The sequence below is a fragment of the Lampetra fluviatilis genome, chromosome 43 (assembly GCF_964198595.1).
Source record: "Lampetra fluviatilis chromosome 43, kcLamFluv1.1, whole genome shotgun sequence".
Lineage (NCBI taxonomy): Eukaryota > Metazoa > Chordata > Hyperoartia > Petromyzontiformes > Petromyzontidae > Lampetra > Lampetra fluviatilis.
In genome coordinates, this window is record NC_136317.1 from 3,997,030 (window position 1) to 4,068,097 (window position 71,068).

The window sequence follows — 71,068 nt, forward strand, 5'->3', positions numbered from 1 at the left end:
GTGGAAGGTGGACGAATATGGAGTCGGGTGTTTGTCAAGTACAGGCCTGGTTCGGGTGAGACGGTTCGGGTGAGACGCTGCGGCAGGAGAGATTATTTGATTGAAACTTGCGTGGCCTATCCTCGAACAGTCGTGTCTGCCAGGGAGTTGAACATCCAGGCCCGCTTGCCAGCGGCATTCTGCCCCACAAGCGTCGAAGGAAGATTCAAAAGAAAGGAACAGATATGGCAGTGGGCAACGATGAGTCTTGTGAGCGCCAAAAACGTTATTGAATGTGTGTCTGGCCCCTTTCGTCGTTCAAGCCATCGCTTAAAAATATAGACATTTTATTTTTCCTTCAAGTGTGTTATATATATGTTGGCAAACGCACAATGGGAGTACAGAAATCCCCTCCAAGCAAAGAGCAGCAATTTCAGCTTTTTAACTTCAGGCGAACCTGGAACGAATTTTCTCTAATGCGTTATTTATTGTTACACAACCCCCTGCACTCAATTCCAAGTTAACCAGAACAACATTGGGAACATCTGGGCCCTGATGCAGAACACACCCGGGCTGCGAGGAGCAGAGGAGGCAACCCCCTCAGCACAGCCACACGACTGAGTGAAATAACAATAAATAATGGAATATAATCAAATAATGATGATGTGGCGGCGGCGGTGGTGGTGGCGTCATTCCTCATTCGTGGGGCGGAGGGAGTCGTGTTTTGATTCCCAACTGGCATCACGGCGAGGGGCGTGGTGGGTCATGACCTGAAATCACGAGGCGGGGGTTGCGTTTGGCTGGGGCGTGCCACGGTGATGGTGACGATGGTTGTTGCTCCGCGTTTCGGAATATTGGAATTGTTATTTGTTGTTGTTGTTGTTGTTGCGGTGACGTGGAATTAACAAGGGCGATTCTTCACTCGCGCCCTCCCAAGCCACCCTCCCCCCACTCCACCACCAAATTCCGTTCCGAGTAAAGCTTTGACAAAAAAAAAATCGATGTGTTGCTTGCTCACTATAAATGCATGTACAATGTTCCCCAAATCCACAGAAAAAATGCAACTTATTCGAATTTGGGCTCATCCTTATCAGTCCATGATCAATCCACTGCTGGATGAATGTCTCCACAAGCCATCGCCATCACTCGCAGTCTTGCGACTCGCTCCTGCACACAAGTTAATATCGCAGTTCCATTTGTGCAGAAACTGGGTTATATTAGTGCTTTTAAAAAAAAAAATTATATTTCAATGTTAATTTACAATTCATGGTTTTCCGAAAAGAAATTACATTGTTTAACGTTAATGGTGAATATTAGGCGTGGGGAGCCCAGGTTCTCCCTTGGCAAAAAAAACCCATAACCACATTTGATTTCGATTTAAAGCTTTCGTGACTGCAGGGATTCATCTTCTTGGTTCTTTCGGTAAAGTCACGTAGAAGGGAAGTAATAAAAATAAAACATAATAAAATAATTCTCACGACGTTTCGGCCACAACGCAAGCAGCCGTCCTCAGGTGAAAAACCAGGTCTGTCGAGGCGAAAGCGTCCACGCGGTTGTAAATGTCGCATGAGGCCACTGCGCGTATTTGAATGTTTAAACAGCCCCCCTCCTCCTGCGTCGCCACCACCGAAATGTCGTGGGGCAGGCCATGGGGCTGAAGACACAGGCCATGGGGCTGAAGACACTGGCCATGGGGCTGAAGACACAGGCCATGGGGCTGAAGACACTGGCCATGGGGCTGAAGACACAGGCCATGGGGCTGAAGACACTGGCCATGTGGCTGAAGACACTGGCCATGTGGCTGAAGACACAGGCCATGGGGCTGAAGACACTGGCCATGTGGCTGAAGACACTGGCCATGTGGCTGAAGACACAGGCCATGGGGCTGAAGACACTGGCCATGTGGCTGAAGACACTGGCCATGGGGCTGAAGACACTGGCCATGGGGCTGAAGACACTGGCCATGGGGCTGAAGACACAGGCCATGGGGCTGAAGACACTGGCCATGGGGCTGAAGACACTGGCCATGGGGCTGAAGACACTGGCCATGGGGCTGAAGACACTGGCCATGGGGCTGAAGACACTGGCCATGTGGCTGAAGACACTGGCCATGTGGCTGAAGACACTGGCCATGGGGCTGAAGACACTGGCCATGTGGCTGAAGACACTGGCCATGGGGCTGAAGACACTGGCCATGGGGCTGAAGACACAGGCCATGGGGCTGAAGACACTGGCCATGGGGCTGAAGACACTGGCCATGGGGCTGAAGACACTGGCCATGGGGCTGAAGACACTGGCCATGTGGCTGAAGACACTGGCCATGGGGCTGAAGACACTGGCCATGGGGCTGAAGACACTGGCCATGGGGCTGAAGACACTGGCCATGGGGCTGAAGACACAGGCCATGGGGCTGAAGACACTGGCCATGGGGCTGAAGACACAAGCCATGGGGCTAAAGACACTGGCCATGGGGTTGAAGACACTGGCCATGTGGCTGAAGACACTGGCCATGGGGCTGAAGACACAGGCCATGGGGCTGAAGACACTGGCCATGTGGCTGAAGACACTGGCCATGGGGCTGAAGACACTGGCCATGGGGCTGAAGACACAGGCCATGGGGCTGAAGACACTGGCCATGTGGCTGAAGACACTGGCCATGGGGCTGAAGACACTGGCCATGTGGCTGAAGACACTGGCCATGGGGCTGAAGACACTGGCCATGGGGCTGAAGACACTGGCCATGGGGCTGAAGACACAGGCCACGGGGCTGAAGACACTGGCCATGGGGCTGAAGACACAGGCCATGGGGCTGAAGACACTGGCCATGGGGCTGAAGACACTGGCCATGGGGCTGAAGACACTGGCCTAGGCCCTCTCGACCCATGGTTTATGTTTCTAGTGCACAGCTACTTCTTTTATCCCCTTCCGCTACGGGCACGAGAGCACGGCCACAAACATTAAAACAAACCCCACGTCGCTTCGCAGGCGCTGTGAATTATTACGATTATATAGCTGCCTCGCGCTCCTCCAAACGCCTCTTCCGATACAACCGACGCCATGGCGGTGACCTGGCTTAGCCTTTCTCCACGAATAATGGATGTGCAAAGATTGCTTATCAACGTACACGGCAGACTATGTACATAAACACACACGCGCATGCAGTATTTGCAGTAAACATTTATCAGCCTCCTTATGAATTGATCATTATAGAAATCGCTGAGTAGAGGGGTCCCATCATTGATTTTAAAACGCAGTCGAGTTGTAATCGGAATGATACAGTGCAAGGGTTGAAAGTTATAAACTTTGCTATGAGCGTGTAGTGTACTGCCTCACCATCATCAGCCAATCCCCCGCTGAATGTAAACTTTACCTGGTAAATAAACAGTTACATGTTTTTGTAATGATTTGCTTAGATGCCCGATACTTTGCACTCCTATCGTGTTTTGTATTCTTTGTGGTAACGCTCTGCCCCCTTGCCGGACATCTGCGAACAAGAGCTTGGAACGTTCTGTTTACGTAACAAACCTTACTAATTGGCTGTGTCGGGTGGTGGTGGGTTTAACGACACAGTTATACTGGTAGGAACCTCCTGGTTACACCAGCCCACAGGGGATTATTGTGTCCGTCCGTCCGTCGTGCAGGGAGGGGCTGGGTGGGGAGGGTGGGGCTGGGTGGGGGGTGGGAGGGGTGGGGCTGGGTGGGGAGGGGCTGGTCACTCCGTGGTGCCCTTACAAAACTCAACGTTTAACCTACTCACGCCGGCTTGTGCCCGCCCTCACAGTCGGGCATATTTGCGGAATACACCACGCCGCCGTTGACCCTGGCCATTGACCGAGCAACCCAACGTTCCTACCAGCTCCCTCCGCAGGAATGTGTTATATTTACGCGATCTAACCCCTCCAAAAAAACCCTGTACTATGGAAGAGCTTAACAGATCATCGGATTCCTCCTTCAGTGAGCCCGTCGTCGTTTCTCGCGAGCAGTCCTCAGACGCCGGCGATCCACCTGGAGCAGTTGAACGTGGAGCCGATTCCACAATCGCTCCACTTGTTTTACCTCGGCGGTTGGAAGTGCAGTGCACGTTGACAATTCAAGGGCGCGGTCTGCACATCGTGGCGAAGGTTGGTGGTGGTGGTTTCACTCGGATTTGCGAAACTCCCAAATTCGTTTTAGCTGCAAAGCGTCCGGGATTTTGTGTGGCGGGCGAGAAAAAAATATAGGAACATGAACTCTCGCGTGCGTAGATATTTATCCTTTCGTATGCGCAGGTTTCCTCTGGGTGTTTCATTTTCCTCCAAACATGTGAAATGCTCCTTAAATTTTGAATCGCCCAAATAACCCCACGGAAGACCACGTTGAGGAAAATCTCACGACTCGGTGATAATGCCATTGCTCTTCTTGGTTCTTTCGGTAAAGTCACGTAGAAGGGAAATAATAAAATAATAAAAATAAAACATAAAATACAATTCTCACGACGTTTCGGCCACAACACAAGCAGCCGTCCTCAGGTGAAGAACAGGTCTGTCGGAAAGACAGCGAAACGTCGTGAGAATTGTATTTTATTATGTTTTATTTTTATTATTTTATTACTTCCCTTCTACGTGACTTTACCGAAAGAACCAAGAAGATGAATCCCTGCAGTCACGAAAGCTTTAAATCGAAAAATGCCATTGCTATTAGCATTACCATAATCAGATAAGAGGCACATATGCCTCATTAAAAATAAAGAATGTGAGAGCACACTTCTTAATTGCTGAAAACTACTGACGCAAGCACAATTTTCACCAACATAAAGTGGAAATGGGCCTAAACTCGGGCTTACTTTCAGCCGCAGCTGTCTGTGGCTCCAGAAAATAGAAACCCCTCCACCACCACCACCACCTGAGGGGCTTTGAGTTAGGGGGCCCTGGAAACATTTTACGAGAAATTAAGCTATGGGTCAAACCACCGAGCTATTAATCAAATTATTGATGAGTTTGTGTGATGTATTATCTAGTTTTGCACCCCTAAATCTGACAGAGAGGGTCTGTGCCTATTAATATCTGGCAGTTCACTAGCATCGGTTCAAGCAAGCCTGACTGCTGACGAGATACCGATGTGAAACACTGGTTGGGAGTTTACCACGTAGGCTTTCGCGACCAATATTATTCATAATCAACGTTTTTGGGTTTAGATCGCGTTATTTATGATGAGTTAATGAGTTCATGATGACGTCACCCTGCTGCTGCTCTATATAAGAACGGGGGACAGAGGAGAGCCTCACCATTCTGGCGAATTGCCCGATGATGCTGGATGCAATTTCCAGCGAAACGTCGTGCTACTCAAATAGTAAATGTTGTGGTTTCACGCTTCAACACACCGGTGGGCTAAAGCAGTGAACTATTTGTCTTTTGTCAACGTGACACTTTTTTACTGATTGGCCGTGTCGGGTGGTGGAGGGTTACGACACATTTATAAATAACTGGTTGGGAGGTTTGTTGGATTAAGAGAGTGTTGCCGAGATTATGCATTCCCTGAAGGCGGTGAGGCTAACGCGATTTTTTTTACGTCGAGGAACGGACATGGGAAGGAGGCGAAACGTCCGCTTGTTTACTTTGTGACTAACACGCTCTACACTGACGCTCATGACGAATGCGTGTTGTGTATTACTGACTGAAAGAATGAGCGTCTCGTTTGCCTCGCCTCTGTGGAAGAGCTTCTTTGAAAGGCTGCCGACCACGTGGAGAGAAACATGCAAACTCCAAATATACAGGCATCAGGGTTGGGATCGAACTCAGGACCTCCTGTATACCCAAAGTTTGAGCAAACATTTAGGCGCTGGCGCAAAGAAGAAACTCCAGATGGAGAAGCTCATGAACCAATCAATCGCGAAACAGTCGAAGAGTGTCTTGGGCGCGCGATTAGAAGGGACAAGAGGCAACTATGGAGAAATTGATCAACCGTGCAAATGTCAGAGGGCAACAAGCTTGAGGTCGTCCGAAACCTATCCGGTGGCCGGATAACGAAGTCAAGAAGATTCTTGGAGAAAATAAGAAGAAAAAAACCCCTTGGAGACATTGAAGGAGGGGGAATGCCCAGAGAGCGTGAGAACTGGGAAATATCTGCCCAGAAGATTCTCGGTCGGTAACAATAATAATTTAAATGTATGAAGCGCCCACCCAACAATCGTTCTCAGTGCGTTAACGACCTCCATCCAACGCAGGCATTGTCATGTGAAGATGTGGCAGCCTGTAGTGGGTGTCTATGTGTTTATAAAATAAGACTGCTTCCCATTTGTTATGATTTACAGTAAAAAAAATCAATTCACAATTGTATTGCAATAATGGAATCAACATCGTGTTACGAGAAACACAATTACCTTTTTGAAAAACGTATTGCACAATCCTGTGACAGGTGACGTCACATTCACTATCACGTCAAAATTACCTTCTTGAGCCACACTACAAATTTCCGTTTTTATTATTCACAATGTTATTCCAATCAATTGTGCAATCATCGCCATATTGTGTCCCCCTCCTGATAGAGAATGGTCCGCAGATGGAGATTTCATAGAACTACTTCTGAGTTCCCTTCAAGTGAGCCCTGCCACACTGCGACGTTCTTCACGTGGCAAGTCGAACCGATATTTGAAAGAACGAAAAATATTCTGACCGGAATTTCGCCAAATTAAACGGACGAAAAACCCCGACACTTACGGCCATGAGTCGAATTCGTGGGCGTTTATTGGCCGACTGGGTTTAAGGACCGTGCCAACTCGCTCCACTCGAGAAGCCAACATCCTAGCGGCGGCGGCGGCGGTGGCTCAAAAGTGTCCCCTTCAACAACCCCCATGGCACCCGCGCCTACAGCGGGACGTGCGGTGACCTCATGGTCCACACGTGGCCCAATAAACACCGCGGCAGACGCAAAGACTACAACGCATGCACACGCGGACAAACACACACACACTTGACGGCCATTACAAGCGCCGCCTCATCCGTTATCAATTACCGGCTGTGTTTACAAGCGCGGCATGTCACGCTCCGTCGCCGACAGACTCGTTCGCTCGCTCGCTTCTCGTGTGAATGGGTGGCTCAGCCGTTCGCGACGTTTGCGGCGGCGGCGAACGTGAAAGGCGCGTGCCGCGTGTCCTGAGATGACCCAGTCTGGTTCTCTAGCACCCTCCCCTGCTCATTCCCCATCCCACCACTGCACTCACCCCTCCCTCGCTCGCTCGACACCCTCCCTCCCTCCTCCCATCCCATCCCAACAGCTCCCTGCCCCCCTGCCTCTATCACCACCCTCTCCATGGCTCCCCATCTCTCCCCTCCCACCACTCTCTCCCTCTCCCCATCTCTCCCTTTTCATGACTCCCCATCTCTCTCACCACTCACCATTATCTCCATGGCTCCCCATTTCTCCCCTCCCACCACTCTCTCCCTCTCCCCATCTCTCCCTTTCCATGACTACCCATCTCTCTCCTCCCACCACCCTCTCCCTCTCCCCAGCACCTTCTCCCCATCTCTCCCTTTCCATGACTCCCCATCTCTCTCACCATTATCTCCATGGCTCCTCATCTCTCTCCTCCCACCACCCTCTCCCCAGCAGCCTCTCTATGACTCTCCATCTCTCTCACCATTATCTCCATGGCTCCCCATCTCTCCCCTTCCACCACCCTCTCCCTCTCTCCCCAGCAACCTCTCCATGACTCTCCATCTCTCTCACCATTATCTCCATGGCTCCCCATCTCTCCCCTTCCACCACCCTCTCTCCCTCTCCCCATCACGCTCTCCATGACTCCCCATCTCTCTCACCATTATCTCCATGGCTCCCCATCTCTCCCCTTCCACCACCCTCTCCCTCTCTCCCCAGCAGCCTCTCCATGACTCTCCATCTCTCTCACCATTATCTCCATGGCTCCCCATCTCTCCCCTTCCACCACCCTCTCCCCAGCAGCCTCTCCATGACTCTCCATCTCTCTCACCATTATCTCCATGGCTCCCCCATCTCTCTCCTCCCACTACCCTCTCCCCTCTCCCCAGCAGCCTCTCTATGACTCTCCATCTCTCTCACCATTATCTCCATGGCTCCCCATCTCTCCCCTCCCACCACCCTCTCCCCTCTCCCCAGCAGCCTCTCTATGACTCTCCATCTCTCTCACCATTATCTCCATGGCTCCCCCATCTCGTCTCACCACCGCGCATCTCGCTGCCATTGCGCGGCTAACTCGGATTCTGCATTCCCACTTCACTCCCCCTCGGTCTCTCCCTCCCCCTCCCTGCCGCTCTACGCCGATCCGTCTCTCCCTCCTCCCTCGTGCTTGGTGAGCGCGGCTTGCATGACGCAGTCGTATTCAATGTCTGCACACAGGCGCATCACCGCAACACGTGCACAAGACCCGGTGTCACCGAGATGTTTGCACTGAGATTTGTGTGGGTTTTTGCTTTTATTATTTTAAATGTATAATATTTATTTTGAATTTGTATTTAATTTTATTATATTTTATTTTTATTTTCTATCTACGTGACTTCACCGAAAGAACCAATAATATTTGTGTAAATATATTTAATATTTATTGTATGAACAATTAATTCCCGATTTTATCTTCGGCTAAATCCCCAACTGCTGAGGCTGTGGACTGCCTCTGTGCGCAACTCGCCGGGGAAACAAATAATACCGACTGGACCGCCACCACCCCGAGAGGCCAGTGAACGAGATGGAGGTGCCACTGCTGCTGGCAGCGGTGCCGCCCGGTTCGATGTACGGAGGCGATTTCCACCCCCTCCCCCACAAGGCACCACGCGCCACACGTGACGCAGCTTTGCGCAAGATCTACACGCGTGCTCCTGCATGCCAACCCGGCGGCATCACCAATACGGCGTGCCCATCACCCCCCCCTCACTCCTCCCAGCTCCCCCTCCCCCCTTAACCTCTCGCCCAGTAACACAATTGACACTTAGACAACACGCCTCCTGAAAGACCCACCGCAGAAGAAGCCCTCTGGATTTGATATTTCGCGAAGCTCACGGTCCACCCTAAACAGCATCCACTGCACAGAGCATGGCAGTGTATGCGGATACCTGATGCACAAATGGGAAATGTTAAACTCTCCCAGTAGAGGTGTGCGACTGTGGCCATCCAGAACTTGACCGTACACAACGTATAACGACGCAACGCCCGATCCACAAATATGAAGAGACGTCACCACGGCGAGATAATTGTCGTCGTTGCCTCTGCATCTACACCCATCAGGCATACGACGACAAGAAGACGTCTCTCTTTCCTCTCCACGTAAAATATTACTTTTACACGGCCCTTCTTCCACAGAGGTTATTCTCGCCCCAGCGGACCCCCCCCCCCGCCCCCCGACTGGACATCTGTTCAAAAGAGCTTCATAGCTCATCGGATTTGCTCCTCCAGTCTAAAAAAGTAACCCGTAAAAACAAAGTTTTTCACTATAAATCCTTTATATGCGTGGCGGCTAGAGTCCTCTCGTCCTCTGGCTTGAGATGGCTGCCACCTATGGGTCAGATGATTGCCTGCCACCATTAAGCAATTGGTAATTAAATATAATTAATTTTTTCCTAAAAAGTGTACAATTTTGGAAAATTGTTTTCACGAAAATAAATTGTCACGCACAACGAGTCTGTGTGCAAAATGTCAGCTCGATTGGATCACGGGAAGTGGGGTTAAAAAACGACCGAAAGATTTGCACGGTCGTAAGCGCGCAAGCAAGCAAGTAAGTGAACTTAATATAAAGGATTTAAAAAAAAGATTCTGATTGTGAGGAATGTCCACTCCCCTTTAACGTCGATGTATGTTCGTGCGCACATTGTCAAATTCTCACGTGATGCAATTGTTTGTTTGGCTCAGATCTCTATTAACTGAATCGCTGCACGAACCGTATTTGTGTTGCTTGCTAGCTCGGTGACCCGGGTATACAATTTGAAAATGAGGTTCATCCTGGTTTCGTCTGAGTTCTTGCACCCGGTTAAACAAATACTGTTGTATTGACTCCCGGTGAGATGGCAGAAGAGAGATAAGACACACACATACACATCACGGAGATGGGAGTCTAACGAGAGATATGGAGAGACATTTAGACAAACGGATTGTGAGATGCACCGACAGGAGAGAAGACCAGACACGGATGAGACAGATTTGCATTTCAATGCTTGTGATAGCAATGGCGTTACATAAGATATGCAGACAATGTGGGGATGACATGATTATCACGTTTGATAAAGGGTGAGTTGGCTTCGTCATTGTAACACGTCGGCGGCTTTCACGACCAAGATCTTCCATGATACAGGTTTGTTTGGGTTGGATCGCGTAAATATAAATGTTTCGTTAAACCCGCCACCACCCGACACAGCCAATTAGTAAGGGTTGTCACGTAAACAGAACGTGCCAATTCGTTACTAGTACAGCACACCGGTGTGTTGGAGAGCAAATCCACAACATTTACAATTTGAGTAGGATGTTTCGCAGTAATTACGACTAAATGTTGTGGATTTATTCTCCAACACAACCGGTTAGTGCTGTACTAGTAACGAATTGGCACGTTCTGTTTACGTGATAAACCTGACTAGTTGGTGGTGGCGGGTTTAACGACACATTTATATTCGCGTGATCTAACCCCCCCCCCCCCATAAAAAAACACATTCCTGCAGAGGGAGCTGGTAGGAACGTTGGGTTGCTCGGTCAATGGCCAGGGTCAACGGCGGCGTGGTGTATTCCGCAAATATGCCCGGCTGTGAGGGCGGGCACAAGCCGGCGTGAGTAGGTTAAACGTTGAGTTTTATAAGGGCACCACGGGGTGACCAGCCCCTCCCCACCCAGCCCCACCCCTCCCACCCCCCACCCAGCCCCACCCTCCTCACCCAGCCTCTCCCCACCCTCCCCTCCCCACCCAGCCCCACCCCTCCCACCCCCCACCCAGCCCCACCCTCCCCACCCAGCCCCACCCAGCCCCTCCCTGCACGACGGACGGACACAATAATCCCATGTGGGCTGGTGTAACCAGGAGGTTCCTACCCGTATAACTTGTATCGTGGATGGCTTCATCGTGTTTATTAATATTCGAGCTGATGTTTGATTTATCCATATTTAATTACTAAACCGTGTTCCCTTGATCCACTTGGGTCCCTCGGACTTTGCTCGGTTGACGTCGAGTGCCACCACCCCCCCCCCCCTCCACTGGGGATTGCGAGACGGGGATGATGAGAGTGGGGGTCCGTCCGCCCCCCTCCGGAATCGATCCCCGCTCGCGGCCACCACCAACAACCGGTGACGATTATCTGAAGCGGTCCTGGGACCCCCAACTACGGCGACTCGGCCTCGAACGAGCACCCGGTGCGGTGTGTAGACATCGTCACTTGGGGGAGACAAAGGGTGGCCCGGGCGTGGTGCTGGCCTCACCAATCCCACCCCTTCGTGTGCCGTGCCGGCCTTCATATGTGCTGCTCGCTAACAGCACTTGCCCCAAACAGCCTGTTGAAGCTATACGGGGTGGAGGGGACCTTTGTCTTTGTTAGTATCGGGGAATAGGCAACGAAGCAGCTGCTTTCGCTCAGCCAATATTTGTTTTCAACCCAGCCGCCGTTGGTGTACGTTGTGCCAGTTTTACATTTTAAAACACGGGGGGGGGGCTTAATTTTAACTGGAGCTGTCTGGGGCCGAGCTCTAGAAATTATACCCCCCCCCCCACCTAGTAGCTGGTTCTGTACACACTCATTTGGGGGAAACGTAAACCTTGTTATTTGCTATTGGAACGCGACCGAGGGAGGACCCTCCCCCTCCCTCCAGGAGCTGAAGCGATGACATCAGCCCGTGGAGCAGGTGGCGGGCGGATCATTGCGATCGCAGATGGCGACGTTCTTGGGGGCGCCTTCACGCTAGCAGTGGAGAGATCATGGCTACACACTCTTAGGTTTTTTTTTTGGTAAAGTCACGTAGGTAAGAAAATAAAATAAAACAATTATTCAAAGTAATAATAGAAATAAAATAAAATAATAAAAATCACGACGTTTCGGAGGCAACACAAGTCTCCATCATCAGGTGGGACCGTCACAGCTAGATGACGGAGACTTGTGTTGCCTCCGAAACGTCGTGATTTATTATTTTTAATAATTTTTAATTTAATTTTTTACCTACGTGACTTTACCGAAAAAACCTAAGAGCATGAATCCTTGCAGTCACGAAAGCTTCAAATCTAGAGATCATGGCTGTTTCATGATGATGATGACGACGACGATCAAGATCGAGCTATTGAATCCCGTCACCACGACACCCGGAATGTGCCTAATAACGAGCAGCTAAAGCATGCGTGAGAAGTCCGGGTGCTTCTTGGATGGACGATCGGCATGCGTGACATGAAGTTCGCACTGCCGGGCCACCGCTTCGCAACATCGGCGAGAACGTTGGACCGGTTGCCGGCAGTATCGGACGAAGAGAACACAGGTGCTATAGGCTGCTGTCGGGCGGTGTGGCTACCTTGGTGGCGGAGAGCAGCAGTGGCGCTAAATCCATTGTCGTGCTAAATTTCGATTTAAAGCTTTCGTGACTGCAGGGATTCATCTTCTTGGTTCTTTCGGTAAAGTCACGTTACCGAAAGAACCAAGAAGACCATTGTCGTGCTGCGCTCCGCTCAAAACGACTCTCATCAAGCCGGCACCGGCTCGCGGGGCAAAGTACGTGCGTGCGAAGGCTCCCAATCCAGCAGTGGATTGACAGTAAAAAAACTAAATAAAAACTAACCCGTAAAAACAAAGTTTTTCACTATAAATCCTTAATATGCGTGGCGGCTAGAGTCTTCTCGTCCTCTGGATTGAGATGGCTGCCACCTATGGGTCAGATGATTGTCTGCCACCATTAAGAAATTGGTAAATAAATATTTGAAAAAAATTCCCTAAACAGTGTAAAATTTTGGAAATGTTTTTTCACGAAAATTAACTGCCACGCACAACGAGTCTGTGTGGAAAATGTCAGCTCGATTGGATCACGGGAAGTGGGTTAAAAAACGACCGAAAGATTTGCACGGTCGTAAGCAAGCGAACTTAATATAAAAGATTTTAAAAAGAGGGCTGTAGGCGGGCGTGCACGTCGCGAGACGGGGAGTGGGGGGGTCCGTGGGAACCGCCGTGTCAGCCTCGCAGCGGCTTTTGGCTTCGCCATCTTCTGCGGCCGTCTGGAACGCTCTCCCTTCCGATATTAGGAAGCCATCGGAGCTATGCACGTTTAAATCCAGATTTAAAACTCATTTCTTTCCGAGTGCTATTTTTGTGTTTAGGTGTGTCGTCCTTCCCTGGCACATCCGATTCGCACGGCTGGCTACGTACGGTGCGAAAAAAAGTTCAACGTACGTACAGACTCACAGAGAGACCCATGGATTCGCACAGACCCATCGTTTGTTGGCCTTCCCCCGCACCTCCGATTCGCACGGCTGGCTACGTACGGTGCGAAAAAAAGTTCAACGTACGTACAGACTCACAGAGAGACCCATGGATTCGCACAGACCCATCGTTTGTTGGCCTTCCCCCGCACCTCCGATGAGCACGGTTGGCCACGTACGGTGCGAAAGAAGCTCAACATGTATACGCTACATCCAGCCAACCCTGAAACACGTGGCACAGCGCAACGGGCGGCACCCCGGGACTTTGCACAGCGGAGGAAGCGGTGACTGGAGCTCTCCGCTCCCCTTCTTGGCAGCGAGCCAGGCGACCGTTTGCGGGTACGAACCTTGGAGCCAAGTCCCGTGTCGCGTCCCCCGACACACACACACGCGTGGCACACGGTGGCTCGGAGATGTTAACTCCCTCGCCCAGTATACAGGAGGTTGTGGGTTTGATCCTGACCCCTGCTGTAGATTTGGAGCTTGCGCGTCGCTCTCCCCGTGGTCGCGTGGATTTTTCTCCGGGTCCTCCGGTTTTTCCCTCCACATTTAGAAACGACATGACGCGTTTTAGAGTATTTGGCTGCTATAAATGTCCACACGATAAGCCACTTCGTTTTGCTATCATTTGTGGCCAGGTCGCTTCTGAAATAGAGCTGTATCGATCAGCGGGCCTTAACTGGCAAACTAAAATAGTTTAGAATAGTAGAATATTTCGGTTTAAAGCTTTCGTGACTGCAGGGATTCATCTTCATGGTTCTTTCGGTAAAGTCACGTAGAATGGAAATAATAAAATAATAAAAATAAAACATAATAAAATAATTCTCACGACGTTTCGGCCACAACGCAAGCAGCCGTCCTCAGGTGAAGACCAGGTCTGTCGGGGAGACAGCGTCTGAATGGTTCATGAATGTTTCAGATGCTGTCTCCCAGACAGACCTGGTCTTCACCTGAGGACGGCTGCTTGCATTGTGGCCGAAACGTCGTGAGAATTATTTTATTATGTTTTATTTTTATTATTCTATTATTTCCATTCTACGTGACTTTACCGAAAGAACCAAGAAGATGAATAGTAGAATAGTAAACACACGACCAAAACCGGCGACCGCCCGCCCACCCTGCCCTGGCCACCTGCCCACGGACAACATGCTGCAATGAGACGACACTTAAGTTGAACACGGAGGCTTTTGCAACCAATTCTACGATTCGTGAATCAATTACGAAGCACGGCGACACTTTCTGATTGACACACATGCCTGCAAGCTGACCTCTACCCTCGTGACCCACTTCTCTACCCACGGGCCCACTTCTCCAACGCCTGTCAAGCCACTCTACACATTATTACACTTCTCTATTCATTTTCCTACCCTTAACCACCTGCGTCGCCACCTGCCTTCCTCTCCACCCACCAGCTTCAACCTATCTCTCCACCTCGAACCCTTTCCAGCTCTCCTCCCACCTTCTGTGACCACAACCTTGCCCCCCCCCCCCGCCTCGCCGCTTCTCTGACCGCCTGGTCACTCCTCAAATTTACCCTCCTCCGTGGCCACAAAGACAAAGATCCACCGTACAGCCTCAACATACTGTTGGGGCAAGTGCTGTTGGCAGGCATCTACGAAGGTCGGCACGCCAGGGGGTGGTTGGCCAACACCACGCCCGGCTGCCTTTCTCTCCCCAGTGGCGATGTTTACACACAGCACCAGGTACTCATCTGCGGCCGAGTCGACCTAGGGTAGGCCCAGCACCGTTTTCAGATAATCGTCACTGGATTCGCGAGCGGGAATCGAACTCGGGTCGCCGGGTTCGTAGCGCAGCGCGGCTAACTGCTACACCACCGCTCCCTGTGGTCACACACACACAGAACAGAGCCCCGAAGAGCGTGTGGGCAGATAGTGTAACGGGGCCGCAAGGTAGTGCCTGACGGCGCGTGGCGTGAAATCCTGCTGCCCACGGGCCCGCCCGTGCGGCCCATTTCGGTTCTCATGACAGAGGCTTGGCTGTGCTGCGACGTGTCCTGGCAAGACGTGCTACCCAGATAATCAAACGCGCGCTCTGGGGGGCGGCGGGCAGCCCGCACGGCCCCCTTGCAGTTCTTATGTCAATAATTTAGACCAACGCCATTTGGCTCCCAACTTTGTGCCTGCGTTTGAAAAAACACTCAGTCACTCAGTCAGTCAGTCACTCAGCCAGTCACTCAGCCAGTCACTCAGTCAGTCACTCAGTCAGTCACTCAGTCATTCACTCAGTCAGTTACTCAGTCACTCAGTCAGTCACTCACTCAGTCAATCACTCAGTCACTCAGTCAGTCAGTCACAAACAACTGGCGAAGTTTGTGAGAAGAAAAGGTGCAGAAAAATCTGCAAACGTTTATAACATTTTGCGCGGAATATCTTTCACTCAAGGCATACGATGAGACGGGAGAGAAAATAAACATCGCATTTCTCAAAAACCACGCGGCTTTGGGAATTTCTCGTGTTTGACATTTTTTCGTGACGTCGAAACTGAATGCTTTGTTAAACGACTCGAGGCTGCTGCTTGCGATCACGGAGCGCCGGAGACCACAGAGCCAGGATCCTGCGTTTCAATCCGATTAAAGTGGCTTCCCAGGTGCAGCGTGTTGATCGTCGCAGCCTCAGTCACCAGCGAACGAACCAAAAAGCTTTGCTTCTGTGCTTTAATTCGTCACATCGCAACCCTTACAATTATTTTCATTATCTGAATGGACAAGACGAACACTTTACAGAGCATCGGCCCCAAGTGTGGATAGGAAATTCGATTTTGGTTTACCCCAGATGTAGTTCTATGATGGCTTCTTCCCAGGGCAGTTCTCTTGACAGCGTGTGATGCACTACTACCTGCAGAGTTGAAAAATTTAAAGTCTGACGACACAACGCCGATAACTCAATTTCAATATAAATGGGCGATCCGAGGCGAATGATACTGCCGGCTTGCAATTGGCTGAAATGTGTCCCGCGTGTCATCATAAAGTATATTTTAAGCTCAAATCAATGCCCATGGCCCTCTTTTCAAATCGACAAAATAATAAACACGCGGAGGTGGCCCGCTGGGCTCGGGGTCTCGGGCGTTAAGCCGCCTGTGATGAAACCGTGTCATCAAGTGTGGCGACATTTGATGGTTTCAGCTGATCGTTATTGACTGCAGCAATCCCATCACATCCAACTTCATTTTTTCATTTAATTAGGCAAAAAGTAAAAAAAAACAGCTCTGGACAATATATATTTTATTCGGTTAGATTGCCATGCAACGCACACACGCCTCGGTAGCAGAGTGAGTCGGAAAGTTGCAGTGGCCTCCGCCACTTGAAGGGGGATCTCAGATACGGTTCCGAGATGTCTCCTTCTGTGGACCGTTCTCAACAGTAAGGTGATGCGCCGGGCTCTGTACAGAGTTTAATAAAAATCCCCCCCACGCACCCCGACCCCCCTTCCTCCGTGCTAAATGTAAAAAGCGAGTGCGCTTGAGTGCGGCGTGATGTACCGGTCGTCTCAGGTTTGGCACATCACGCGCGACTTGATCTATTCCAATACGCTCGGCAGTAACGGGAAGACTCCGTTGTTCACAGGGGACTCCGTGTGACCGTCGCAAGTTGTCTGCGCTTACAGAATTATGAGCGTTCCGCAAGACGGATGCCCCAGCAGCTGACTGCAGCTCATGCTCCCCCGCACACTGGCAGAGCCAGTGGGGGGGGGGGGGTGCGGTGGCACGTGCCCCCCCCAATGATCCGATCGAAATCCCTAATTTTGATCGGATCATTGGGGTTTATTAGTAATAAATCGGCATTTTGCGACCCTCACTGCCACTGTGTAGCATATTATTACTTGCCAGGGACTCTATGAGATGATAGGACAATAGTCTGAGTCCATCATTGGCAATAAGTAACGGCAAAGCGGTTATAAGTGACTCACAGAATTGTGCGCAGTTGCGTATACAGTACACGACTTTCCTGAAGGCAAACACCTTCAGCGAGCCGATCACACAACGCGGTTCGAATTCGACCCTCGATCGATGGCTGCGTCATCGCCGCACACGCGTCGAATAAAAAAGCAAGGGACAAGTCCTCACTTACTAACAACTCCTATCATTTTTCATTGCTGGAGGGGTTGCCCCCCCCCCCCCCCCCCGACCTCAAAATCCTGGCTCCGCCATTGCCCCCGCAAAGGCCGAAGATCGCGGTGCCACGTGGCCACAGACACGTCGCAGCACTGATGAGGTTCCAAAAATGTTAAGAGATAAAAAAAACACACTGGCCAATCCTCCTGTCCATGCGTTTTTTTTCTCTCTCTCTCTCTCTTCGCCGAGTTTGTGCGTCGGGAAGCGGAACCTCCTAAGTGGGCACCTCCACCAAGGGCGGAGTTTCCCAGATCTCCTCGCTGGCCCTGGCGTCGTGGTCGACCGCCGTTTCTTTTGAGATCGTTGCAACATCGACGGGACCCTCCTCGGAGTCGCGGTGACCTGTCACCTCCGACCTCTCAGCCACGCCCGTCGGTTCGGCGTCGTTCGACGGGGACGAATCGGCGCGACTTCCCGCGCTGGGCTTCCGCTCGCCGGTCGGCGCGAAGAAGCCTCTCTGGACGACGTAGCGGACGCACTGCAGGAGGGCATTCCTCTCTTTCCTCATGTCTGGTGCCAGCAGCTGCAGAGAGATCACGGGCGATGGGGGGCAATGGGGGGAAGAAGGGGACACGAGATTAAAACATCACCCAGACAAGCCGGCTCCTGGAATGAATGCCACGGAAATTTACATTTAAATTGCATCAAAGTTGTCTCGCGGAAAAGATCCCAGCGGCCCATTTCTTTTTGGCAGCAATAAAACACCGTCGTCGTAAATTCAAGTCCGAGCAAGTGCGCTCGCAATTGTTTAACCACGCGGGGTCTATTTAAGGGGTACAGTACCCACCCCCAAGACAACAACGCAAACTCCTCGGCAGGTTTCCGCGTGACGCCCGGGCTGTCAGCCCATGGCACCCGTGTTATTAAACACGAGCGCGCTCCACAAACAAATCCCTTTTGGGCAGAAACTGACAAAGCGATACGCGGCGGGTGGGGGAGGAGTTGAGAGGTTTCACGAGCCGTAACAGATACCTGTCAAGACAGCCGAGCCACGTGATGTGTACGACGCACGCTAAGATTCGCCCTTCTCGCGCTCGCACAAACCGTCGGCGATTCACAATCGCCATTCGATTGATTCGAAAGGTGATTTGATTTCTACTTTGACGAACGTAGTAGCAGCTGCAGGACCAGCGTGACCCAGCAGCACATGAGGCACGCAACGAATCGACAGCCAGCGATTGTCGCGCGAACCGCAGCATGTACCACGAGCGTAACAATCTCATTTTTTAACCGACGAATCTACGAACCGTTAAATGGACACCGCCGACGTGGCTTCCGCGCAGGACGAGCCAGACGAGTGAGACACGGCGAGCGGACACACGCGACGGGCGCAAGCGCGACGCTCCCGTCGTTCAAGAGATCTGCTCGCGCCCGTCTCCCATACGTCGACGGCGTCTGCACGTATCGTGGCATCGCGTCACGTGGCCAATGCATCGAACAATCACCGGCGAAGAACGGACGAGGACACCGAGAGCCGTTGCGTGGGGAGAGTCGCGGGATGCACGAGAGACACGTCGACTTCAAAGGAGGATCACATCCCTCGTGTGTATGGCTAGAAAAAAATGCGACTGATAACTTTGTGCCAATATTGGTTAAGCCAGGAAAGGGATTCAGTGTATGAACGGCAGATTGCTTCAATGCCTCTGTTCAACTTCTAGAGTTCACATTAGTTCACTGCCAAGGGGGCCCACGTAGAGCCCATAGACTGACATGGAGATACACAGACTCACTCACACAGAGACCCATACTCGCATAACGACCCATAGACTTGCATGGAGTTAACAATGATTCCCTAAGTGGGCTCAAATAGAGAGCCACAGACTCGCACGGCGATTCATACACTTGCAGAGTTCACAGTGGTTCAATCCAAATGTGACCATGAGGAGGCAAAAACAGAACCCATTCTTGAATGTAACCACGACCACAAACCGTGACAACAACTCATGGAATCACTGGCGGGCGTGGCGGCGGGAGACCCGTCACACGGGGGGGGGTTAAAACCGACACGCCGCCGCGTGGCTAGACTTCTCTTACCATTGCCAGCAGCGTGGGCCGAGGCTTGGCCATTTGTCCATGTCCGTGTCCGCCCCGGCCCCTCCCTCGGCCCTTCCCACGGTCGCCTGTTCGCCAGCGGCCCTGCCAGCGGCCGCCCTGCCCATGGCCGCCCTGCCAGCGGCCACCCTGCCAGCGGCCACCCTGCCAGCGGCCGCCCTGTCCCTGGCCGCCTCGCTCGTCGCCACCCCGCCCGTCGCCGCCCCGCCCGTTGCCGCCCTGCAACTGTGGATCTCTTGGCTCCTCCGCTGCTAGATCCCCGCTGTCCTGCGCTTGGGTTCCGGGCGGCTCTGCGTCGCCGTTCAGCGACTTCTCGGCGGCCTTGCTGGGCGGGAAACGTCGCTCCGGTTCTTTAGCCTCAGGCCGCTTGGACGACAGCTCTGTGAACGGACAAACAAAAAGAAGTTAGGAAGATCCGCGCGCACGTAGATTATGCAAACGCTTTCCAAACATGTGTTTGTCCTCGGGACGTTTTGTGAATTGTCGTATCGCAGCTACCGGCGAGTAGACATCAGGGTAAAAATGTTCACGTGATTGCAAACTGTCCTCTTGATTGTTGCTCTGGTTTGCGCCACGTTTTGGACAAGAGCTTTCGACACTCTGGGCGGCTTTCAACAGGGTAAGTCGCTAACAGCAACTCAATACAGGTAGTCCTTTACTTACGATGGAGATGCGTTACGACGACCCCATCGTAAGTCAAATATATCGTAAGTCGAAGATGGCCTAGCATACCCAGGAGTCTTAAAGAATGGTGATGATTTAGCAAAACAGAGCAATTTACAGTACCGTACTGTATAAACTATATACTGTATGTAATTATTAATTACAATACTGTATTGCACAGTAAAATATAAAGTAAAAAAACAAGGTAAATTCTCATCCTACCTATATGAACGGCAATTTAATAGAAAGTTTTTTCAGGAAACAATCCTATCTGCTATAAAAACTTTTAACATGCTTTGAAACACAGAGAAAGATACACGCGCTAACACCGAGACAACTTAACACCGAGACCGCTGGTGAGAGTGAGGCATTACCACACAAGGCGGGAGATGCGTACAGAACATCCCGACACCGTCCCAACGTACAGTATCGTACCTCGTACGCTGCTGCGTTTGCCTGCCGCGCGAAATTTAAAATATTTAACAATTTTGTCGTATCGCTATCGCAATCGTAACATCGAAATATCGTAACTCGGGGACTATCTGTAGTCCACAGGATCGGTTCAAGTTCGCGAACAAAAGTGAAAAGCGAGTTGCCGGTGAACTGCCCCGCCGCCGATTTGTTCACCGACCGCTCGCCCTCCACCAGCGCTCGCGGGGACGGTCGACACCGCGCCGAGCGGCCGTGTCCGATGCGAGGGTCGTAGGTCACGCACCCCTGGTGTCTCGGTCGAACAACTCCGCGGTTGGCGTCGCTTCGATTGACCGCAGCGCACCCTGGGGCTGGCGCTGCGATCGCTATCGCGCCAACAGCCTGGGGCAGGTGATTTACGCGTCGAGCTTAGCCCGAGCTCCAGGAAAAAGAAACAAAAATAAATTCCGCAACTGCTCGACATTTCTGAATCGACTGAACCGCGTTCGCGTATGGAATGCTTCGAAGCCCCGCAATAATAATAACAATTTTAAAGTGGACAGCATTTGCTCACATTCGACGAGAGAGAACCGAGAGGCACGAGGGGGAAACACAGGCGAGCGGGAATGGCAGCAGCCACGCGGTGAGCCGTCGCCAACTGCCCAAGCTCTTGTGGTCCTCGACATAGGAAGGTGTTTTGAGGCATATTCTTGGTTCTTACGGGAAAGTCACGTAGACAGAAAACAAAAAATGAAAAAAATAAAAGTAAAATAGAAAATAATTAAAATTCGTAAGAAATTGAAAATAATAAAAGCAAAAAAATATATATTTAAAATTTCTTTATTATTATTATTATTTAATCTTTTTTTTTATTTTTTATTTTCTATCTACATGACTTTACCGAAAGAACCAAGAATATGAATTCCTGCCGTCACGAAAGTTTGAAGTCAAAAGTGTTTTGAGGCAATGAATGAGTGTTCGCATGTGAGAGGAAACCAGGGCGTCTTGAAAAAACCCATCCCGTACAGACAGAACACAGATGGAGATGAGTTCACACTTCGGCGTCTTCAGGGTATGGCACCTCGACTCCCACGGGGAATGGAGTTTCACGAAATTTGTGGGATCCATCAACCCTCTCTGCTGCCTCCCACACAGTGCTGGATTAGAAGCGTGGATAGACTTCTTCATTGGACACGTTCAAGGGTTGGGTGTGTAACTATGCATCTTGGCATAAACTAATGCCATTTCGTATTCTCAGGATTGTGAATAAGAATCAATCATTTTCAAGCGTATGTAATGCATATGCCAAATACATTTTCGTGCGATATTAATATGCGAATGGAGTGAAGAAAACGGCGCAAATGAAGGACTTTTGTTGAGGAATAATACAAGCGAGATGGCATGAGGCAAAAGAGAATGTCCAGTTTCTGGGTGGGTAACTAACACTCAGCCACGAGACAGAGGGAACCACTTGCCCCTTTTGCAATTCCACCGAACCGTCACGATTTCATTCGCTTGATTCCGTTACAGAATCGATTTCTCTTCTTGGTTCTTTCGGTAAAGTCACGTAGAAGGGAAATAATAAAATAATAAAAATAAAACATAATAAAATAATTCTCACGACGTTTCGGCCACAACGCAAGCAGCCGTCCTCAGGTGAAGAACAGGTCTGTCGGAAAGACAGCGTCTGAATGACGAAGAACAGGTCTGTCGGAAAGACAGCGTCTGAATGACGCTGTCTCCCCGACAGACCTGTTCTTCACCTGAGGACGGCTGCTTGCGTTGTGGCCGAAACGCCGTGAGAATGATTTTTTTATGTTATATTTTTATTATTTTATTATTTCCCTTCTACGTGACTTTACCGAAAGAACCAAGAAGATGAATCCCTGCAGTCACGAAAGCTTTAAATCGAAATAGAATCGATTTCCTTCGCAGGAGTCGCGCAAACCCCCCCCCCCCCCCGTCACCGCACGATGCGTGCCCCTCAAACGAATCGACAGCGACCTAACTGATCCTTCGTCACACCCCCCCCCCCCCCGCCGCATGCGCTCGCAAAAAAATCTAAAAGCCGCGAGCGATCGAAAGAGGCGGGGGGGGGGGGGGGCGGCATTTCTGTAGGGTAGCACGAGTGCCGCCGGTGGAGCGGCACCGGCTCGTGAAGTACACGAGGGGCGTCTGAGGACCTGCGGCCTCCACTAAAGGATCGGATTTAGCGACGTTAATTTTGGCCATCTGCCGAACACGTGGACGAAACCACCTCGTCGCCATTATGTGCCATCCGGGGTCGTCGGTGTGACGCGCTTGGTCACTCTCGATCGCGTGGACGCGCGCTGGCGAGGCGTGCTGCGTCTTTTGCCCCTGCCCCCCCCCCCCAGTTTCATTCCAACTGCGCGATCGGCATCGTGATCACGGGATAAACTCCACCACGGCATGGGGGCGTAGAGAACGGCGGGCGGAAGCGGATTTCGCGCAGCAACTTCCGAGATCCCTTCCAAGTGGCCTCTCATCTACGCGCCGATTGGTGCGCTGATCCCACATTGCCCTGCTGCAGAGAAATGTCTCTGACACGGCAATCAAGCCCAGGAGTGGGCATCATTCTCAGAGCTGGAAATCGGTCGAAGTAGCTAAACAAAAATCGAATCCATTGGTGACCATTAACTCGCCGTCATTTGAGAACTCGATTTAATCACCGGCGGCTGAAACCCAGATTCGAACCCAGGTTCTCGGCAGTGGGGCGCGGCTCGGTGATGTGACTTGAGCCACCCGCTTTTTAAAAAGGCATCACTTTTGGCACTCACAGCTGCTGCGAGTAACTCGTGCCAGGAAGGGCTTCTCTCCCGTCACGTTATACTACACTGCACTACACGCGCACACACGCGCACGCGTATCATCGCTTTCTAGACTCGTCACCTAATCCGCTCCACTTCCGAGAAACGCGACCAGTATTTCAAGCGACACGGCACGTCCAAGCAGGTGGCCGCGATCATTAGGATTTTCCCTAATTCGCCGAGCTCATATCCACTTTCCAAGTGTGGCGAGCGAACGCACAAGCACCGCCGTTGTTGGCTGGCACGATGCGATGGCGCATCGAATGAGCGAAGGGGCGGTGCCCCCCCCCCCCCGCTCCACCCACCTATCGCTGTCAGCAGGTCACGGTGGCGAGGAGATGTTAACTACCTCGCCTGGTATACAGGAGGACGTGGGTTCGATCTCGACCCTGACGCCTCTATATATTTGGAGATTGCATGTCTCTCTCATCATCGTCACGGTGGCTAGGAGATGTTAACTACCTCGCCTGGTATACAGGAGGACGTGGGCTCGATCTCGACCCCGACGCCTCTATACTTGGAGTTTGCATGTCTCTCTCTCATCATCATCACGGTGGCAAGGAGATATTAACTACCCCGCTTGGTATACAGGAGAGTACGTGGGTTCGATCTCGACCCCGACGCCTCTATATTTGGAGTAGGCATGTTAGCTCTCCCCGTGCTCGCGTGGATTTTTATATCCGGTTTCCCTTCCAGCTGAACTTTACACCCCTCCTCCACCCCCCCCTTCAGTCCGGGACTCGTAGCTGCCGTCGTACCGCCTGCACACTCGCCAGCTAACCCGTGCGCTGCACCCGTGCGCTGCACCCGTGCGAGCTCTGCAAGGGCCGATGCAAAACAGTCGCACCGTTCGGCCCCCGGCTGCTGCAATGGGTGGTCCAGGTATTCTTGTGACCCCCCAATTAACTCTTTAAAACGTAATAGTTTTGCATCGCTACAGGCGATGCACGCTGCCTGAGACGAGTGTGAAAAGACTTTAACACGTAGCAGGCTTTCGCGACCAATATTAATCATAATAAAAGTTTTTGGGTTAGTTCGTGTAAGTATAAATGTGTCGTAACCCTCCACCACCCAACACGGCCAGTAAGGTTTGTTACGTAAACAACGTGCCAATTCGTTACTTCATCGCTCCACATCGAAGGCGAGCCATCCTCTTGGACACGATCAATCCCCTGCTGCCATCGCGTCACCCGTGTCGCTCGCTGTCCATTGTCTCGCGATGTCCTGCTCAAGGCCTCTTCACTTTCACGTCCCCCTTCGTGCCGTCAACAAACCTGCTGTGAGCGGCTTGAAGGCTCAACACAATTCATCTGGGCGGCCTACGTGCTTGGGATACAGGAGGTTGTGGGTTGATCCCGACCCTGACGCCTGTATATTTAGAGTTTGCATGTTTTTCCCGTGGTCGCGTGGATTTTTCTCCGGGTCCTTCGGTTTTCCACTCCACATTTAGAATCAACGTGCGTTTCGAGTACTTGGCTGTGATAGATTTCCACTTGATAAGCCGCTTCGTTGAGATATCATTTGTGGCCAGGTCGTTTCTGAAAACGGGCTATATAGCTCAGTGGGCCTTACCTGGTAAAATATATATTTTTAAATAGTTTGACCCCTCCCCGTCCTGACCTCGCAACCCCCCACGACCCTCACCTTGGGGTGGCTCGTCGTCGCTCGCGCTGTCCGAGTCGCTCCCGTAGTTTGCCATGAGCGCGCCGAGCCCAGCCGTCACGCAGCACGGAATCACGGCGCTGGCGCCGATATTCGCCGCCGCCGCCTTCTCCTCCCTGTCTGAGTCTGTGGCCACAACACGACAATGACGCACGCACGTGAACAACATCAACCACAACAATGGTGTTCTTAGGCTTGGTTTTGGTATCGCGTCGTCCTTCGTGCAGATTGCATCTCACGCAATCGCACGGCAGTCAAAGCAATAATATACGCTGCCAAGCCTGGTGGTGTTTCATTCAGACGCTGTCTTTCCGACAGACCTGTTCTTCACCTGAGGACGGCTACTTGCGTTGTGGCCGAAACGTCGTGAGAATTATTTTATGTTTTACTTTTATTATTTTATTATTTCCCTTCTACGTGACTTTACCGAAAGAACCAAGAAGAAGTCAAAGCAATGTTACTTTGCCTCAATCTCATACAGCTGGAACTTTGACCAATTACACCTAACGAGCTCGCGGCCGCGTCCGAACCCCGTGTCTCCGACCGCCGAGCGGCCCGTGGGTTCGCACCGAGGTCAACGCGTCCAAAGGACGCGTTCCCGCGACACGCGCACGCATCCCTCGCAGAGTTCGTTCCGAAGGCAGGTGCCGCACACGCCACTGTCGCGCGCCGCATCCGCCTTTGTTGTTCCCCAACAGCGCCGCGTACGAGAGAGAGAGAGAGGCGGAGAGAGTACGTTGACATTTAAGACAATGGCTCCGTTGAGCAAGGCGGGGCTGAAAACACAGCCACGCGGCACGACGCTCCCTTTGTAGCGGCACGGCGGACGGAGTGCTCCGCCCCTAAACGAACGCGCGGAACAGAACGTCGCGACGATCGAACGACGCCCGCGACCAAACCGTTCCCCCCGCCCTCCGCCAGCCTCGTCAGATGTCAGACGCTGAAGCAGAGTTGAGAGCCCTGGGTGCCGGTGAGTAGACGGGGACTGCCCGGGAGTGCTAGGCGCTATAGACTTGCGAGGTGGCCAGTGACGGCAGCGCGGCTACGGAATTTGAATCCACCTTTCGTGCAGCTTGGAGCGTTTACCCCCACCCCCCTCCGACCTTACACTTCATTGATTTTCTCTGGGTCCTCCGGTCTCCTTGTCAAACCGCTGGCCAAACATTGAAGTACAGTGCACTCCTTAAAAGAGTCTCGAGACTCAACAAAGGCTTCTCTGGATAAATAACAAATGCAATTGTAATTTTCATAAAAAAAAAGTATTATCTCTCTCTCGACCGACCGACGAAAGAAAAGCACAACGTTGGGGACACGCGAGCCGAGGGCCACCCATTGGCCAATCCGGCTGCCATCACTTCCATTGCAACGTCGTGGGGGGCGTTCGGGGGCGTGGAGGGCGTGGGGGGCGTGGAGGGTGCGGGGGGTGTGGGGTCACATCACAGGCACTTCATTTCGAGCCGGCGATACGCCCGGAGGCGACGTGGCCCACTCGTGGAGTTGGGCACCGCCGCTCAACGGACGAATGAACAAACATCCCCGTGAACTTCTTTCGCAACGTACGTGGCCAACCGTGCGAATGGGAGGTGCGAGGGAAGGAAAACAGACTCAAAGAGAAAAGGCGGTTATAAAGAAACGAGTTTCAATCTTGTGAGCCCCTCAGAGGGCGTGCGACATCCTGCCGCGGAGGGGCAGGGGAGAGATTTTGTACTCAAGTTATTTTATGCAAATGAGCCGGGTCCTTTGTTCATTCTTACTCAACTCCGCACGATGAAAATCACTCGAAGGCTTCAACCGACCGACGAACAAATCACATTTCTTGCACACGAGAACGGAACGAAAATCAACAGACTGTCAAGACGTACCTCCGTCGCTGTCTGCCAGAATGCTCAGCGGGTCAACCTCTTTCCCATAGGCCTTTGCGGCATTCCCCACGCGGTCCTCGTCGCCGGCTGCCGATTGGCTCGTCTCCGACGGGCCGGACCGTTGTTGACTCGGGGTGGGGGTTGTCTGTCGCTCCTCGCCGTTGTGGTTCCAGTCGCCCCCCGGGTCACCCGGACGCTCTCTGTGCCTCCACGATCCGCAGCCTCGCCACCGCCCGCGACCGCGCATCCTCCTGGGAGAACGGGCAGAGCCACCCCCCCCATCCACGGGTGTTTCAAAACGGCTGTCGGAGTTGGCTCACAAGCTCGCACCAGTCATCGAGACCACATTGCCCGGGGTCCTCCGATCCCTCCACCAGAGAGACAAGATCGCTTCTCACCAACTTCAAGATCTTCGGTCGACTCGTACACCTCCCTAACATCCCTACTCGTTTCCCACTCTACTCCCCTAATTTCACATTCTCTGAGCTACTGCAACCCAAAGGCCTTCTGTCCAAAGCCTCATTCGACCTTCCGACAACGGGGATGTCACTCTCTCTGCTGCTGCTGCTCCCGATGTCTGGAACTCCCTTCTTCTGCTTGTCCACACAGCCGAGATCCTTGCCCTGCTCCGTTTCAGGCTCAAGATTTTCCTCTCCTCTTCTGCCGCAATAATGCATCTCTCTCTGCAGTTGTCTTTAGAAGCACTTCTGCTATAACATTGTCTCAATTCTCTCCGTAGTCTGTAAAATTATGTCATTCCCTTGCTCTCGTCAAACAAACAAACACTCCTCGGGTTCTCTGGATCAGCGTGTTCCCCCCCACCCACTTGCATTGTCCTGGGATGCGATCTCCATGCAGAAATCCACCCTGCATTGTCGTAAAACGCTGCATTGTATCGCCACAGGATCCTCCACCGCGGCAGGTGTTTCCCCGAGGCAGTCTCATACTGGGTTACTCCTCTCCCGTCTCAAACACACACACGCGGTCTCCTCGCCCCGGCAAAGCGATCGTTGCTAGTTGCCGAGGCGATCGTGCAACCGAGTAACAGGGGGGAGGGTAACTTTACCAAATTTGGCCGCGACGCCGGCCCAACAACAGCCTGGGTCTGTGAACAATGGCGAGAGATCTTTTACACCGTGAGACTCGCGTGCGTGAAATTGCCACGACCGTACGCACGGTATGGTATCTGTACTCGGGGTTTAATGATTTAGAAGTTTCAGCCCCACCCAACCCAACCCCCCCCCCTCTGCCCCTCCCCCCACCCTCCAATATTGCCCAGAAATTCGATAAAATTATCACGATTCTTGGTTGCAAGTCATTTCAGGAGTTGCTTTTTTTTTACATTGTTGTTAATTTAGCAGCCTCTGATGGCTGCAAGGGGTTCACACGAACTCATTACGTACGACGAGTACGAACCGAAACACATGGATTCTTACACGTGCGATTCGACGCGCGTTTCGCGAGCTCAACCGATTTATCAGCGCGTCTTCAAACCTCGACTATCCCGTATACCAAAACGTTATCTTCGAGTGGCATCCAACGTAAACTAAACGTGCGTGTGAACACCACTCGAAAAATAAACCCGTTGCGTAATCACACGCAGCCATCGGTACATGTACTGCCAAAAAGATGCTCATTCGAAAGTTTTTATTTAACCACCGACTCGAACACGTGTGTGGGCTGACGAGTCTGGGTCGAGTTTGCCAATTTCTGTTTAAGCTGCCATGCTGGGCCACTCCAGCCGAGGTTACAACTCAAAAAAATTAACCCGTAAAAACAAAGTTTTTCACTATAAATCCTTTATATGCGTGGCGGCTAGAGTCCTCTCGTCCTCTGGCTTGAGATGGCTGCCACCTATGGGTCAGATGATTGCCTGTCACCATTAAGCAATTGGTAATTAAATATAATTGATTTTTTCCTAAAAAGTGTAACATTTTGGAAAAAAAATTTCACGAAAATAAATTGTCACGCACAACGAGTTTGTGTGGAAAATGTCAGCTCGATTGGATCACGAGAAGTGGGTTAAAAAACGACCGAAAGATTTGCACGGTCGTAAGCGCGGAAGCAAGCAAGCAAGCAAGTGAACTTAATATAAAGGATTTAAAAAGGGTGCCGCGGTGGCTAGGAGATTCATCTTCTTGGTTCTTTCGGTAAAGTCACGTAGAAGGGAAATAATAAAATAATAAAAATAAAACATAATAAAATAATTCTCACGACGTTTCGGCCACAACGCAAGCAGCCGTCCTCAGGTGGAGAAAGGTCTGTCGAGAAGACAGCGTCTGAATGACTCTGTGGCCGAAACGTCGTGAGAATTATTTTATTATGTTTTATTTTTATTATTTTATTATTTCCATTCTACTTGACTTTACCGAAAGAACCAAGAAGATGAATCCCTGCAGTCACGAAAGCTTTAAAATGGCTAGGAGATGTTAACTCCCTCGCCTGGTATGCAGGAGGTCGTGGGTTCGAACCCAACCCTGACACCCGTATATTTGAAGTTTGCATGTTCTCCCCGTGGTCGTGTGGATTTTTCCCCAGACCCTCCGGTTTTTCCATCCACATTTAGAAACATACGTTTAGAGTATTAGGCTGCGAAAAATTTCAACATAAGCCACTTCGTTGAGTTATAATTTGTGGCCAAGTTGCTTCTGAAAAAACAGCTATATAGCTCAATGCGCCTAACACCTGGTAAACTAGGAAAAAAAGTTGAGTTTTAGTTTAAATCAGAAGCCAGGCCGACTCTCGCGGGGTTAATGGTTCCGCACGTCGCAACGAGAACACCCGTCAAACATGGGAGACCAGTTTTCAGCAGCGCCGCTCCTTTGTCTAGGGTATCCGGGTGGCCCGTTTGACGGACACGTGGTTATCGTGGCGGGATTTGGACGTTGCCTTGACGACACACCTCCCATAAAAACAGTGACTCACTCTCGCGGTTGCAAGCTCTGGGAACCCGTCAATCCGCACGACTGGCAGTTCGATAATTATTAAAGATGAAAGAGAGAAGAAAAAAAAACAGGTCACCGTGCCCCCCCCAGGGCAAAGCATAAAACATTTAATGAAATTTAAAATCCACTCACCCAAACTGCGCTGTCGTCAAAACGTCTCCTCTGGCCTCCCTCTCTTCATTCAGCACTCTCTTGCGAGCCACATTCGCGGTGGTCGGGAAATTCCTGGGAAAATCAATTAAAGAAGCAAATACATCAAAGATAAAGGGGGGAAAAAAAAAACTTCGTCGCGTCACAAAAACACGAGATGATCGCCGCGACTCTCAACCGATGGAGCGAAGGCTCACCTTTACAACCGCGCGTCGTCATGCTACAACGGCGAAGGCGTTCACGCGAGCGCGCGTCGATTTTGTTCAAGACGGTCACAAGGTGGAACAAAACGAGGCATCTCTGGACAGACCGTGGATGCCTCCCCAGTGAGAGCCAGGGGTGCTGCTGCTCAACGACACCCAATGCCCGCAACGGGGGTTATTATTCGGAGTTGTTCCCGGCTGTAAACGCCACGCGGAATGCGGAAAACGGAGAGGGAAAATCGCAGCCGGGGAGGGACACTCAGTCGGTGGCGACAGTCAGAAAGGGGGCGCCATTGATTTTACGCTGGGGAAAGACGCTTCACGTGTTAATCCAGCAGCGCTCTTATAGATAAGGCTTGCCCCCCCCCGCCCCCACTCCGTGCAGTGACCGGAGTCTCTGATAAGGCAGAGAAAGTGCACTTTGGTAGGCGATCTTGACAGCGCGGTGGGGGTGACAGTGAAAACATCAAGTGCCGTGGTGGCCCCGTGTTGTGCGACGCAACGAGACGGGTTTACTGACTTCCGCCGCTCTGCTCGCCACTTCGCAATGTCCTCCGCCGTCTCCAGCTTGAACTTTTTGGCACCCGGCGCGTGCCTCTGCAACACGCAGGGGGGGAGGGGGCGGGAGAGTCAGCGAGAGCAGCGGAGGCGATCGAGGTGGCACGCCAGGCCGCACCGGTTTAAGTCATCGCCCAGCGTGGCCTCGTAAAAACCACGTGCACTTTGAATAACATTTTAAAGGATGGAAACTGAAGACAAAAAGCAAAATGGTGAGTAGAGCGGTCAGCTTGGGTTTTATGAAAAGGCACGTATCATTGTGTACTTTGCAGAAGAGCATTTTAAAAAAACCACACGTGTTCCATTATGCTCTGCATAAGATGACTCATCACCTGTCAAGGGAATGGTTCAATAAGCTTCTAGAACATTTTCAGGAGGGGTCTCGCGTTGGGATGTTTGCCCAAATTCATGAAGGAGCGTTTTGACATGGAGGGAAAAAGGAGAGCCCGGGGAAAACCCACACATACGAGGGAAACGCAGTCAACACCGCCAACTCTTACGCCATCTCGCATCGCACGCCTTAAACACCTGATAATCACAGGTACTCAACCCCTGATATTCCAAGGTACTCAACACCTGCTATTCTCAGGTATTCAACACCTGATATTCCCAAGTACTCAAAACCTGGTATTCCCAGGTATTCAAGACCTGGGATTCCCAGATACTCAACACCTGCTATTCCCAGGTATTCAACACCTGCTATTTCTAGGTACTCAAGACTTGGTATTCCCAAGTACTCTCCAAGCCGAGTAGAAACCAAATTAAAACCCTGCTTAGCTTCTATTCTGGTTGAGATCAGACACAATCCCGGAGTTAATTGGTCGCAGTGATTTGTACATTTCCAATAATTAACCTGTTCTACGTTAATTGTAAGAAAATACATACATTCATCCAATGAATCTGCACCAGTTTCTCGTGAGCTTCAAAGGTACAGCCTTCCACCTTGCACTGCAAAACACACCCGCACCAGACGGAGAAGCCAAACTGTTACAACATTTATGGCCATCGTTCGGCAGTGGTCTTGCTCATGGCTGATCATGATGATGATGCTGACGATGAACCGTGGGGGACAATTGACTGCAGGATTTCAATATCTGCGCGTATACCTTGGTGTGCTGCGACATGTGCTCGTCAAACTTCTCCGTGTTCTTGAACCCACGGTCGCAGGTGTCGCAAAAGTGGGTGTACACTGGCTCCTTCTTCTTTTTCTGCACAGAGGGTGGGAATGTGAGAGGGAGAATATTTAAGATGACCGTCATCTCATGTAGATGTATACAGCGCCTCATTCCAAGACACTTAACAACAATGGTAAAACTGTGCTTAAGATGATAGTGGCTGAAATAAAGAGTGGGGTTGTTATTGAAAGTGGTGGTTTAGTTATGGTGACAGGAGGACCAGGTGGGAGTGGTCAAGGAGGGTTGGGGTTGGCCTGGTCGCGGCTGGGGAGCGGGGGCAGAGAGAACGGGCAGTGAGTAGTAGTAGGGGTAGTGCTAGGGGTAGGGGAAGTGGTATGGGTAGGGGTAGTGATAGTGGTAGGGGTAGTGATAGGGGTAGTGATAGGGGTAGTGATAGGGGTAGTGATAGGGGTAGTGATAGTGGTAGGGGTAGTGATAGGGGTTGGGGTAGTGCTAGGGGTTGGGGAAGTGGTATGGGTAGGGGTAGTGATAGGGGTTGGGGTAGTGCTAGTGGTATGGGTAGGGGTAGTGATAGGGGTTGGGGTAGGAGTAGTGCTAGGGGTTGGGGTAGTGGTAGGGGTTGGGGTAGTGGTAGGGATAGTGGTAGGGGTAGTGATAGGGGTTGGGGAAGTGGTAGGGATAGTGGTATGGGTAGGGGTAGTGATAGGGGTTGGGGTAGTGCTAGGGGTTGGGGAAGTGGTATGGGTAGGGGTAGTGGTAGTGATAGGGGTTGGGGTAGTGGTAGGGATAGTGGTATGGGTAGGGGTAGTGGTAGGGCTCATGATGGGAGTTGGGGTAGACCTGGTTGTAGCTGGGGGGTGGAGGCAGGGAGTAGCAGCAGGATGGACTAGGGGAGAAGAGATGGGTTTTCAGGGAGGAATGGAAGCAGGTTATGGCGAAGATGACGAAGACTACTGTTTTACGTGCTGCAGTGGGAGTTTGTTCCATGAAGGGGAGCAAGCAGGGAAAAGGAACGAGAGCGAGACCGGGCGCTGGGTGAGGGAGGCACGGTGAGGGGCGGTATAGATTGGGAGTGTAGAGGTTGGGATGGGACAGTGAGATACGAGAGAAGAAAGAAAAAGTGCGACTTAAGTTTGACTGCCGGCCACAGCGAGCACTGGGGTAAGCGAGTGACATCTGAACAAGTTCTGGACCCCAAAATTCTCCTTCACCAAACAAAACACTACGTGGGGAGTACCTTCATCCAGCAGTGGACTGACAAGAAGACCCACACATTATTCGTATTACATTTGCACGTGTTGAAATTCCCAAGTTCCCATATCCATCCTTTACTGAGGATTTTTTTTCTCAGCATCTGTGCATACAAAACCGGTCTCATGTAAAGAAATAAAAAGTTAATTTGACAACTTCAAAGCTGTTATGGCACCGGCGGTGTGAAGCAGAATCCTCTCTTCTTCTGCCGAGCGTTCGTCACACCAAGTGGGGCTCTCTCCGCAGTCTTCGGCCCCATCGCCATCTCCAAAGTAGCACCGCCACATGCTCTTAGGTCCTCGATGGCAACTTCTCACTGCATTCTCTTGAGTCTCGGCCTCTTTCTCTCACACTCGGCTTCCACGGTCTGAACTTGCTTTCCAATACGGTCTTCTGACCTTCTGGGCACGTGTCCGAACCGTCGCGGCCTATTCCCGGCCAACTTCTCCTCTCTCGACGCGACCTTCACCCGTCCTCTCAATTCTTCGTTTCTCACGACTTTCACGAATCCCTCTCGGCGTCATCACCTCCGCAACGCTCGTCAAAGGCGCCAAAAGTTTCTAGAGGGCTCAGCGCTCCGATCCATACGCAAGTGCAATCTTCGCCAAACTGTCACTCTGGCTCTCTCGCTCTCAAGGGACATTTAACTGAGGCCTTGGACTAGGGCAGGGGTCAGCAACCAAAATAACGAGATTTTTTTTTTTCGAATTCGGTATATATAAAAAAAAACCTCAATGTTTCAAGAGCTGCAACGCTTGTGAATAACGTCACGTAAGCAGCAGTCCTTAAAGAGCCGCATGCGGCTCCGTAGCCATAAGGTGCTGATCCCTGGCCGAGGCTATATATTTAGCTGTTTCATGTACGCGTACAAGTACGGCATTGATGCATTGTTAATGTTTTTGAAACATTAATGAAATTGCGCGTCTAAAATCGATAATTTACGACTTCAAAAAAAGAACACGCCAATAATATGCGAATTTATCTTAACGCGCGCAAAATAACAACACGCCGCATGAGGCCAAGGCAGCGATTCAAAGGGTAATCGATCCTTGAATCAAATCGTTCCCTCTAATCGTGAAAAGTTATAAAGTCGCCAAGGGAAGGGGTTGGGGTCGATACACGCCTATTTCTAAAAGCGTTCACGATGACCGGGCTTCATATATTTGCGTTAAATCTGTTCTTGAGCACCAATGCCGCACCACCGGTCTGCACGTCTCCATCGGTGGAGTCGCGTAGAGGGGAAATAGTGAAGTAATATAAATGTAAAACAGTAGGGATTCTCACGACGTTTCGACTGCAACGCAGGCGGTCGTCATCGGGTGTGAAATCCACAGCAAGAAAATTAGAAAAAAAAAAATTCTTGCTGTGGATTTCACACCTGATGATGGTTGCTTGTGTTGCAGTCGAGGCGTCGTGAGGGTTTTTATTGTTTTGTGTTTATATGATTTTGTTTCCCTTCTACGTGACTTTGCCGAAGGAGCCAGGAGTGTGGGTCTCTGCAGTCACGAAAGCTTTAAATCAAAACTTAGTCACATAGTCACTTGAAGATGTTTTCTTGTTCATGTTTTTGTTTGTTGCGGTTGCACCCGATTCAAGAGCCGAATGGCTCACAGGGCTATACCTAATAAATGAAAAAAACTGAAAATACCATTATCGGGCTCTCCGCGTGTTGCATTGAGCGTCTCCTCTGCGTGCGGTGGCGAGCGCCACCACGCGGACAAACTCTGCCAGTGCAGGCAGCAACCGCGTCCTGTTTGCCCGTGGTGCTTGAACGGAAGATGCCAGAGAATAATAGAGACAGAGAGAATAATAGAGAGAGAGAGAGAAAAGGCTTTGGTGTGCTTCGGTCATGCGGAGAGACAACAGGGAAATTACGTGGGTCAAAAGGTGGCAAGTGATGCAAGTGGAAGGAAAGAAATCAAGAGGAATGCAGAAGAGGTGGTGGTGGCGGCGATGTGGTGCGATCAGATGGCGCAGGGCAGCGTGCAGAAGTTTGGCAAGGAGAGAGGACATCCCCACATTAGTGGGACAAACGCGTGGAAGAAGAAGGAGCTTTACCAGCCAGCCTTCGAGGCGGCTAATTCCCGAAGAGAGTGGCAGTCCAGAGAACCGCGGCTACCTTGCTTTTAGGGGGGCCCTGGTGGTTGTCGTCATCCCGCTGTGGCGCAGGATGTTGCGGCTGGCCATGTGGGGACGCGAAACGCTTTGGGTGGTTGCCACCACGACCCCTACGACCTCCACGACCCCCATGACCGCCGCCGCCGCCTCTTGCCGGTCCCCCTGAAGGGAGATACAAAGAGAAAGACATGACACAAATAATGGGGTGTTCCGAAGTAAGAGCACTCACTGCCTTCGTAAACTGTCGTACAACAGATTTGAAGCTTTCGTGACTGCAAGGATTCATATTCTTAGGTTTTTTCGGTAAAGTCACGTAGGTAAAAAAATTAAATTAATAAAAGTAAAAATGCCTCCGAAACGTCGTGAATTTTTTATTTTATTTTTATTAATTTAAATGTTTTACCTACGTGACTTTACCGAAAAAAACCTAAGAATATGTCGTACAACAGGTGACCGATAGTTTCATCGCATTGGTGTTTCTGCAGTTGACGGCGGCTGCTTGAAATAAACTGCTGTTCCTGCTATACTATACAAAACACAGCACTGCAAATGATTATGCAACACAGCCGAAGTTAGTCATTCAACTTATAGGACGAGCAACCATACCCTGTGAAGTAAACATCTACCAAATGGCAATTGTTAAACGTGACTCCGACAGTTAAACTGTATTATAAATACCACATTACCATGTCTGGCAGGGGGAGATCCCCACTGGTTCCCCCAACCAAATCCGGGTGGAGGTCCGGGTGGATGTCCGGGTGGAGGTCCGGGTGGAGGTCCAGGTGGAGGTCCCGATGGGAGGCCGCTGTGAGGCCCGGGTTGAGCACCACTGATCCAGGGGGGTCCGCTAGGAAAGTGCGGTCTCCACGCAGGCCAAGGCCCTGACCAGGGCAGCCCGCTGAAATGGGGAGGCGGTGGAGGAGGCGGCGGACCGCGCCAGACCGTGGAGGCGTTCGGCGGGCGAAACATCATCCCGTACGAGTCCATAGCGTCTGGTCAAGGGGCCGCGGAACAACCTCGTGGGGGTTTCACGCGCGCGTCAGACACCGAGAAACCCACAAGCAGCGGCACACACGCGAACACGGCTCCCACATGGCACGCACGTGCGCGTCCACTTCCGGTGCCTCACGTCACTTCCGCTGTAGCGCGGCCTGGTGGGGGCGGGGCGTGGTGTGGGCGGGGCGTGATGCGGGCGGGGCGTGGGGTGCGCGGGGCGTGGGGTGGGTGGGGCGTGGGGTGGGCGGGGCGTGGGGTGGGCGGGGCGTGGGGTGGGCGGGGCGTGGGGTGGGCGGGGCGTGGGGTGGGGCGAACGGGGCGGGGCGGGGTCGACGGGTTCGCCTCGCGTCGCCATGGCAACGCCGAGAGGGTTGCTGCCTTGTCCCACGTGGTAACCGGTGCAGTGAAATTGTCACGTTGTAACAACACGTAGTGAGCTTTCGCGACAAATGTCATCCGTAATGTACAGCACAGCGGCTGTGTTGGGAGAGCAAATCCACATTTACAATCTGAATGCTCAAATTGTAAAACACCGGTGTTGCTGTACGTGTAACGAATTAGCACGTTCTGTTTACGTGACAAACCTTACTAATTGGCTGTGTCGGGTGGTGGAGGGTTTAATGACACATTTCACCCCCTCTGTTATGGTTGGCACGTTGTGTTCGGGTGGCAGGGTTTGATTCGTGCCGGCATCGAGGGTGGGAAGCATCATGGTGTGTCTCATGGCAATGCACGGGTTGTTGTTGTTGTTGTTGCGAGACCTGGTGACGACTGAAAAGCACGTCCCGATTTGGTGCGTGGGAAAAAGTGGCGGTGTTGGTGGTGGTGGTGGTGGCGTTGGTGTTGGTGGTGTTGGTGGTGGTGTTGGTGGCGGTGTTGGTGGCGGTGTTGGTGGTGGTGGTGGTGGTGTTGGTGGTGGTGGTGTTGGTGGCGGTGTTGGTGGCGGTGTTGGTGGTGGTGTTGGTGGTGGTGTTGGTGGCGGTGTTGGTGGTGGTAGTGTTGGTGGTGGTGGCGTTGGTGTTGGTGGTGTTGGTGGTGGTGTTGGTGGCGGTGTTGGTGGCGGTGTTGGTGGTGGTGGTGGTGTTGGTGGTGGTGGTGTTGGTGGCGGTGTTGGTGGCGGTGTTGGTGGTGGTGTTGGTGGTGGTGTTGGTGGCGGTGTTGGTGGTGGTAGTGTTGGTGGTGGTGTTGGTGGCGGTGTTGGTGGTGGTGTTGGTGGTGGTGTTGGTGGTGGTGTTGGTGGCGGTGTTGGTGGTGGTAGTGTTGGTAGTGGTGTTGGTGGCGGTGTTGGTGGTGGTGTTGGTGGTGGTGTTGGTGGTGGTGTTGGTGGCGGTGTTGGTGGTGGTAGTGTTGGTGGTGGTGTTGGTGGCGGTGTTGGTGGCGGTGTTGGTAGTGGTGGCGATGAGACACAGAGAGTGTAAACCAGGCCAGAGTTTAGATTTAAAGCTTTGGTGACTGCAGGGATTCATGTTCTTGGTTCTTTCGCGTAAAGTCAAGTAGAAGGGAAATAATAGAATAATAATTAAACATAATAAAATACAATTCACACGACGTTTCGGCCACAAGCAGCGTATATTTAAAATATACGCTGCCAAGCTTGGTGGTGTTCATTCGGACGCTGTCTTTCCGACAGCCCTGTTCTTCACCTGAGGACGGCTGCTTGCGGTGTGGCCGAAACGTCGTGTGAATTGTATTTTATGATGTTTTATTTTTATTATTTTATTATTTCCCTTCTACGTGACTTTACCGAAAGAACCAAGAACACAGTCCAGAGTTTGCTGTTTGGAAAAATTTCCCCGTAAGCCCGACAGTCTGACCATCTACAACTGGATTAATATCCTTGAAATATAACCCATCTTGAGATGCTGTTCAGAGGGGATATTGATTTTCTCAAAGTGTGAGAGGCAGTCATAAGAATAGGAAAAAGAAAGGTCTTGAGCCCAGAGTTGAACAGAGGGCAGGGTGCATTGAAAAATTACAATACTCCTATTGATGCTGCTGCTGTTGGGGAGTGGTTCATGCAGCCAGCTATGGCTGCAAGGTTTTGGTAGTACATGTTTATGCCATTTATTGTGAAAATTCCGTCACAGTTCCTATGATTGCTTTTTCATTGCTTTCATGGCTTTATTTTGGTGATTTCGAAAAGTGTATTGGTTTGGCCATGTTTGTTTGTTGTAGTACAGAGTTAGACTGATGGCCTTAATCTAAGTTGTCTTATGGTTGTTGTTGTTGTTGTTTGACTTGCATCCCACTGGGATTTTTGCACACAGCGTTGGTGTACGGTGGTTTTTTCTGCAATATTTTGCTGTCTTTTCTTGGATTTTCTGTTTGCACTCAGTCACATATTCACTTTAAGATGTTTTCTTGTTCATGTTTTAGTTATTTTGTTTGTTGCGGTTGCACCCGATTCAAGAGCCGAATGGCTCACAGGGCTATACCTAATAAATGAACTTGAACTTGAAGGGAGTTGACAGCACGGACAGCTGTCGAAAGAGAGCTCGAGACAAATGGAACATCAGAGGAGAATGAACGACCTCCGACACAGCGAACCTTGACTAAGGGCTTCAACATTATTGATTATTTCCAATATAATTTTGGGCTAGGATACTTAAATATTTGGCCAAATGTTGGTCGCAAGACAAGTATTGTACTGGTAGGAACCTCCTGGTTACACCAGCCCACAGGGGATTATTGTGTCCGTCGTGCAGGGAGGGGCTGAGTGGGGAGGGAGGGGCTGGGTGGGGAAGGGAGGGTGGAGAGGGGCTGGGTGGGGAGGGGAGGTAGTGGAGGGGCTGGGTGGGGAGGGGAGGGTGGGGAGGGTGGGGAGGGGCTGGGTGGGGAGGGTGGGGCTGGGTGGGGGGTGGGAGGGGTGGGGCTGGTTGGAGAGGGGCTGGTCACCCCGTGGTGCCCTTATAAAACTCAACGTTTAACCTACTCACGCCGGCTTGTGCCCGCCCTCACAGTCGGCCATATTTGCGGAATACACCACGCCGCCGTTGACCCTGGCCATTGACCGAGCAACCCAACGTTCCTACCAGCTCCCTCCGCAGGAATGTGTTTTAGCTCAAGCCTAACCAAACACATTGCTGTATAAAAATTTAACACATTTCGTCATTAAGACATTACACATTTAAATACTGATATGATCATTATGGAACATGTTTATAGGGCACTTGAATTACCCAGAGTTGATTCTGAAAATTAATCAGCTACATATCGTATACCTAGTCGCATTAAAAAGCAACTTATGTACCCTTTAGTGTCGTTTTTAAAGTCTATACATCGTAAAATATGTATCTCTCAATCGCATTTGATATACTTGGATACAGGATAAAACTACAACATTTCTGCATCAATTCAACTTCATAAAAAATCACTCAAATGGATACATTTTTTTAAAATATATAATGCTTCGTGACATTTCAATGAAGTATTCAGCAAATGTCATTACCTCTCAAAGACTTGCCTCGGGTCTAAATGGACGTGTGCACCATTTAGTCTCAGATGTCCGGAGTTAAATACACACTCGCTAAATTAATATTAGTTTAGTTAGTGGCAGCTTTCAAGAATGCACAGAAAGGAGATTAGGCTTTGTTTGTTCCTGAGAAACACATCTGATTTGCTAAGACACTGGCATGTGCTTTCACAATGGGGAAACGGTGGCAGGCATTTAACAGGTGCTGTGGAAAAAAAAGATAAATACCGGACCACTCATGATTCTTGACCTATTTTATTTTACCAGGTAACGTGCCACCGAGCTGTATAGTTCTTTTTTTCAGAAGCTACCAGGCCACAAATGATAGCTCAACGAAGTGGCTTATCGTACAGACATTTATAGCATCCAATAACTCTAATCGCGCGTTTCTAAATGTGGATGTAAAAAACAGAAGCCCTGGAGAAAAATCCACGCCATCACGGGGAGAACATGCAAACTGCAAACATACAGGCGTAGTAGTTAACATCTCGCCACCATAGCGCCCTGTGTGTAGAAAACCCACTCTTGAATTTCCCATAGAATTGTACTCACGTTATCGACCCCCATAGGGATGATGGGCTGAGTCAACCCCCAGCCAGAATTTGAACTCGCGATCTGTAAGATGAATTTTACGTGGCGCTTCTGTCATTGCTAATACAGTAGAGTGTTCTCTGGATTATGAAACGCTCTGGAAAGTAATTTGCATCTCAAACGTGTGCATCATGAGGGCAGTGCAGCAAAATCCATTGTTGTACTGTACTATGTCTATGCTGACTGCCTATCAACATCTCGCACTGACCAGCGTGGTGAAGCATGGTCAAATATAGCCCCAATGACCAGCATGACGTGGGGAGGCCTTAATTCAGCAGGTCTGTACATGCCCATCGAGCAGAGGTCGCAAACGGGTTTTGATTCCTTACCCGTACCCGGCCGCACCAGGGTCGCAAACGGCTACCCGTACCCGATACCCGACCGGGTACGGGTAGCCGGGTATCGGGTAGGGTACGGGTATCGGGTACCCGGTTGCGACCTCTGCCATCAAGTAACATTATGGAGCACTCGGGCGGTATGGATTTTTGGCAGGAACTGGAATCCAGCCGGGTGGCTCAGCAGTCGAGTGAGCTGCTTCACAGTCGGAGGGGTCACGAGTTCATGACCCTGCTCCTCCCCGGCTAGAAAAATGAAACCAAACTTGTCCCACTCCGCGGGGTAATCAACAGAGGCTGCCTCGCGGATAAACTCGCTCCTGCCGTGATGGAAATGTTGGAATTCCCACCGCCGGCCCGGTGCTACGAAGTGGAGATTCTGACCGTCGCCCTCGATGCTTACGTTTGAGCAGCCAGTCGCTATTGGCTTTGATGTTGCATCGTGATGGGGCTTGACTCCTGGACGGCGTGTGCCGGCACCAGGACGTTTCAAGTTTCAAGTTTAATTTATTTGGTACAGCCCTGTGAGCCATTCGGCTCTTGAATCGGGTGCAACCGCAACAAACAAAAAAACAAAAACATGAACAAGAAAACATTATAAAGTGACTATGTGACTGAGTGCAAACAGAAAATCCAAGAAAAGACAGCAAAATATTGCAGAAAAAGCACCGTACGCCAACACTGTGTGCAAAAATCCCAGTGGGATGCAAGTCAAACAACAACAACAACCACAAGACAACTTAGATTAAGGCCATCAGTCTAACTCTGTACTACAACAAACAAACATGGCCAAACCGAAAAACTTTTCAAAAACCACCAAAATAAAGCCATAACAGCAATGAAACAGTGGTCATAGGACGTGGGGTGGCTTCCGAATAAACACCCAGGGGGAGGTCAGCAGACGCCGTGGAAGGTGGCCGCTACCATCAGCAGTCAGCCTGGAATGTAAACTCAGTGGTGGCGGCGGCGGCCGTAATAGCCAAGGGTCACGGGCCTCACGTATGTATGTGTTTGTACGTTGAACTTCTTTCGCGCCGTACGTAGCCAACCGTGCTAATGGGAGGTGCGGGGGAAGGACAACAAACTATGGGGGGGGTCTCTGTGTGAGTCTTTGTATGTGTGTTGGACTTCTTTCGCACCGTACGTAGCCAACCGTGATAATCGGCGTGGTGGTGGCAGACGTCTGCACCTGGGGCCTTTTTAAGGTGAGGGTTGGTGGGTCATGCAAACCTGTGGTCACCCCGCAGCCCGGCAGGAGATGGCAGTGCAGCAAGTAGGTTGCGAAGCCCCTTCTGTGGAGAATTTGAATGTCACCCCTCGTATGTGTTGTTACCCCACATGCAAAAAAATCGTTCGAGGAAATGGCCAAACATTACAATCCAGGACGTTGCTGAAAAAAATGAACATTGAAACTCGGCGAAGCATCCCTGGGCAAATAAAGAGCATCATGACTTGTGTTATTGTTTTTAGAGAATATTCAAACTTACCACTTGGTGTGTGTCGGAATTGGAATTTACCTCAATATCCGTATTTTATCCAGTTTCCTCCAAAAACGACACTGTTACCAATCGTTATCGTACATTGTGAGCCCAAATCGCGTACTGGTAAATATTTATTATTCATACAATTTTGGGCCAAATTTCTTGCAACGTTTTCTCTACGGTGTTGACATTGAGGTGAATTTGCAAAAGGAGATGCGTTTAGTTTCGACAAAATGTAATCCCGCAGCTTGTTCTTGTCAAACAGTTATTTTTTCCACCAGCTTAACTCAATGGAAACTTAATGGAAACGTGACAAAGTTGTACAATTTCAAAAGAGTGCACACAATGCCTCTTTCACTCTTCAAGGTATTTATTTTGAACCAAGATTTTAAAAAATAATAATCATTCAATGACACGCAATTTATCATCACAGCTCCCCGTATGAACTACGGACTAAGGCACGGGTCTAACGCGGCCCACACGTTCATATCAAGCAGCCCGCGGCCACGTGGAGCACAGCAAATCAAATCGTCCCGCACTCCGTCTGAGCCGCGCTCGTTCCGATGAACAGTGCAATGAAGGCTGCACCACTCCGTCTGCAGCGCTCATGGCTATGGTGGGGTGAGAGGTGTAAGTGAGGGCGAAAGGCTTTTTGCGTCCTGGTGGTGACAGAAATTATACTGGTAGGAACCTCCTGGTTACACCAGCCCACAGGGGATTATTGTGTCCGTCGTGCAGGGAGGGGCTGGTGGGGAGGGAGGAGCTGGGTGGGGAGGGGAGGGTGGGGAGGGGCTGGGTGGGGAGGGTGGGGCTGGGTGGGGAGGGGAGGGTGGGGAGGGGCTGGGTGGGGAGGGTGGGGCTGGGTGGGGGGTGGGAGGGGTGGGGCTGTACGGGGAGGGGCTGGTCACCCCGTGGTACCCTTATAAAACTCAACGTTTAATCTACTCACGCCGGCTTGTGCCCGCCCTCACAGTCGGGCATATTTGCAGAATACACCACGCCGCCGTTGACCATGGCCATTGACCGAGCAACCCAACGTTCCTACCAGCTCCCTCCGCAGGAATGTGTTATGTGAATGTAACATTTAGGTTGAGAGAAAACAAAACTATTCAGAGGTGATTTTTATTTATTAAAAAATATATATAAATATTTAAACAATACAAACGAGACGAGAAAAGGAATGGAATCTTAAATTGAATCGCGATCATAAGTCATGAGATTTCATCAAACCGTTGGTGGGTGTGTAGTATGCAACACTTTATTTGGTATGCATGAGGAATGTATGTTGATACAGTATTGGTGAATTAAAAGATTCCCACACTCACGATACGTGCATCATATTGCACGTGTCAAAAACAACAACAACAACAACAACAACAACATTATTTACGACTTAGACAAATATTTGCGAATGTGCCTCTCGGCTCATAGAATGTTCGAGAGACAATGGAACGTGTGAAACGATGGAAAATCATCTGTGAAGTTTTAATTAATTGGTGATGATTTGCAAATATTGGCATCCGAAACGTATTGTCACAGAAGGGTACCGCATCTCAACTGGACCCGAAGAGTGACCAATGTGGAAGTAAGAAAAATGTTGTACCTAGCAGAAGACCACCTTATGATGATGCAGGCAGTGGTGAAAAGGAAGCTGACACTATTTAGACACGTATGTAAGATGGACAACAGGACAATTAAAAGTGTGTTCATCTTCTTGGTTCTTTCGAAAAAGTCACATAGAAGGGAAATAATAATATAATAAAAAATTCAACATAATAACATAAAAATTCTCACGACGTTTCGGCCACAACACAAGCAGCCGTCCTCAGGTGAAGAAACAGAGCTGTCGGAAAGACAGCGTCCCAATGAACACCACCAAGCTTGGCAGCGTATATTTAAGCTGGGTCGGGGGGAGAAGAGCGCCTTGACAAAGGAGTTTACATATCAACACCGGAATTAAGCATATTGATGGAAAATGCAGATATGGGATTAGTCACTCCTTGTGGAATGTGTACTGTAGGTGGTGGGGGGGGGTCAAAGTCATATTATGCTCGTGTATTTTGTAGGATTAGCAGTGATAAAGGGAGGAAGTAGGATTAGCAGTAATAAAGGGAGGGACATTTTAATCGTAAGGAGCTGCAGCAGCCAAACCACCGCGTATGTTTTATTTTTATTATTTTATTATTTCCCTTCTACGTGACTTTACCGAAAGAACCAAGAATACGTGGCCACTATCTTTTTGGTTCTTTCGGTAAAGTCACGTAGAAGGGAAGTAATAAAATAATGAAAATAAAACACAATAAAATAATTCTCACGACGTTTCGGCCACAACGCAAGCAGCCGTCCTCAGGTGAAAACCAGGTCCGTCGAGGCGACAGAGTCTGAATGAGGTCCGTCGCCTCGACGGACCTGGTTTTCACCTGAGGACGGCTGCTTGCGTTGTGGCCGAAACGTCGTGAGAATTATTTTATTATGTTTTATATTTATTATTTTATTACTTCCCTTCTACGTGACTTTACCGAAAGAACCAGAAGATGAATCCCTGCAGTCACGAAAGCTTTAAATCGAAACGTGGCCACTACTTGAGCAGATTGGCACAGGACAGAGAGGAAAGTGTAAACAAATGACCCAATGTGCAGTGGACAACTACGGGCTATCTGCCCATGGGTCGTGATGATGTTTCAAATGCACTGTGTTTTGACCCTTCTAACATCAGATCAAGAGTTCGCTGTCGTGTGTGTGAGTGTGTGACAGGGTGCGCCAATAAGAAAACAAGCTCGATGCCTTCTGTCAGTGTATTCGCCCAGGTAACGCGATCCGATCGCATTCCGGGCACGTTTCAATAAAGACGGGGGGGGGGAGGGGGGAAATATTGACACGGCACAGCTGCAGCCATAGAGAAGAAGGTGTCTACATGAAACGGTTATCTTCAAAAGAAAACCCGACGAGCAAATGTTAAATAAATAAAAAGCACCTGCTCTGTCAGGAACACTGCCAATTCGATTACAAAATATTACATTTGACGGGCGTTTAGGGCAATGTCCCTTATGTAGAACAGAGAAAAGCACTGTGCTTATACGTAACTGCAAACGCAATTCTATCTAGCAAAAATGTTTACAAAAGTATTCAGTTATAATTTTGTTTAACTGCGTCGTTTCAATTCTGCGATTGCAAACAGCAATTCGATTAAATCTTGACTCAAAGATTTCGTGACTGCAGGAATTCTTATTCTTGGGTCTTTCGGTAAAGTCACGTAGATGGTTCAAAGAAAATAACAAAAAACTACGACGTTTCGATCACAACACAAGCGATCGCCATCATCATTGAATAGCAATTCGATTGCCGTAAACACACATTAAAAAAAGCGCACACCAATTCACAAACAACGACCGAAATTGATACCGGGCCTCGCTGGGTTGGAATTAATAATGAGCCAACATCGGCGCATGGCACCGCCGCTCCCGCCGATCCATTGGCGAACACATCCACATCTCGAAAATCACTTTAATTTAATTTCCCCTCGGGGTGGACATTCCTCGGGAAATGACAAAAAAAACATACCAGTGCGGCACGAGCGCCATCCCTCCCTCCGTCCCTCCCTCCTCGAGTCTCACGACGGCCTCCACGTCCCTGCCGGCCTGGGCAGGCTGCGCTCTTCAGCGAAGGCTCTCCATCTCGACCACGCGTGAGCGCAGCGAGCTCGAGCGAGTGAACGAGCTGGCGAGCGGCCGAGGCACGTAGGCGCTGAGCCGCAGTAACCGGCCAAAGCCCTGCCGGAAGCCCTTGCCCACGAAGCTATAGAGCAGTGGGTTGAGGCAGCTGTTGGTGTAAGCTACGACCACCGCGACCGGCATGGCTGCGTCGACGGCCGCAGTGACGCCGCATCCCCGCAGCACGCGCAGGCGAACGAGCGTGTCCAGCAGCGTGAGCACGTGGTAGGGCAGCCAGCAGAGCAGGAAGGCCAACACCACCGCCAGCACGGCGGGCAGCACCTTGTCCCGCCTGACGACGTCGCCGCCGCGGCGCAGAAGCGTCCTGCCGATGAGGCTGTAGCAGGTGACGATGACGAGGAAGGGCACGAGGAAGCCGGCCACGTTGCGGGTGACGTTCATCGCCAGGAACCAGGTGCGCGCGCTCGGGTAGCGCAGTGCGCACACCGTTCTTCCGCCGTGGACGAAGGTCACCCTGAAGACGGCGACGGGCACGCTGAGGAGCACCGCCGTGACCCACACGACGACGCAGGCCGCGCGAGCGCGCCTGCGCGTGCGTCTGCCGCGCGACTGCAGCGGCCGCACGATGGCCAGGTAGCGGTCGACGCTCATGCAGGCGAGCAACAGGATGCTGGCGTACATGTTGACGCTGACGACGGTGGCCGACACCCTGCAGAGGAAGCCGCCGAAGGGCCAGTCGTAGCCGCGCGCTACGGAGGCGGCCCAGAGAGGCAGGGTGGTCACGAACACGAGGTCGGCCGTCGCCAGGTTCACGATGTACACGTTGGCGACGTTCCTGAGCTTCAGATATTTGAGCACGACCGCCACCACCATGGTGTTGCCCACGAGGCCCGCCACGAATATGAGCCCGTACATAACGGGGACGGCGGTGAGAGTCGTGGGGTTCGTGAACGCCGCGGGACACCGCTCGGAGGCGAGGTTCTTGATCGCGGTGCCGTTGTGGAGAGCGGCGAGGCTTTCGTTCGCGACGTCGACTCCGCTCATCGCGACGGACTTCAACAGCGCAGGCTTCGGCGTCGGGTCGTCCTTAAGTTTCACACCCGACGGTCGCTTTCTTCCGTTTCAACTGCCCGGCCTCCAGAAGGGAAATAATAATGATGATGACGATGGGGGGCAAAGTAGTGCAAACAAACGCGTTGATGGAATCATCGCAGTGAAACAGACGCGGGACATTTGGGATAACCGGCAAAGGGGGGGGGGGGTGGTGACTGCGTTTGACGCAGCCGCGAAATTGCTGCTCCGTTACTCAGTTAGCGCCGCTCTCGAGATAAAGCGCCGGAAAAACGAGCGCTGCGCTATCTCGCGACAGACCGTATCCCGTTGCAATTGCATTGCGCTAAATAATATCGGTGTCGTTCGTCCATGTAGGGCTCGCAACGGAGGCGCACGGAAGTTAGCTCCCGTGTGGTGAATTCTCAGAACTGGAGAACGAACAAAAAGAGAAACCCACTGGAATTCATTGCAAAAAATAACAAAAGCCCACCACAATCGGTGATTTGTTGAAAAAAAATATATATAATCACTTTTGATTTAAATTCTGTTTACAATGACTCACCGTTGTTTTTTCTTCCAAGGAATCTCAAACGGATGCTGCTGCCAGCACCGTGAGGCTGAGCTCACGCAACTGCTGTGGTTTTACAGCGACACAGCTCTCGCCTACGAACTGAAACATTTGGGTCAGGCATGGAACGGGCCCTGTAGTCACTCGACTGTGAAATGTATTTAAGGTCACGGGTTCAACCCCGGTGGCGGCTGCCGCGATAAAGAACGCGTCACGATAATTTGTGAAATGTAAAATCGCCAACGATAATTTGGCAAACCGACCGTTGTGGTAATTCGCTGCCGTTTTTGCCGAGATGTGTGTTTGTGGATGAGTAAAATCTGAGTTGGTGGTACGAATATATTTATACAAAAAAAATATGTTGCGCCATTTGTGCCGAACCCTTGCTTTAAATTTGATCAACACAAACAAGGGCAGAGGCAGATGCCTGTTGCACGAATGGAAAATATCTGGCTGTCGCTCTCTCTCTCTCTTGTGTGCGATCGTGGATACGAACACCAAAGCGTAAGAACTTCGCAAAGCCTCAAATATATGCAGGTGAAGACGGTGGCTGGACGAGTCGGTGGGCGAGTTTATCTGCAATTCACCAATTCTCATAGAAAGCAATTAAATGGATGGCTAAAGCACTTCAAAATTCAAGTCTCTAACGGTTGCTCTTCGCTGACAATTCAAAGCTGTTATATGAAAAAAAAATACAGTGGTTTTTTTGGTGAGGGAAGGCGGATGGGGGTGGGGTCTCCGTATGTTTACAACGATGCAGCCCCCTACGCTTTATTCCTGTTTAACTTCGTTCCAGGGGCAATCTGGACTAGTGCCAGAGTGCGTCACAGCTGACCACATTCACCTTAATGCCCTGACGTCCCACGTGGAACTCGCAGTGACCTTCGATAGCGCTGGTGCAGGGCCCGTGTAGATTGCGCCTGACGCGATACGGGCTTCAGATACCAATCGTACCAGAAGCAGTCGATGGAAATGCGTCAATTTCGTGATGCGTAATGCAACAGCTCCTTTCTAGCCACGGCTGGATGAAGGTTTGATTTTCCCCTTGTCAGTCATGGAGGTTACTTGATTTTAGTTTGTTTACAATGTTAATAATAATTAACAGTGTTCCTTACCTGCCCAGTCTATTGTTTCCATGAGGGCCCTGCGTTGATACATTTGGACAGTTCAATTAAAATGTAGAGTTTGACTCGTCAGCGCAAAACGCAAACGCGACCTAGAGAAAACCCAGCAAGGTAGCACTCCGAGGTCCGCACAGATAGATTTAAGGATCCATTGGCGCGGTTGCATCTCCCGGACACATCGCAGTACGAGCCCACAACGCACGCGGTCCCCCATTCTAGCGGTATCCATGCAGGCTGAAACCCGCTTAGCTTTCGGAGATCTGACGAGAGGCGGGATGCGTGCAGTGAGTGTCGGTCGTTATACTCAACTGAAATCCATTGAGGACATTGGCGATAACGAAGAAGCATAACCGTTTTAGATTTGAAGCTTTCGTGACTGCAAGGATCCATACTCTTTGGTTTTGTCGTTAAAATCACGTAGGTTAAAAAAGGAAACAAATCAATAAAATCACGGCGTTTCGGAGGCAACACAAGCCCCCGTCTTCAGGTGGAACAAAAAAACCAAAGAGTAAGCATAACCGTGTTTTGTTTTTTTGTACAAAGTTCAGCCATCTCTCCAGCTTCATGACGAAGAACCCAGCGATGCATTTCGTATCAGCAGCCAGCAAACGCTCAACTTTAGATCACACCTCGGTCTCGTTAGCAACAAGGTGACACACACACACGCGAAATACAGGGCTACACAGCGTGGCCTAGACGTCTTGTGACCCCCCAATTAATTAACCCCATAACATTTGTTGTTCCTTTACATATTAATTTCAGTTTTTTTATGATTAAAAAAAACATTACTACAAAAAACATTTTCAGATTTAGAGAAGTAAATGGGGGGGGGGGGGGGGGTCACAAGACATCTGGACCACCATGTTTGATCTTCCACTGGGTTACCTCTTCAATGGAATTCCTTGAGTCGGTCAGCGCTCGCTCGTTCGCTCGCTCGCCGCAGCCACACTCCGCCGATCTGTAAGGTCGAGTTAGCCCGCGGGTCTCCCTCAATCACAGCGAACTTTCTCCTCCTCCTCCTGCACGTGGTGGCTGCTTCCGTCACAAGGGCACGACATCTGCACGGGGACCTTGCGACCAAACCGACGCGGCGCCACGCGCGAGGGGCTTGAGCGAGGACTTGCAGACAGTTGTTTGTTATTCCTCTTCAAAGCGAGAACCAGCGAAGCCCTCGGCCACCTTCCCTTCGACGTTGAGTCACACGCCGCGTGTGAGCCAGCGTGCGCGTGCGTGCGCGTGTGTGTTGTGGGGAGCGGTGGCGCAGTGGTTAGGGCGTTGCGCGATAAACCCGGGCGAGCAGAGTTCGATTCCCGCTCGCGGCCAACACCGGTGACGATTATCTGAACCGGTTCCTGGGCCTCCCCTGGGTCGACTCGGCCTCAAATGAGTACCTGGTGTTGTGCGTAAAACATCGCCACTGGGGAGACAAAGGCGGCCGGGCGTGGTGCTGGCCACCCACCCCCCTCGTGTGCCGTGCCGACCTTCATAGGCGCTCGCTAACAGCACTTGCCCCAAAAGTCTGTGAAGGCTACACGGGGATCTTTGCCTTTGTGTGTGTGTGCACGTGTGTTGACACTGCCCCAGAGGTGTCGCGCGCACTTTGTACCACGGCGGCTGCCTTAGCACTCAACGGCAAACATCGCGGAGTGACACGTTGGTGGGGGCATCCGTGGGCTATTGTTTCGCGAGCCGAACGAGCCGAACAATTGGAAACTCCGACAGCTGACCGACGGCTGGAGGTGTCGACGCTGTCGATCCAGGGCCTGGTGGATTTACGACTCCATTGTCCACGAGCTTCTGACCAGCGGAGCCGCCAACGAAGTCGTTGTTTGAAACCATAAATAAAAATGTGTTTACGCGCGTGTGAACCAAGCGGAAAGGAGGCTCAATATGCTTTACAAATAAACAATCGAATCAACCTCATCAATCAATGTCCCTAATTGCAAAAGTGTTGATACGAAGAGATTTTTTTTTTCATGGGGGCTCTGACGCTAATTATTTGTCTTAACTACCTGACTGAATAACAAGTCTTATCTTTTACCGGGCAAACGCCATATCTAGAATTACGCAAGTCGCTCCGTACTCAGGACCCTAGGTCAGAAAAGCGATCAACGCTCTATCCACTTTAACACGTGGGAGGCTTTCGCGACCGATTTTATTCATAATAAACGTGTTTGGGTTAGATCGCGTTATTTATAAATGTGTCGCAACCCTCCACCACCCGACACGGCCAATCAGCAAAAAAGTGTCACGTTGACAAAAGACAAATAGTTCACTACTTTAGCCCACCGGTGTGTTGAAGAGCGAAACCACAACATTTACAATTTTTGAGTACGATGATTCGCTGGATGCCAAAATTGCCCGATGATTCTTGATGTAATTACCAGCGAAACGTCGTACTCAAACATTGTAAATGTTGTGGTTTCACTCTTCAACACACCGGTGGGCGAAAGTAGTGAACTATTTCTAGATTTGAAGCTTTCGTGACTGCAAGGATTCATATTCTTAGGTTTTTTCGGTAAAGTCACGTAGGTAGAAAATTAAAATTTAAATTAATAAAAGTAAAATAAAAAAAATCACGACGTTTTGGAGGCAACGCAAGCTTCCGTCTTCAGGTGGAACCGTCACAGCCACGACAGCTGTATCAAGTAATTGAGAGATTAGTGAACTATTTGTCTTTTGTCAACGTGACACTGTTTTGCTGATTGCCCGCGACGGGTGGTGGAGGGTTACGACACATTTATAAATAACGCGCTCTATCCACTGCTGGATGAAGACTTCTCCACGATGATCGATGATGAACTGCTAAAACTATAAACTATTTTATTTTTCATTTTACCAGGTAACGCCCACTGAGCTGTATAGTTATTTTTGAAGGAGCGACCTGGCCACGAATGATAGCCCAACGAAGTGGAAATGTCTAGCGGCCACATACTCTAAACGCGCGACGTTGTTTCTAAATGCGGAGGGAAAACCTCGGAGTACCAGGAGAAAAATTCACGTGACAACAGGGAGAGAGAAAGAGAGATTTTATTTTTACTTATAAACAACTTTTATTGCCGCCAGCAGCAACAGCACTGGAGGCGATTCCGATACGAAAAACACAAAGTCACCAGAAAACAAATAAATAAACGCTATACATCCACGCGCCGTGGCGCTAAATGCACCGGGCACAACACAAGGAAAAGTCACGTGGTGGTGGTCGTCGCACACGCCACGGTGACGAGCGAGCGCTTCAAAAGGTGAACACGAGGGTTCCGTCCACGCTGGTACAGAGAGGGGCTTGTCCGGCTCCCCAGCGTTCGAAAAAGACGTGCACATCACCGACATGTGTGTGGTACGCGTGCTCCAGCCGGAGCCGCGCCTTGAGCAGGCCCCTGAACACTGGAAGCACAGAGCAGCCGTCAGTGTCACCTTCCAGCATCTTTTTCCTCGTTCTGTACACCGCCATCTTCACCTGAGCACAGGCGAAGTTGGCGAGGTCATGGCACTTGTTAGCCAGGTAAGAGAGACGCAAACCCCAAATATACAGCAGGCGTCACGGTCGGTGTCGAACGCACGACCTCCTGTATACCAGGCGAGGTAGCTAACATCTCGCCACACGGAAAACGAGCCGACCTCATCTGCGCCGGGGTCATTACCTCCAGCGTGTCATCTTCTTTGGCTGTCGCTCCATCATTCGTCTCGACCATGTTTCCACGTGTCCTGCCCAGCCCAGTTCGTCAGGCTAAACAGTCAATGCGGCGGTTGCCTTCATTTGCATTCGTTCTCTGCTGCTCCGTGTTTCTCCTGTTCCCTCCTTTGTCTCTCGGTGTAATTGTGAACGTGCACGCCTTTGCGTAGTTTTCATTGTTCGTTCCGTGTTCTATGTCAAGAGTCTGTGCGTCTCATCTGTGTCCCGGGAAGTAATATACACTCACTTTCACATGGTCGTGAACTTTTTTTTTTATGATCGACTTCAGTTTTTCAATATCACAAACATCTTATTCTTTCCCTGTTTAATACATCACTCTGATGCAAGTCCGCATCTCTAAGTATGTGTGTGTGTTCTGTTGTGTTTGTCAGTTTTGTTCAGCCAACAAATTGTCGTGATTTATTTTGCAAAATCACTGCACAAATATTTTGTTTCGCTCTATTTGCCCTCGGTCACAATTTCACAGCCTTCTTTGTGAAAACAAAAACAAAAATAATCCTCAATAATTTCCTCTCGATCACATCCGCCCACTTGTTTGGAACGGCTCAAGCAACAACCATCATGACCACGGGTCGGAAAACCTGCGGCTCACCCACAATGCATCGCGTCTCTTGAAATATTCAGTTTATTTCTAATACCGAATTCGAAGCAAAAATGGCAGCTCTTCTTGTTATTTTGGATGCCGACCGCCTTCTCGTGACTGACAAGGCATGGGGCAGCCTCTCGCCCAGCTGCATTGATGAATTCGCTTCCTACGCATTCAAAAAGGTGTTGTTATGGGGTAGGCCAAAAATGAATGTGCGTCCATTTCACCTCGATGACGGCGTTCGTTGCGTCGAAGGAAACACGGAAAGCCGCCGTGACAGGTGAGGGCCTCTGCAAGAGAGCTACCGTCTCCGCAACCAATGGAAATTGAATTGGCTACGTACGGCGCGAAAGAAGTTCAACATACGTACGCACGATTGTTTGTGGACAATGCTCGGCGGTGGAATTTTCATGACAGGGCTCGATGCTCGCGGTGGGGTTTATGGTTAAAGAGCAACCAGAGGATGGTATGTTGCACTGGTGATCGTAAAATGAATGTTGTTTCTCAACAGTTGTGTAAATCATTAATCATGGTTCCCCCATGCACTGTGAGTCATGGGAGTTGTTTGACCATACTTCACCAAGCCGGTCACTGCGGATTGGTGAAGTGGGGGAGGGGACGTGTAGGGGTGGGGGTTGGTGGCGGTGTGCGCACGGTCCGTTCCTACACCCGATTCGTCACACAGTGCGCTAACCGCTGCGCCACCGCTCCCTCGTGCACGACTATACCTTAACGCGTTACATTTTCATTGAGCTCGGCGAGCATTTGGATAAGAGACGCGTGTGAGAGTGCCAGGTGGCGCACGGCGATTTCACTGACAAGTGGCCACGAGATTTCGCGACGGAAGACGGATTCTTAACTCCATCTGTGCGGAGCGTTGACCGTCACCCTCGCGCGAGGTTACGCGTGCCTCCTCCGAGTTGCCGTTCCGAACTCCAGTTTTTCCTGCCACGTGGCTTAAAAAACATGAACGCGATTTGACCAGACACCCCGATGCATGACACTCGTCAACAGGATAATTTGAGGCCGAGTGAGAGATTTTGATTGGGGGGAAAATCCATTAAGGTTTAGTATCATTTCATTTGTTTGTTGTTATCACTTTTTATTCATTTCATTCGGGGGGGGGGGGGGGGGTAGGGGGAGCATTGGGCCGGCCGATGTCAGAGCTGAGCTAATCAGTGTCAAATAACGGCACCAGCAGCAGCAGCAGTAGCAGGAAACGCTTTGTAATCAAGAGAGGGCAGAGTAACCCAGTAGTTTAATGGAGTAAATTAAAGTTCTGCACGGATAGATTTAAAAGCAAAATAATAACAACAATAATGACAACTGCCAAACGTCCGTCTCCTGGCCACCTCACAACCCACGCGTTCTGTTGTATAAATGCCTTTTCCGAAAATGTATATTAAAATGATTCTGCCTATTTTTTTTCAATGAGTTTGATCTGGATGGAGCGATGGGGTACGGAAAGGTTGAGTCACCCCCCTCCCCCGCTGCCTCCTGCCTCGCCACACCAAAGGCTGCTTGGGAGGTCATAAATGTAATTTTAAAAAACCCGGTGCCATAAAAACACGTTCCTTCGGAGTGGGCAGGTAGGAACTTGGTTAGACAGCGCATTCGTGCACGACAGACAAATATGCACGACAGACAGACAAATAATCCCTGGTGGGCAGTATGGAACCTGTTGTTCCTACCTGTATACAAGATAACTGACTTGAGGTAGCCAGGCAGCCAGCCAGGTAGCCAGCCCCCTTCACTATCGGCCCCTCCCTCTTGCTTAGGCCCCTCCCCTTACCCCCCTCCCTCAGTCTCCTCCCCTGACCACCCCCCCATATCCTTAGGCCCCTCCCCTGACCCTCCTCCCTTAGGCCCCTCCCCTCTCCGTACCCGGCAGTAGGTCTCCACCAATCAAAGAGCTGTTTATATTATATATTTATTTATGCACGACAGACAGTCAGACAGACAGACAAATAATCCCTGGTGGGCAGTGTGGGACTGTTGTTCCTACCTGTAAAAACACGTACATCGACAAACAGCGAGAGTCAGCCAGGGGCGGTGGGACATTGCGAACTGGAACGGGGTTTTAAAATACAACAACAGTACAGTTCAAAGTAGCTGTTTCTTCAACCTCAGGATATCAAAAGATAACTTGAGAATAAGAAGCACGGATCCCTGGTGATACAGACGGGGAACTAAGGTCAATGAAACCATCGGAATACCCTTGGTGACAATTATGGTATACCACGAATCCTGGTCAAGCATAAACCAAAGAATAATAATGAAAGTATTAGACCTAGGGTCATTCAGAAGAGATTCAATGCGAAATAGGTCAATCACACACGACCAATATAATGTATTCCATAGGATCAGAGCCTTTGTGTGTGTCTCCGTGTTGTCTCTCTCTGCTTGTGTGTCTGTCTGTGTGTCTATGTTGTGCGTGTCTCTCTGTGTGTGTCTCTGTGTTGTCTCTCTCTGCTCGTGTGTCTGTCTGTGTGTCTATGATGTGTGTGTCTCTCTGTGTGTCTCTGTGTTGTCTCTCTCTGCTTGTGTGTCTGTCTGTGTGTCTATGTTGTGTGTGTCTATCTCTGTGTGTCTCTGTGTTGTCTCTCTCTGCTTGTGTGTCTGTCTGTGTGTCTCCGTGTCTGTGTTTTGTCTCAAATTTAGTTCTACCTGATGACGACTGCTTGTGTTGCAATCGAAACGTCGTATTCTATTACTTAATTTATTTTCTTTCTACGTGACTTTAGCATATTCTTGGTTCTTTCGGTAAAGTCACGTAGAAGGGAAATAATAAAATAATAAAAATAAAACATAATAAAATAATTCTCACGACGTTTCGGCCACAACGCAAGCAGCCGTCATCAGGTGAAGAACAGGTCAGTCGGAAAGACAGCGTCTGAATGTTCTTTACCTGAGGACGGCTGCTTGCGTTGTGGCCGAAACGTCGTGAGAATTATTGAATGTTTTTTTTATTTACCTTCTACGTGGCTTTACCGAAAGAACCAAGAAGATGAATCCCTGCAGTCACTAAAGCTTTAAATCGAAATTTGACTTTAGCATAGTTTCGTGAAATTACACTGACGATGACGTCAGTGGCGAGAAACGCTGCGAATGAACCGAGTCGAATGGACGAAATTGAAAGCATTTATTAAATGAACGGATGGAATGAATTATTTGAATGGAGGGAATTAATTGAATTGACGAATTGAATGAGATAAGTGAATGGATTGAATGAATTGAATGGACGAATCGAATTAATTAATTAATTGAACACATTTTCTGAACGAGAGAGAGAGAGAGGATGACCCCGACAGGGAGAGAGGATGACTCAAGAGGAGAAGCCACAGACGAGCGGGAAGGCAGCTGCAACCACGTGGTGAGGGTTTCCAGTCAATGAATGGGTTGAGTATTAAAGAGTAGGTTTGGCCCTTTCTGGAAATAAAACACGCGTCAAGATGTTCAAACACCCAATAGATGCTTTTCGCAAGGAATCAAATCTGCATGAACTACACGGTACTTGTGGTAAAGCATGCAAACAAACATGCTCTGATAATTGTTTTTTTACCCTTTTATCTGGCAACAAAACTGACACCTTTTTTACAAGGAGTCATGTTTGCATTGACCACAATACCTGCAGTCGGAATGCAAACAAAAAACATAACTCTGATAATATATGCACTGTCCTTGAAGTTGATTGGTCCACACCCGAGACAGCTTTCCTTAGAGCCCAGTCTCACATGGTGTTGGACCAGATGACGCCAAAAGGCGCACAACTCAAAGACAATGCACCATCAGAGTATGAGAGCTCGGGGTAAGCATGCTCTGGTCATATATATATATGCATTGTCTTGGAAACTGATTGGCCTACACCAGAGACCGCCTTCTTTATAACCTCGTCTCACCAGTGTTCGACCAGAGGACGCCAAAAGGCGAACAGTAACAAAGACAAAGCAAGTATCAGAGCACGTATAGCTTGGGCTGATCAGCTATATCTATGGGATAACTTTATCTGCCAGTATCAAAGAATGAAAAATAATAAGAGTTTTTTTTAAATCTTGCCAGAAAGGATTCCTTGCAAAAGAAAATCTATTTGGCGTTTGAACATCTGAACACCAATTTTTATTGGCAAAAAGGGTAAAAAACCTCTTCTTTATTTGTTCATACATTGATACTGAGAAATTAAATGCCGTATAGATACAAGGGATGGTTGTTGACACGTGGGACGTGGGGAGGAAAGCACAGCACTCGGAGAACACCGACGCGTGCGGGTGGGAAACGCTCTATCGCATCCACAAGTCGGAGTCCACGTGTTTTTTTTCTGTCCCATCATCTGCTGACGAGCCAGGGGTATGGCATCTCCACGACGTCCACGTGTGATGCGTGAGTGGGATCGCACCAAGACCATCGCAGCTGCCTCCTCCGCACAGCTGTTGAATTCCAGGCGGCCACGTGCTTTACGTTTCTACGTGAAGCACGTAACTGGCATGTTCTGTTGACGTGACAAACCTTACCAATTGGCCGTGTCGGGTGGTGGCGGGTTTAACGACACGTTTATATTTCGATTTAAAGCTTTCGTGACTGCAGGGATTCATCTTCTTGGTTCTTTCGGTAAAGTCACGTAGAATGGAAATAATACAAATAAATCATAATAAAATAATTCTCACGACGTTTCGGCCACAACGCAAGCAGCCGTCCTCAGGTGGAGAACAGGTCTGTCGGACTGTCTTCTCGACAGACCTGTTCTCCACCTGAGGACGGCTACTTGCGTTGTGGCCGAAATGTCGTGAGAATTATTTTATTATGTTTTATTTTTATTATTTTATTATTTCCATTCTACGTGACTTTACCGAAAGAACCAAGAAGATGACACGTTTATATTTACGCGATCTAACCCCCCAAAAAAACCTCTATTGCGGGCAACTCATTTTTTTTCCCATCTTACCGGGTAAAGCCCACTGAGCCATTCACTTATATTTTTTTACAGAAGCGACTTGGCCACAGACGATAGCTCAACAAAGTGGCGCGATATCACGTGGGAACCTCAAGCACGTGGCCGCATGGAATACAACCACTGTGCAGTTGCGATGGTCTTGGTGCGATCTCACTCACAGATAACACGCTGGGCGTCGTGGAGATACCATACCCCGAGCTCGCCAGCAGATGATGGGACGAAAAATACACGTGGACTCCTACTTGTGTATGCGATAGAGTGTTTCCCCCTCGCACGCGTGGGTGTTTTTCGAGTGCTCTGCTTTCTTCCCCACGTTTAAACGACCAAACAACCACACTCTTTGGTTCTTTCGGTAAAGTCACGTAGGTAGAAAATAATAGAGCACGACGTTTCGATCGCAACACACAAGCGATCGTCATCAGGTGGGACAATTACAGCAGGAAAATAATCACGTGGAAACCTGTGATTTACCTTAAAACACACACCCCAGGTGCAGAAGAAGAACCACGCCTCTACGTACAAGCATGAAGACAAGCGCTGAGAGCGATATGAACTTACTAAAATATGCAGCATGACATGCTCAACGCAGAGTTTACATATAGTATAGTAAAGCACTCTTAGAATTAATAATGATAATAATGTAAATTTAGATTTAAAGCTTTCGTGACTGCAGGGATTTATATTCTTGGTGCTTTCAGTAATGTCACGTAGAAGGGAAACAATTAGATAATAATATTATTTATTATTTTTATTATGTTATTGTTTTATATTTTTATTATTTTATTGTTTCCATTCTACGTGACTTTACCGAAAGAACCAAGAATATGATAATATTGTATTCCTTTATCCATTGAGTCGTCGATAAACGCCCCAGAATATATACACACACACAGATATATCAGTATGCACCTATGGATACGGGCTGGCATTGGGAGTAATGGAATAAAAAAGTTAAAAAGTTTACGATGTAGTCATTTTGAACAAAACTGAAGTCGGCCATGAAACGCATTCACGACGATGCTGCAAGCTGAATGCTCGCAGTGAGTGCATTATTAGCTTCCCGTGACACAGATGAGACGCACGGACACTTGAAATAGAACATGGAACGAAGGCTGAAAACTGTGCAGAGTGCTTGCTGCAGCTGCAGCTGCTGCATTGGATTTTATTCTCAAGATGTTTTCAGCCCAATTTAACGATGAGTTGCGTTCATACAATTTGCCCAAAATGTGCGTGTTGGTCATTAACAGGGGTGAGTGTGTGTTGGTCACTAACAGGGTGAGTGTGTGTTGGACACTAACAGGGTGAGTGTGTGTTGGTCACTAACAGGGTGAGTGTGTGTTGGACACTAACAGGGTGAGTGTGTGTTGGTCACTAACAGGGTGAGTGTGTGTTGTACACTAACAGGGTGTGTGTGTGTTGTACACTAACAGGGTGAGTGTGTGTTGTACACTAACAGGGTGAGTGTGTATTGGTCACTAACAGGGTGAGTGTGTGTTGTTACACTAACAGGGTGAGTGTGTGTTGGTCACTAACAGGGTGAGTGTGTGTTGTACACTAGCAGGGTGAGTGTGTGTTGTTACACTAACAGGGTGAGTGTGTGTTGTACACTAACAGGGTGAGTGTGTGTTGTACACTAACAGGGTGAGTGTGTGTTGGACACTAACAGGGTGAGTGTGTGTTGTACACTAGCAGGGTGAGTGTGTGTTGTACATTAACAGGGTGAGTGTGTGTTGGTCACTAACAGGGTGAGTGTGTGTTGCATACTAACAGGGTGAGTGTGTGTTGTACACTAACAGGGTGAGTGTGTGTTGGTCACTAACAGGGTGAGTGTGTGTTGTACACTAACATGGTGAGTGTGTGTTGGTCACTAACAGGGTGAGTGTGTGTTGGATACTAACAGGGTGAGTGTGTGTTGGTCACTAACATGGTGAGTGTGTGTTGGATACTAACATGGTGAGTGTGTGTTGGACATTAACAGGGTGAGTGTGTGTTGTACACTAACAGGGTGAGTGTGTGTTGGACATTAACAGGGTGAGTGTGTGTTGGATACTAACAGGGTGAGTGTGTGTTGGTCACTAACAGGGTGAGTGTGTGTTGGACACTAACAGGGTGAGTGTGTGTTGGATACTAACAGGGTGAGTGTGTGTTGGATACTAACAGGGTGAGTGTGTGTTGGTCACTAACAGGGTGAGTGTGTGTTGGTCACTAACAGGGTGAGTGTGTGTTGGATACTAACATGGTGAGTGTGTGTTGGACATTAACAGGGTGAGTGTGTGTTGTACACTAACAGGGTGAGTGTGTGTTGGACATTAACAGGGTGAGTGTGTGTTGGATACTAACAGGGTGAGTGTGTGTTGGATACTAACAGGGTGAGTGTGTGTTGGATACTAACAGGGTGAGTGTGTGTTGGTCACTAACAGGGTGAGTGTGTGTTGGACACTAACAGGGTGAGTGTGTGTTGGTCACTAACAGGGTGAGTGTGTGTTGGTCACTAACATGGTGAGTGTGTGTTGGTCACTAACAGGGTGAGTGTGTGTTGTACACTAACATGGTGAGTGTGTGTTGGATACTAACAGGGTGAGTGTGTGTTGGATACTAACAGGGTGAGTGTGTGTTGGATACTAACAGGGTGAGTGTGTGTTGTACACTAACAGGGTGAGTGTGTGTTGGATACTAACAGGGTGAGTGTGTGTTGGATACTAACAGGGTGAGTGTGTGTTGGATACTAACAGGGTGAGTGTGTGTTGGTCACTAACAGGGTGAGTGTGTGTTGGACACTAACAGGGTGAGTGTGTGTTGGTCACTAACAGGGTGAGTGTGTGTTGTACACTAACATGGTGAGTGTGTGTTGGATACTAACAGGGTGAGTGTGTGTTGGATACTAACAGGGTGAGTGTGTGTTGGATACTAACAGGGTGAGTGTGTGTTGTACACTAACATGGTGAGTGTGTGTTGGACATTAACAGGGTGAGTGTGTGTTGGATACTAACAGGGTGAGTGTGTGTTGGATACTAACAGGGTGAGTGTGTGTTGGACACTAACAGGGTGAGTGTGTGTTGGTCACTAACAGGGTGAGTGTGTGTTGTACACTAACATGGTGAGTGTGTGTTGGACATTAACAGGGTGAGTGTGTGTTGGATACTAACAGGGTGAGTGTGTGTTGGATACTAACAGGGTGAGTGTGTGTTGGACACTAACAGGGTGAGCGTGTGTTGGTCACTAACAGGGTAAGTGTGTGTTGGTCACTAACAGGGTGAGTGTGTGTTGGACACTAACAGGGTGAGTGTGTGTTGTACACTAACAGGGTAAGTGTGTGTTGGTCACGAACAGGGTGAGTGTGTGTTGTACACTAACAGGGTGAGTGTGTGTTGTACACTAACAGGGTAAGTGTGTGTTGGTCACTAACAGGGTGAGTGTGTGTTGGACACTAACAGGGTGAGTGTGTGTTGTACACTAACAGGGTAAGTGTGTGTTGGTCACGAACAGGGTGAGTGTGTGTTGGACATTAACAGGGTGAGTGTCGCCTCTTCGTGTTCCCTGTTAGTGCTGCTGGAGTATGGGGGAGAGAGACAAAATATATAAAAGCAGAGAGGGCGCAGTGACCCAGCCACACTTTCATCCTCCTCATTAATGTTTCAGTGGCGTCTGGGAAAAAAAAAAGCCAGACGGTGCATTACAGACCCGGTGCCACCATCATCTTCATTCAGATCTGAAGCAACAACAACAACCATGGCAGCAGCAGCAGCAACAACAGCAGCTGCGACCGTGAGCACGGCGGACAACGTACGGTGCGAAAGAAGTTCACCGTAGACACACACAAAGACTCGCACAGAGACCCATCGTTTGCTGTCCTTCCCCAGCAAATCCTCCGATTAGCCTGGGTGGATACGTACGGTGCTGACGAAGTTCAACACAGCAGTAATAGGTTTTTACCCTTTCAACTGGTACAAAAACTGACACCTTTATACAAGTGTAATGCGGGCGTAAGCGACCTTCCGGAGGTGACGTCACGGGGGGTGGAGTCATGTGACGTGGGGGTAAGGTTCGGGGCTTTAAGCGGGTAAACCGGAAGGGGAAGGTAGTCGGGGTGTGAGCGGAAAAGAGTGAGGCCACGCGGGCAAGTGTGGAGAGGGGGGGCGCCGACGGCGATCGGGAGCCAACCCCGAAGATAAGAGGAAGCTGCGGAGTGGTGTGCAGCTGGGGAGGAGACAGCCAGGAGGGCTGCGTGTTAGAGGCAGCGGTGTGGCTGCCAGGAGGAGCTGCGGAGAGAGAGAGAGAGGGGGCTGCTTGTTAGAGGCAGCGGTGTGGCTGCCAGGAGGAGCTGCGGAGAGAGAGAGAGAGAGAGCAAGAAGCTGTGAGAGCTGCGGAGGGAGAAGAGCAGCAGAGAGTACAGCCAAGGGGGGCTGTGTGAGAGAAACAGCAGCGGAGCTGCTGTTGTGGATCGGGCCGACATTGGAGTCAGCACCGTGGAGAAGCTACAGAGTAAAGACAGCCGTGTGGGTGTACAGCACGAACCGAATAATAAAGGACACTGAGCCAGACATCGTGGTCCAGTCGTTTATTACACTGGTGTCGGAAGTGCAACGGCATGTCGAAACAAGTGAGGAAGAAAGTTAATCCAGCGCCTGCATCGGCTTCTTCGTCCGACGACGACGAACTCCCTCCAACCGCGGATCCTGTTGGGGTGGTGGAGGAGAGCCCGGCTGAGGAGACCACGGGAACGGGAGTGGAGGATGTTGGCGCGGTGGCGGGTCCGTCGACATCATCAGACGCGGATCAACGATGGCAAGCGATGGCGGTACAACTGGAGGCACTTAAGGACGTCCTGGCGCATCTATGCCATCTCGTCGCGCCAGGGACGATGGATGATGCAAGTGGTGCTCCGCGGGCCGCCACGTTGCCTGTCCTGCCGCCGCCATTGCCCACGCGGCAAGAGGCCGCCATTTTGCGCGCTCCGTGGCGCCAAACCGCCATCTTGGCCACGCCGCGGGCCGACGCCATTTTGAATTTGCCATCACAACCACCACCATTGGAAGACGGCGGGAAGAGGAGTCGGAGTCGCCACCTTACAACAGTTAAAGAATTTTCCGTCGGTGGGGACTGGAGCGCGTTCGCCTGCCGCTTCTTGGCGGCGGTACGCACAGCAAGATGGACCGATGCGGAGGCTTTGGAGGTGTTGCCGACTCTCCTGGACGACGAATCTGTCCGATTCTTCCGTTCCATAGCGACCGATAAGAAGGCAACTTTATGTGGTGTTTTTCAAGAAATGGCCGATGCTTATGAGCCACCAGATGATGCGCATCGGCGATTCGCTCAACGACAACGAGCACCAGAGGAGTCGCCCGTGGCGTTCAGGGGTGCGGTGCTGGAGCTGGCCATGGCAGCTTATCCTGAGACGCCACAGGACCTGCTGGAGCCTCTCATATTAGGGAAAATGTTGGAGCTGTCTCGGGATCTAGGGATCCCCATGCCTGTGTGTGGGCATGAGAAGCTAACTTCCCGGATGGCTGCTAAGTGTCTCGATGCGCAATTCAACCTCCGTCGCTGGAAACAAGTGACGGCGTGGACGGGGGAGCCCGTCAAAGAAGAGGAGGCGCTGGGGTGGAACCCTGCGCAGGCCGTCTATGTTCCGGATGACCGGGGCCCTCAACAACTGACGGCCGCCTCCGCTCCATGGACGGGACGCGGCGGGCCGAGACCGCGCGCGGTGCTACCAGAACGGGGCCGTCAGGAGGCGAGGCCTGCGCTTCGGCGCAACGAGGCCGAATGTTTCCGCTGCGGGCGTAGGGGCCACTACGCCAGAGACTGCTGGGCCCGCTTCCCGGCTCCGCCGCAGCAGGAGGCCTCGGCACCGGTCAAGTCGGCTAAAGATCCTCCGAAACAGACAGGCCGGCCGTGACATTGCGGGGGACGAGGGGCCCTGCTCGGAGGACGCCTGCCAGGTCTGCGGGACCTTCGAGCCCTGCAGCCCTTCCGACCCAGCTGCGGGCACGGTCACAGGACAAGCCCAAGACTAACTCTTTAGGGACACGGGACGTCGGTGGACTTCCAGCTGCGACAGGGGGATTACCCCCTGTCATTCCTCGACTTTCATCGCGTTCCCGTTCTGCGAGTGGGCCGCCGACCGTCCGGGACGGGCCGGCGACCCGCACACGTTCCAAATCGCTTACGTTTCGTTGATTGTTGCTGTCTTGTTATTTTTTTCTTACAGTTGTATTTATTGCATGCTTTTGTACGATCGTTGATGTTCATTGCGTTGTTGTTGTTCTTGTTGTTACATTATATGCTTAGTGTCCTTTAGGGGGGGAAGCTCGGTTCGCCGCATTACGATTTGCTATTGGTCAGCCGAGGTCGGCTGGAATTTTTCTACGGGGGAGGGTGGTGTAATGCGGGCGTAAGCGACCTTCCGGAGGTGACGTCACGGGGGGTGGAGTCATGTGACGTGGGGGTAAGGTTCGGGGCTTTAAGCGGGTAAACCGGAAGGGGAAGGTAGTCGGGGTGTGAGCGGAAAAGAGTGAGGCCACGCGGGCAAGTGTGGAGAGGGGGGGCGCCGACGGCGATCGGGAGCCAACCCCGAAGATAAGAGGAAGCTGCGGAGTGGTGTGCAGCTGGGGAGGAGACAGCCAGGAGGGCTGCGTGTTAGAGGCAGCGGTGTGGCTGCCAGGAGGAGCTGCGGAGAGAGAGAGAGAGGGGGCTGCTTGTTAGAGGCAGCGGTGTGGCTGCCAGGAGGAGCTGCGGAGAGAGAGAGAGAGAGCAAGAAGCTGTGAGAGCTGCGGAGGGAGAAGAGCAGCAGAGAGTACAGCCAAGGGGGGCTGTGTGAGAGAAACAGCAGCGGAGCTGCTGTTGTGGATCGGGCCGACATTGGAGTCAGCACCGTGGAGAAGCTACAGAGTAAAGACAGCCGTGTGGGTGTACAGCACGAACCGAATAATAAAGGACACTGAGCCAGACATCGTGGTCCAGTCGTTTATTACACAAGGCATCATGTTTGCAATAACCACAACACAAGCAGTCAAAATGCAAACAAAAATAAACAACTCTGATGATGATAATGATATGCACTGTCCCTGAATATGCACTGTCCTTGAAGTTGATTGGTCCACACCCGAGACAGCTTTTCTTAGAGCCTAGTCTCTATTGGTGTTGGACCAGATGACGCCAAAAGACAGTGCATATCATTATCATCATCAGAGTTGTTTCTTTTTGTTTGCATTTTGACTGCTTGTGTTGTGGTTATTGCAAACATGATGCCTTGTATAAAGGTGTCAGTTGTTGTACCAGTTGAAAGGGTAAAAACATATTACTATATTATGCCACTGGTAAAGGAGATGTCTCATAAGTTCAACACACACGACAAACGTTGCACGCATTCCAATTGGTGCCCGTTTTTGTTGTTTGAACATCTGAACAAGTCTATTATTTATTCATCACTGCATGAAATGTGTCCCGAGTACTGTATGTGTACAGCAGTTAAGAATAATTTATCAAATAGGCTCCTGGAAAGATTCTGAAAGTGGAGTGCGATGGTTGTGACCGCAGACTGAGACTTTAAATTTCGCTGAGTGCTGCGTGATGCAGATTCATTTCCATTTGTACGGACTGTATATTTGTTTTTAATGTCATCCGGTATATAAACACATATTACTGTATACATTTCCTGAATATAATCTCTATGAGCCGCAGGTCTGCACGGTTGTCCGTGCTGCCCTTCAGGAGATTATAGAACGATTACATTTGAATTGTAAATGCGATTTAAAAACAAACAAAATCCTGAAGATGAATCATCCAAGAATAAGGTGATGTTTAATGTACCCCCGAGTTTGCGTCGGGCTGACACCACCTTTCAGGTGGTGTCAGCGGATGGCGATGTTAATGATAACAGTGACGACGTATATCGAAACAACGTCAATCAAAGCGATTTACAGGATGGGTAGTGATGGAGGCGAAGTGCTGAGAGGTTACGGAGAGGCGACACAAATCGGATAGCGATGTTAATGATGAAAGTGACGACGTATATCGAAACGACGTCAATCAAAGCGATTTACAGGATGGGTGGTGGTGGAGGCGAAATGCTGAGAGGCGATGGATAACGGGAAAGGAAGGGCAACGATGCTGCTGTCAGCGACGTAAGTGTGGGGCTTGAGGCGACACAAATCTGCTAGCGATGTTAATGATAACAGTGACGACGTATATCGAAACAAAGTCAATCAAAACGATTTAAAAGGTGGGTAGTGATGGAGGCGAAGTGCTGAGAGGTGACGTAGAGGCGACACAAATCGGATAGCGATGTCAATGATGAAAGTGACGACGTATCTGCGAAACGACGTAAAGGGACAGATGTAAATCGGGCTGTATTTGTGTAGGCGGAAGAGGAGATGAACGCCTCACTGAATCCCAAGACTCATTTTCACGATGGTCCTGCCTTGGCGCTGTTGGACATTCCCATCCCATCATAATCATCAGCCGTCATCAATCCACTGCTCGATGAACGTGTCCCCCCCCCCCCCCATCTCTCGTGATCCTGCGATTGCTGCAATAAATGCAGCGGCCTACAACTTGAAACTGCCTCTGTCCCTCCCGTCTGCGTACATCCTATTTTGTTGAATCTGGGAGGAAACCAGGGGGTACCCTTACACACGGAAGAAAACAGCGTAGACGGCGTTTAAAAACCAACCTGTGTAAGATCACCAGAGGTGGGACAAAGTCATTGTTATGCAAGTCCAAGTCGAGTCGCAAGTCATCAAATTCATGACTCGAGTCTGACTCGAGTCCAAGTCACATGACTCGAGTCCACATCTCATAGGTGGGACAAAGTCATTGTTATGCAAGTCCAAGTCGAGTCGCAAGTCATCAAATTCATGACTCGAGTCTGACTCGAGTCCAAGTCACATGACTCGAGTCCACACCTCTGAAGATCACGAAGCATTGACGTGATCTGATACTTAAATACCAAGCACCATGCACCCCGCCCATGCAGAAAAGTTAAGACGCTGTCTTACCGACAGCTCTGTTTCTTCACCTGAGGACGGCTGCTTGCGTTGTGGCCGAAACGTCGTGAGAATTTTATTTTATTGTTTTATTTTTATTATTTTATTATTTCCCTTCTACGTGACTTTACTTTAAAGAACCAAGAATATGCTGAAAAGTCCGACAAGTCTCGAGTGGGGTTGTCCTCTAGCTGGCTGTGTGGGATTTCAGAGCCGTCGGTGTCCACCCAGCACCCCCGTGACCTTTGTGACCTCCACACTGTCCCCTGCTGTCTCGAGTGAGTGGAACATGTTAGCTGAAGTGAATTTTCTTGCTGCAGTTTTCACACATGATGATGTTTGCTTGTGTTGCAATCGAAACGTCGTGATTATTTTTATAATGTTTTATTTTTATTATTTTATTATTTCCCTTCTACGTGACTTTACCGAAAAAACCAAGAATATGAATCCCTGCAGTCACGAAAGCTTTAAATTCGAATAACATATTTCAATAAATACACTTCACTCCGATCACATTTTGCAATTGCCCCACACAGATCGGCACCACCGGGAATTTTCACGGACTGCTGCCCAGATATCACCGATTGCCCGTCCGGGCCTGGTGTTTGTGGATCACAGAAATTACAAAAAAAAATTTCGATTTAAAGCTTTCGTGACTGCAGGGATTCATCTTCTTGGTTCTTTCGGTAAAGTCACGTAGAAGGGTAGTAATACAATAATAAAAATAAAACATAATAAAATAATTCTCACGACGTTTCGTGAGAATTATTTTATTGTGTTTTATTTTTAATTCTCACGAAACGTCGTGAATTATTTTAATATGTTTTATTTTTATTATTTTATTACTTCCCTTCTACGTGACTTTACAAAAAAAATGTTCTGAGGCTCCCTTCCCGTGGGCAACGTGGTGCAATACCCTGGCTCGCCAGCAGAACGCAGTAGAGCAAAGTGTTGATCGATATCACCTGTCCCCTTCTGTATGGGATCGAGTGTCGCCCCCCTTCTCGTCTGCGTGTGTAATAAACACGACGCACTAGGCGGATGAAAACATCTCAATATGTAGAGAACTTCAGAGCAAATTGTTAAATTTCGATTTAAAGCTTTCGTGACTGCAGGGATTCATCTTCTTGGTTATTTCGGTAAAGTCACGTAGAATCGAAATAATAAAATAATAAAAATAGAACATAATATTATGTTTTATTTGTATTATTTATTATGCTAAATTTTTTATTATTTTATTATTTCCATGCTACTTGACTTTACCGATAGAACCAAGAAGAGCAAATTATTAGCTTAACCGCCTGGCAGCCTTCCAGCTTGCTCTGTTGTTTATGCTCGGCGATTGTGCGATGCAATTCGCAGGAACGACGCGAACATATAACATTAATCACGATGCTTTTTTTTATTAAAGCCAATTTCGCTTTCGAGATTTGACGCTTTGTTGATGGCTTGGCTTCAACGCAATAGCATGACATTGACTGTCACACTGAAACCCTGGGCATGGCATTGTGTCCCGTCTCGACTCGCCATCGGCGGTGACCTGAACTTACAAGGAGATCGTGTTCGCGTGTTCCTGCTGCCCTGGTCGGTTGGTTAGTCGCACGTACACACACACACACACACGTGTCACCAGTGCGCCACACACACACACGTGTGTCACCTGTACGCCACGCACACATACACACGCGTGTCATCAGTGCACGCACACACACACGTGTCACCTGTACGCCAAACACACACGCGTGTCACCAGTGCGCGCGCACACACACGCGTGTCACCTGTACGCCAAACACACACGCGTGTCACCAGTGTGCGCGCACACACACACGTGTCACCTGTACGCCACGCACACACGCGTGTCACCAGTGCGTGCGCACACACACACACACGCACACACGTGTCACCTGTGACAGTGTTTACAAAGCGCGACTCCTCTGTGAATACTTAGCCGCATTGCAATCAATGTAATTGTGCGCACACGCAGAGTCTCTCATTAAGCTGCGCAATAGGTGTGGCCGATTAATTGTGTGCCCGTCTTATCTCCATGGCGATGCCCGGTGATTAACCCCCTCTCTCCACCCCCGTGCGTCGAGCGGTGGTTATTACAACTATTTTTAACCTCAACTATTTAGTATTCTACCAGGTAAGGCCCACTGAGCTATATGGCAATTTTTCAGTAGCGACCTGGCCACAAATGATAGTCAAACGAAGTGGCTTGTCACGTGGACATTTGTAGCAGCCACATACTCTAAACGCAGCGGTCCCCAACCCCAGGGCCGCGGATCAATCTCGGCCAGTGGCCTGTTAGGAACCGGTCCGCACATTGGGAGGTGGTGAGCGGTGAGTCCGCATGTGGCCTGCCCCCATTGTTTTATTATTTACCACTTCCGTCCGCGCCTCTTCCCCGCACCTCGCAGTTGTCTCAGTCACGGTGTTGGTAAGCCCACAAGCTGCTCACCCCCAGCCACAATGAGTCAAAAACTAACGTCGCTGGAAAACTTCTTTGAAAAGGGGGAAAGACCCAATGATGAGCGCCCCCCCCCCCGCCCTCCGGTCCGTGAAAAATGTGTCTTCCACGAAACCGGTCCCTGGTGCCATAAAGATTGTGGACCGCTGCTCCGACGCGTGATGTTGATTCTAAATGTGGAGATCCCGGAGAAAAATCTACGCGACCACGGGGAGAGAGACACGTTTGGAGTATTTGGCTGCTATGAATTTCCACGTTATGAATTTCCAAGTTAAATAGTATGCGCCGTACGTATAGCCATTTCCGTACAAATCGGAGGTGCAGGAGGTACGGCGAATCGAGGCGACCGACTGCCCCGGGCCCCGAGCTTTGGATGGAGGGGGGGGCGCACAGTGTCAGATGCAATAACAGGCGAAACGTCGTACTCGAGTTGTAAATGTTGTAGCGGTTTTACTCTCCAACACACGACCGGCGTGTGCGGTAGCAGCAACGATTTGGCCACGTTCTGTTTACGTGACAGCCACTACTAATTGGCTGTATCGGGTGGTGGTGGTGGGTTTAACGACGCGTTTAACCAACCCATCTCTATTATGGATCGGATGTAAATGCTTCCCCCGTTTAGTTTGAAGGCATTGGGGCACTCACGCGGTGTGAGTTGCCCCGGGACCAGCACCCGCCCCCCACCTTACCCCCAAAAGTACGACCCCCATAGAATTCTACCCGATAATCAACGGGTACAACGCACCCTGGCAGCCCTCAATAGCTCACCAGCATTAACCCCGTCGTACCATCGCATCAATCCCCCCCACCCACCCTCCTCCTTGCCGAACGTAACGATCCCATCAGCTCGTGAGAGCAACGCTCTGAGATCGTCCGCTCCCTGGGAGCGCTCGAATGAGAATGGTCCAGGCTCAGGGTTAAAATGCGCAACGCCGTTTGGTTCACGCTATTCCTAGCGCATCGATTCCCCTCGCCGCCAGCGCCGTCGTAAGCATCTTTCTCGACGACGCCGTCATTACTTTTCACAATTGCCTCGTGGTTATTTTGCGCGCGGATGAAAAAAATAAAATAAAAATTAATCGTGTAAAACTGTGCTGCCCCGTTGTTGTTTGCGTTTCCATGACCAAATGTGAAGATGTGATTCTTAACTCGGCCGGGCGGTTCAGCGCCCGAGCGAGCGGCTCTGAATTCTAATTCTGCTTGGGGCGTTGACTCACGAAACCATCTCTTTGGGGGGGAAGGGGGGTTGATAAAACGAGCACCACTTCGTGGGGATGTCACCAGTGGTGGAGATTTCAGTGGTGGAGATGCCATTTGGTACAGATTTCACCACTGGCTCAGCGCTGGGAATGGGTGATAAACCTCCGATTAGCACTGAGTACTACGTGCGGTGTGGGAAAGAGGTTCAACATACGTGCATGTACACTGCCTCAATCTCCCATTTGAGTAGGAGTTCACTTTCATGATGCGTAATTCTGACGAATAGTGTAACCACGGTGTTGTAATCCATGATGGTGACTCCTTCGCGATCCACCTGATGGACCGTGGAAATCCTTGTATCTGCACTGACGTGGAAGCCACTAGAAACATCAGAATCAGAATATTTTGGACTGGAGGAATCCGATGAGCTGTGCAGTAAGGGCGAGTCAGAAAGTTACAACAAACAATACAAACACAGGATAGGAGTCTCGAGACGAAGTGCCCATTAACACCTCTCGATGGGCAGCTCAATCGATCGACTTCGAGGAACGGCCGATTGGAAGGGGATATCACA

General features: G+C 50.1%; 2 protein-coding genes across 3 annotated transcripts; both read right to left on the minus strand.

Moving 5' to 3' along the window:
- Positions 1 to 15,761: 15,761 nt before the first annotated feature.
- NUFIP1 (nuclear FMR1 interacting protein 1) lies at positions 15,762 to 36,440 on the minus strand. 2 transcript variants are annotated; one of them, XM_078876172.1, is made up of 10 exons: positions 36,008 to 36,440; positions 35,323 to 35,483; positions 31,923 to 32,024; positions 31,702 to 31,764; positions 30,779 to 30,855; positions 30,038 to 30,130; positions 26,961 to 27,211; positions 25,081 to 25,224; positions 19,517 to 19,914; positions 15,762 to 18,005 (listed from the first exon to the last, which is right to left on the minus strand). In XM_078876172.1, exons 1-10 carry the CDS (start codon positions 36,306 to 36,308, stop codon positions 17,697 to 17,699), a joined length of 1,899 nt encoding a protein of 632 aa, XP_078732298.1. In that variant the 5' UTR covers positions 36,309 to 36,440; the 3' UTR covers positions 15,762 to 17,696. The 2 variants fall into 2 exon arrangements, with proteins under 2 accessions (XP_078732298.1, XP_078732299.1); XM_078876173.1 differs by lacking the exon at positions 25,081 to 25,224.
- Positions 36,441 to 45,332: 8,892 nt separating this feature from the next.
- On the minus strand, positions 45,333 to 49,824 carry LOC144946935 (type-1 angiotensin II receptor A-like). The gene is made up of 2 exons (XM_078876002.1): positions 49,498 to 49,824; positions 45,333 to 47,002 (listed from the first exon to the last, which is right to left on the minus strand). The coding sequence occupies exon 2, from the start codon at positions 46,909 to 46,911 to the stop codon at positions 45,853 to 45,855; it is 1,059 nt and encodes a 352-aa protein (XP_078732128.1). The 5' UTR covers positions 46,912 to 47,002; positions 49,498 to 49,824; the 3' UTR covers positions 45,333 to 45,852.
- Between the last annotated feature and the right edge of the window lie 21,244 nt (positions 49,825 to 71,068).

What these genes read in the sequence shown, in the direction of transcription:
- NUFIP1 (XM_078876172.1), bottom strand. Translation starts at nt 36,308, where the DNA reads ATGGACTCGTACGGGATGATGTTTCGCCCGCCGAACGCCTCCACGGTC. An exon ending in TTGACGACAGCGCAGTTTGG is followed by an intron (nt 27,212 to 30,037) that starts GTGAGTGGATTT and finishes CCGTTCTCCCAG; the next exon opens with GAGGATGCGCGGTCGCGGGC. An exon ending in CGACGACGAGCCACCCCAAG is followed by an intron (nt 19,915 to 25,080) that starts GTGAGGGTCGTG and finishes GTCCGTTCACAG; the next exon opens with AGCTGTCGTCCAAGCGGCCT.
- LOC144946935 (XM_078876002.1), bottom strand. Translation starts at nt 46,911, where the DNA reads ATGAGCGGAGTCGACGTCGCGAACGAAAGCCTCGCCGCTCTCCACAAC.